Source organism: Zingiber officinale, chromosome 5A (genome assembly GCF_018446385.1).
Source record: "Zingiber officinale cultivar Zhangliang chromosome 5A, Zo_v1.1, whole genome shotgun sequence".
NCBI lineage: Eukaryota > Viridiplantae > Streptophyta > Magnoliopsida > Zingiberales > Zingiberaceae > Zingiber > Zingiber officinale.
The window spans coordinates 78,046,754-78,117,015 of NC_055994.1; the positions used below are offsets into that span (position 1 = coordinate 78,046,754).

General features: G+C 39.3%; 8 protein-coding genes across 25 annotated transcripts; 1 reads left to right on the forward strand and 7 right to left on the reverse strand.

Moving 5' to 3' along the window:
- Window positions 1-4,909: 4,909 nt before the first annotated feature.
- LOC121980669 lies at window positions 4,910-6,359 on the reverse strand. Its single transcript, XM_042532810.1, has 2 exons — window positions 5,999-6,359; window positions 4,910-5,633 (listed from the first exon to the last, which is right to left on the reverse strand). The coding sequence occupies exons 1-2, from the start codon at window positions 6,342-6,344 to the stop codon at window positions 5,509-5,511; spliced, it is 471 nt and encodes a 156-aa protein (XP_042388744.1). The 5' UTR covers window positions 6,345-6,359; the 3' UTR covers window positions 4,910-5,508.
- LOC121980667 (stress-response A/B barrel domain-containing protein UP3-like) lies at window positions 6,343-11,653 on the forward strand. Of its 15 annotated transcripts, XR_006111643.1 has the most exons (5): window positions 6,343-7,154; window positions 7,236-7,311; window positions 7,393-7,504; window positions 7,584-7,677; window positions 11,279-11,653. XR_006111643.1 is itself a non-coding variant. In XM_042532808.1 (2 exons), exon 1 carries the CDS (start codon window positions 6,343-6,345, stop codon window positions 7,123-7,125), a length of 783 nt encoding a protein of 260 aa, XP_042388742.1. In that variant the 3' UTR covers window positions 7,126-7,154; window positions 11,279-11,653. The 15 variants fall into 15 exon arrangements, 4 of the variants coding, with proteins under 4 accessions (XP_042388742.1, XP_042388743.1, XP_042388739.1 ...); XR_006111637.1 differs by adding an exon at window positions 8,857-8,903 and having other exon boundaries at window positions 6,343-7,504; XR_006111638.1 differs by adding an exon at window positions 8,857-8,903 and having other exon boundaries at window positions 6,343-7,504; window positions 11,285-11,653.
- LOC121980666 (transcription factor MYB1-like) lies at window positions 8,898-10,794 on the reverse strand. The gene is made up of 3 exons (XM_042532804.1): window positions 10,661-10,794; window positions 10,376-10,505; window positions 8,898-10,170 (listed from the first exon to the last, which is right to left on the reverse strand). Exons 1-3 carry the CDS (start codon window positions 10,791-10,793, stop codon window positions 9,633-9,635), a joined length of 801 nt encoding a protein of 266 aa, XP_042388738.1. The 5' UTR covers window position 10,794; the 3' UTR covers window positions 8,898-9,632.
- A 477-nt stretch (window positions 11,654-12,130) lies between the features above and the next one.
- Window positions 12,131-15,912, reverse strand: LOC121980665 (pentatricopeptide repeat-containing protein At3g12770-like). 3 transcript variants are annotated; one of them, XM_042532802.1, is made up of 3 exons: window positions 13,869-15,912; window positions 13,716-13,810; window positions 12,833-12,919 (listed from the first exon to the last, which is right to left on the reverse strand). In XM_042532802.1, exon 1 carries the CDS (start codon window positions 15,814-15,816, stop codon window positions 14,065-14,067), a length of 1,752 nt encoding a protein of 583 aa, XP_042388736.1. In that variant the 5' UTR covers window positions 15,817-15,912; the 3' UTR covers window positions 12,833-12,919; window positions 13,716-13,810; window positions 13,869-14,064. The 3 variants fall into 3 exon arrangements, with proteins under 3 accessions (XP_042388735.1, XP_042388736.1, XP_042388737.1); XM_042532803.1 differs by having other exon boundaries at window positions 12,840-12,919; window positions 13,716-13,792; XM_042532801.1 differs by having other exon boundaries at window positions 12,131-13,810.
- Window positions 15,913-29,903: 13,991 nt separating this feature from the next.
- Window positions 29,904-30,489, reverse strand: LOC121980671 (60S ribosomal protein L27a-3-like). The gene has a single exon (XM_042532813.1). The coding sequence runs from the start codon at window positions 30,487-30,489 to the stop codon at window positions 30,040-30,042; it is 450 nt and encodes a 149-aa protein (XP_042388747.1). The 3' UTR covers window positions 29,904-30,039.
- On the reverse strand, window positions 29,927-33,909 carry LOC121980670 (cation/calcium exchanger 4-like). Of its 2 annotated transcripts, none has more exons than XM_042532812.1 (2): window positions 33,597-33,909; window positions 29,927-33,486 (listed from the first exon to the last, which is right to left on the reverse strand). In XM_042532812.1, exon 2 carries the CDS (start codon window positions 33,440-33,442, stop codon window positions 31,520-31,522), a length of 1,923 nt encoding a protein of 640 aa, XP_042388746.1. In that variant the 5' UTR covers window positions 33,443-33,486; window positions 33,597-33,909; the 3' UTR covers window positions 29,927-31,519. The 2 variants fall into 2 exon arrangements, with proteins under 2 accessions (XP_042388746.1, XP_042388745.1); XM_042532811.1 differs by having other exon boundaries at window positions 29,927-33,522.
- Window positions 33,910-41,426: 7,517 nt separating this feature from the next.
- Window positions 41,427-45,183, reverse strand: LOC121980672 (DNA repair protein RAD51 homolog 1). Its single transcript, XM_042532814.1, has 9 exons — window positions 45,021-45,183; window positions 43,573-43,717; window positions 43,347-43,457; window positions 43,180-43,271; window positions 42,788-42,882; window positions 42,596-42,709; window positions 42,047-42,176; window positions 41,832-41,953; window positions 41,427-41,735 (listed from the first exon to the last, which is right to left on the reverse strand). The coding sequence occupies exons 1-9, from the start codon at window positions 45,114-45,116 to the stop codon at window positions 41,612-41,614; spliced, it is 1,029 nt and encodes a 342-aa protein (XP_042388748.1). The 5' UTR covers window positions 45,117-45,183; the 3' UTR covers window positions 41,427-41,611.
- A 328-nt stretch (window positions 45,184-45,511) lies between these two features.
- LOC121979678 (pectinesterase-like) lies at window positions 45,512-47,425 on the reverse strand. The gene is made up of 3 exons (XM_042531667.1): window positions 46,527-47,425; window positions 46,293-46,453; window positions 45,512-46,209 (listed from the first exon to the last, which is right to left on the reverse strand). Exons 1-3 carry the CDS (start codon window positions 47,423-47,425, stop codon window positions 45,512-45,514), a joined length of 1,758 nt encoding a protein of 585 aa, XP_042387601.1.
- Window positions 47,426-70,262: the final 22,837 nt, after the last annotated feature.

Sequence of the window (70,262 nt, forward strand, 5' to 3'; positions counted from 1 at the left end):
GTGGTCGTAGTCTCTGGGCGGTTTGCGAATGAGCGCGCGGAAGAAGTCCCCTTCCGCGAGGCCTTGCGTGAAGGCGTTTACCATTGTCTCCGAGGTGGCTGTGGGGATGTCCATCGCTACCTGATTAAATCGCTGTATATACGCCCGGAGAGATTCTCTTGGTTCTTGTTTGATGGTAAACAGGCTGACGCTTGTCCTTTGATAACGTCGGCTGCTCGCAAAGTGATGAAGAAATGCCTTTCGGAACTCCGGGAAACTAGTGATAGAGCCGTCCGGCAGCCTCCGAAACCACCTATGTGCAGATTCCGATAGAGTGGTGAGAAATACCCGGCACTTTACGCCATCGGAGTACTGATGCAAGGTGGCGATGCTGTCGAACTTCCCCAAATGATCGTCGGGGTCGGTCGTCCCATTGTAAGCTCCGATCGGCGGTGGTGTATAGTATTTTGGTAACGGATCCCGATGTATGGCTTCAGAGAACTGTCGGTGAACCTGCTCGGGTGGTGTGTTCGCTTGGGGAGCTTTGCCCTTCCTATGATCCCGAACGGGAGGCTCATCGGATGAAGATCCTTGCTCCCCGTGAGCGGGCGCGATTTCTGGGGGAGTACGGAAGAGTGCCTGAGGGAACCCGCCCGGCCTGCTGAAGCCGAGGTTGTTTGCTGTTGCGCTCGCTCAGCCTGTGCTTTCTCCTTTTGTTGCGCCACTGTCTTGGCTACCCTCGCCTCGACTATAGCGGCAAACTCTTCTTGTGAGAGTACCACGGTATGTAGTCTTCCAGCCTCGTCCATTGCCTCTGCTTGGATGCAGGTGCATTCCCACAGACGGCGCCAAATTGATCCTGTCCGAACCAGGCTCAATGGACGCTGGGGATGTGGCGCTCCCTGCTGGATCCTCGAGCGCTCCGGCGAACCTGCAACAAAACCGAGCCGGGGGGGTGTCCCGGCGACGGCCCTCCGACGCTCAAGTTAGGCAAAGGAATAAGAAAGTGGCTGAGAAAATGGAGACTTGCGTACCTCCGGTTGAAGAAATGGAGGTCTTATATAGACCTCTCGAAGGAGCCTGGGCACACCAATCGAAGCTATCACCTGCTTTCGACCATGCCTAGGTGTGGGCCTGTCAGAAGGGCATCCATAAGACCATACTGCTACTGTATCAACCTTTCCGTGACGTGAAGGTGGGGCCTTTAATAGTGTCATCTTGCATACAGTCTAATCATCATGCCTTTGCTGACATATCATATCCCGAGCCGAGCGAATAGGCCGCTCGGCTAACCACTGTTCCCTCGCCACGATTCCGGCCGAGCGGACACCTCCGCTCGGCCATTCTGTCCTCGGCCGAGCGGACACCTCTGCTCGGCCACTCGGCTCCGGTTCTTCTGCTTTGGCGTCGGAAACCCCAACCTTTGGCTGGGTAATCTCTGGTTCCGCTCGGACGGGACCCCATCTGTGGGTCCCCCATTCTTACCGCCGGATCACTACTTTTTCCCTATAAAAAGTGTTAGTCCAATAACCTACAAGACAAATATTAGCACAGTAATAATAAGGATTAGTAATTAGACTATGTCTCCTTAAGACTAGGATCTAGTCAGAGTCTCAATTTAGGTTTCCAAAATAGACCTAAATTGGACTTACACCTACTATTCCTTCGAATGGGGGCGCGCCCTCACTTAGTCACTCTCCTCCAGTGACTTACCTCCACTTACTAGGTGTAGAGTTACCTCCGAAATCATGCATTTGGACTTTAGGAATCAAACATCCCAACCTACCAGAATCACACATTCAGTCTTCTCCAATCGGGAATCACACATCTCGACCTACTGGAATCGCACATCCGATCTTCTCCAATCAGGAATCGCACATCCCGACCCTTGCCAGAATCCCACATCTGGACTTCAACCTATCGGGAATCAAACATCCTGACTTGCCTAAATCACAAATCTGGTCTTCAACCAATCAGGAATCAAATATCCTGACTAGGGTCAGTCAACCCTACACACTCAATAACAAGGTTAGAGATAACACGTCTAACTTTAACCTATTTGTCATTCATCAAAACTCAGGTTTGACCATTGGTGCTGACTACACCAATAGTAAGTACGCTAGAGAATTTGTTTTCAACTTTCGAACTTCACGAGTCTTGATGTGCAAGTTTTAAAGACATAGAAAAGTCAAACAACATCGCCCTGAATATAAAAAAAGGTCGAACTAGATTCAGAGTCGTCCCTCGACGAAGATCAAGAAGCATACATACTAAGAAAGTTAATTTTTTAAAAAAAAAGTCTAACAAGTTTAATGAGATGCAGGCCAAGAAAAATCTACAAGGTAAAAGAAAAATTAGATACTACAACAGTGACGAAGAGAGACACATAAAGGACAACTGCCTAAGACTGAAAAATAAAGGATTAAATAAATTCAAACACATAAACCTCAAGGCCACGTGGGACGAAACATCGTCATTAGAATCTGAAAAAGAAGAATATGCCAGACTAGCACTAATGGCCAGTCACCAAGAATCATATGATGAAGCAACCACAGAAGAAAACATCAATGAAGGGGGAACTTCGTTAGAAGACAATGACGATGAAGGGGGAGAATCCAGCTTCACATCAGACATGCGGAGTGAGGTATGTCTTTTACCTTCTGATTAGCTATATTCATGTATCAAATTAATGACGAAATCTTCTTGCAAGTTAATTTCTAAATATGTTAAACTAAAAAAGAATAATATGAAATTGAAAATTATTTTAGCTAAAACATGTCCATTAATTGATTTTGATAGAGTTAAGTATGAAAATGCTAAATTTAAAAAGTAAAATAGAACTATTAAAAAATTCAATACATTGAAACTCATACTTCACAAAATAATTTTTATAAAAAACTTAATTGATATTTACGAAATCATAGGCCCAAATTATAAAAATTCTTAAGAATTATATTCCACAAAAATTTCATACTTATTTTGGGGTAGGAATTTATTTTGAGTTCCTAAATCATACTTAGTTTGATTAAAATTAATTTTTATGTTTGCTTTAATTTTAATTTACTTTAATTTTTAATATTACTTACAAAATTAATTAGTTCCTATATCTGTTATTCATATTTTTTGAATTTTTTTTCAAGAGATGCACAAATAAACTAACTATTAGTATAAAAGGTTTAGGAATTTGTTGACTAGTAATTAATGTTTTATTAATTTTTGATTGAAAAACTAAAATTTAAAATATAAAATATTTTAAAGATTAACTTTGAAAAACTTAATTTTTTTGAATAATCACTATTGTATTTTGAATGAGTATAAAATTATACAGATTTTTAGGACTTGAACACTATTTCTAAATATTTTATTTTTAAAAATAACTTTCTTTACTCAAAGTATTTATTACGGTTAAAATAAAAATATTTTGTGCATAGAAATTTTTATCATACTTTAATTAATTATGATTATTATTGATAAAAATTTTCAAGATTTTTAGAAATAATAAAATTATTTTTAAATTATTTTCCTACAATCTTGGATTATTCTGTTTCACAACCCTAGAAAAAGTTTCAACAATTTTCTATTTTTTTCAAACTTTTCCTTAATATTTCTTTGATGTGATAAAAAGGGGAAAAAAAATTAGAATGATTAAGTTAAGAGGAAAGGTATAAGCTAGGAAGAGGTAAAAATTTTATATTATTTCCTTAATTTTATTGTAAAATTTATTATCAGTTATAAATGTAAATTCCTTGAATTTATTGTAAATTTATTATCTATTATAAATACAAATTTACTTATTTAAATTATTTCATTTCGGTTTAACCCTAACTTAACTTGGGTTGATGTACATAAAAAAGAAGGAGATTGTAGGTACTCTGGATTGATTTTGATGTGATCAACTGAGTTAAGTTAGACTCTGCGTGTTTCATGTTTTGTGTCTAAGTGTGCAGGAACTTAGGAATATAAAAAATCGAGCGGAAAACACAACTAGCGAGAAAGATGACATGAGGAACGAGTCAACGAGTTTAGTGCATTCGAGGGACGAGGTGATGTGGAAAATCAAGAGTACACTGACGAACTAGAAGAAACACGTGCAACGTTTCTAAGGGACGAGAAGCCGGAGAGGAAGACTGCTCGAGGAGAAGGCTGGAGTTGAGTTCAAGTGAGTTCAACTTTGAACGGTCGAATGATCACCCAAGCGACCGGACAAGTCAATACCGAGCTAATTGTGTCCAAGCGTCTAGATCAAGTCCAAGCGCTTGGATTCCAGGTGCCCGAACCAGGTCTAGGCGCCCAGAGCAGAACAGGCTAGGTCACGGAGTCGTTGCGACGAAGAGGATTAGCGCGGAGCCACATTAGCTGAATTTAAGAGCCCAGATCGTGTCTAGACGTTTGAGAGTCAATAAACGCTTATTAGAAAACCTTTACAGAATGGATCGAGGCGACCATGTCCAGGCACTCGGATTGGATCCAAGCGCTCGAGAACTGTTACATCAGTAAACAGCTAGTTTGACCAGTAGACTATAAATAGAGTCCTGATTCTTGAATTTTTATAGAACACACTCGTACGTTCAATTCTTCCTTCTATTTAATTTGTTAGTGTTTTCAACGTGTGTGAGAGGCTTCTCCGCCTATATCGAAGAAGAAATTTAATGAACTTCCATTACCTTGGATTAATAACCTTTCCGATTACAAATCAAGTAAAATCTCTCTTACTTTCTTTTTATGTTTTTACTTTTTGTTAAATTAGCCTGTGTTCCTTGTTAAGTTCCAAAAGCAAGCGAAGTGTTAACCTTGTTAACCTTTTCTATTCATCCCCCCTCTAACCGATCTACGCAGGACCAACATATTTGATTTGAAGCAATAGGATGGTGGTCTCGAGGATGAGCCTCAGACAGAATGAAATTTATGCATATTACAACTTGATGGCTACTAGTGATCGAAGAATTTTTGACCTGTTTTGGAAGAAACTATTTCATACAGAATGTCAATTGCTAAATCTGTCAGTTCTTTCGCGCATTCTGTGATCAATATCCATTCTTGTATGCCCCAAACTTACCAGCTTAAATGTGCATCTTAGTGAACTTCATTTTTGCACCATATGCACTTCCTTTTGCTCACTCAGACAATAAGTTCAGCAAGGATTGCTTGTTGCAAGAATCAGACATTCTGGAACACAGGCAAATTAAGAACTATCCATCAATCCGAACGACATGATCACAACTGAGAAAGTAAATAATCATCTGTTATGTTTCTGTGTGATCGATCTATCATCTCCAAGCTTATACACTGTTTTTTGTATCCAAGCAAGTGTAAACTGTCTCATCCTCTACTGCCTCTTTCTAATTGAATCGACTCTTTATATAGCTGTGTTCCTCTTGTGGCCGCCCATGGAGTCAGCAAAGGAGACGGATAGATCACCATAGAGATCGACGGCGCGGCGGATGTTGTTGTTGAGCTCTCGAATCAGGCCGACGTTGCGGCTGAGGTCGTCGGGGGTTTTGGAGTTGTGGTTCTGGTTGATCTCGTTGATCAGGAGCCTGTTCTGGTCCAGGATGCTCTGCACCTGCAGGAAGCTCCCCGTGACTTGGCTTCTGTTGCCGATGACAGACAAGGTATCCCTCTCCATCGTCGCCTTTTCTTCGTCGCCAAATTCCCTGCAGAAAACGAAACAATTTAATCAAATGAAAAGGAATAACGAGATCGGATCGAACAAGAATGTCTGCTGAGGAATCAGAAGAAAGCGGAAAAGCAAATTGTTAGGGTTTACTGGGGCACGAGAGATACAGATTGGGGAGAAGTATTAGCCGTGGAGCCTCCATTTCAGAAAAGCTGGTCCGTGGCTTTCTCGAAGCCTCATTTCACAGATCGGCTCGTTGAAATAATCGAGACGAGGGATCGAGGAAGGAAAATCGAAAGAAAACAGCCACCGGAGGATGGACGGAGGAGCAATAAAACCATGAAACCAAATCGCATCGAAGAGAGATCATTTTCCTGGAAAATTGGTGTCCCTGAGGCATACCTCGGGAATGCGGAGGGTGGCGGCGAGAGGAAGGAGACGATGAAGCCGCTAAAGCGTCGATGCTAGATCGAATCTGGAAGGAGAGGAAGAGATCGAGGAAAAGATTCGCCGCCGCGGCGGAGAGCAAAGGCGTGGCGTTGCCCCCAAATATTTTAATAATAATAAAAATCGGGTCGAAAGGAGAAAATCCAATTGTCCCGAGCCCTAAAACTCTGACCCTAACTCTTTCGGATCCGAAAAGATCCGGATCCGGCCCCTGGACACCACTGGGAAGCAGAGGCGGGCACGGGCTCGCCGACCGACATTGGCCGCCGCCGCCGCCGCGGTCAAAGCAGTTGTAGACCATGGCGTGTGGGAAAACCTTCCGTTATTGTCACAGCTCTTTCTCATCCCTCAGGTCCTCCCTTTTCTTTTCCTCACTCCATCGCTACCATTCCCCCGCGCAATCTTTCTCCTCCGCCGCCAGATCTACCGCTGTCGAGCACGTCGTCCTCTTCAAATTTCTCGATTTCACCGACCAATCCAAGATCGACGCCGTTATGTCCGGCGTCCGCTCCTTGGTATCCCTCGACGTTGTCGCCCACCTTACCGCCGGCCCCCTCCTCCACCGCCGATCCGCCGCCGCCGGGTTCACCCACATGCTCCACGGACGATACCGGTCCAAAGACGACCTGGCAGCCTACTCCGAGCACCCCGCTCACGTAGCCGTCGTCAAGGAGCTCGGCCTCCCAATCCTCGAAGACATCTTGGCCGTCGATTGGGTCGCTGATCTCGATGGCCCGATGGTGCCCCCGCCCGGATCGGCCATGCGGCTGACCCTCGCGAAGGCGAAGGAGGGCGCCGAGTCGGAGCTCAAGGAGATGCTTGCGAAAGCCAAGGCGTCGGCATCGGCATCGGCGCCGCCGGTCGGCACGCAGGTGAGTTTTGGGGAAAACTTCTCGCCGGCCAGGGCCAAGGGGTACGGCGTGGGGCTCCTGGCAGTCTTCCCCGGTATAGAGGAGCTTGATGCGATGGATGCGAGAGAGAAGAATACGGTGGATTCGGTGGAGGAGAAGGTTAAGCCGCTCCTGGAGAGCTCCATTGTGCTTGATTTCGTGGTGCCGCCACCTTCTACTGGTGATCTTTGATGTTTCTTCTTCGACTGCACACTACAAAGGTTCTTTCAAAACTTCATCTTTTTTGTTACAATTCATTATTTTCTTAGCAAATTCACTCGAAGAAATAGTTTGCTTTGCAGAATCTTGTTTTTGTGGGCGATATACTTAGAATTATGCTTTCATGGAAAGAAAATGTTAGAAAATTGTTCTGCAAAGGTTCATGCAAAACTTCATCTTCTTTGCTACAATTCGTTGTTTTCTTTCCAAATGCCCTCAAAGAAATAGTTTGCTTTGCAGAATTGTGTACTTGTGGCATGTGTTCTTAGAATTATGCTTTCATAAAATGAAATTGTTAGAGAATAAAGTGATTATTCTTGGAAAATTGAACAGAATATGTATTTCTACAAAGGTTCGTTCAAAACTTCATCTTCTTAGTTATAATTCATTCTTCTTTGCAAATGCCCTCAAAGAAATAGTTTGTTCTGCAGAATTATGTACTTGTGGCAGATGTACTTAGAATTATGCTTTCATGGAAGGAAATTGTTAGGGAATAAAGCCATTTCTCCTTGAAAATTGAACAGGGTATGTATTTCTACCAAGCTTCATTCAAAACTTCATCTTCTTTGTTACAATTCATTATTTTCTTTGCAAGTGCCCTCAAAGAGATAGTTTCCTTTGCAGAACTGTCTATTTGTGGCAGATGTTCTTAGAATTTGGCTTTCATGGAATGAAATTGTTAGGGAATAAAGCCATTATGCTTAGACAATGGAACAGGCTATGTATTTCTTAGTTTAGTCTATAGAATAAAATATATGGATCATTTTATAGGAATTTTGTTAGTAGATGAGGAATAAATCTACAGACAATAAAACATTCCTTCAATTAATAAACCTAGTCCTTTGAAACGCCCAAACAGGTGCTGCTCAAACAACCTGTTCCACTAGGTGCAACTCCTTCATCTGAATCGTTCCTTAACTTAATCCGCTCATTTTGCTCAGCATACCCTACCGATCCTATTCGACCAACATGATTGGTTTGTTTAGTCTCTTCATCCCACTCAATTCGATCAATTTGCTGGACTAGTTCAATTCACTCAATGTGCTAGCTTGTGGTGCTGCTTTAAAATATGTAATTTTTGGAGAGCAAATAATGTAAAACTTAGTACTATTGCAGGATTTTGTGATTCCCTTGGTATGAAGTAAGAAATAATAAGAATGGTGGTTAGATAATAACTTGGGAAATAATATTCTAGTTCATTTTTAAAATTATTTCATCAGACTAGCTATAAATCAGTGATCAACTCCAATGCACATGGTTAGCGATGGTTGGGTTTAGGTAGCGATGAAAAAGAAGAGGGTGGCGCAGAGGCTATAGAATAATGAGGTACACGACATAGGTATGAGCCACCTGGGAAGCCGAGGGAAGAAGGTTTACATGCTCCTATAACTTCTCCAATGACCCAATTAACACAACCAAAGCAGCCTAATCCAAGTATTCATTAGTTCAACTTTAATTTACTCATTACAGGGCCAAATCGAGTTCAGTTTGGACTCACGCGATCATAACCTCCGCGCCAACGTGATAGACTCAATCGAATCTTAGTTAGACCATGCTAGAATCCCAAATGTCATGAGTTGATTTGGTTTAACTTAATTGGTGGTTTAAAATTTAAAATATGAAAGTTAAATAGGATAAAATTTGACATGCTAAGATTCTTTAAGTCATTACATTATCAAATCGTGTTTGTTTCAATTATTTCAGATCTGGTACATAAAACTTATTCCAAAGAAGTCACTACTTATCGTCAGGTATTTCCATACTAATCAGAAGCTTTTTGATCTTACCTGGTACCCTGTATACTCCTTATGCACTATGTGCTGCATTTAGAACTTATTTCATTTACTTGCTGTGTTCATTATAGGGATACTTAAGAAAACTCCTAGGATTGGTTTACCGCTTTTTTTTTCCCTCTATGATTTATAATCAATAAAATTATCTTTTTCTCTTGGGGAAATTTTAGTTTGTTCTATTTCACAGAGTAACTATTTAAATAGTTTTGAGGTGACCAAATTGTAGGAATCTCCAACAATTTCAACTTCATGTCACACTCTTATTCCTCTTTATGTTAGGCTTCTGGTGGACTCATCAGAGAATCCCTCAAACCGTGTGCTAAAGGCTTCTTATTTTTCTCATTTTGCCTGATTTTTAGCAAACAATATTATCCTTCATGTCTTAAATAGAACACTATCGTTTACCATGACTGAAACTCTGTTTTTCTTTGTTCTTCTTAATCTATGTTCCTCAAGTAATCTTGGACATTCCAAACAAACCAATACAAATTAGAAGATAGATTTGCATAGAACAGGGGGAGCTAGAAGTAAATTTGCAGTGTTCTATGTGAAAGCCCTTGTATACGGTCGTAGGATTGGTCAAAATCATATTTTGACAGTTCGAGAGCTTTCGAGCATAATGATCATGATTGAATTTTGCGACTGTACAGAGGACTCTCACACAGAACTGCGTAGGAGTTTCTTTGTCTAGGACAGGAACCAAAAGCTGGGTGTCAATGTGTTGCTTGGTTGAAGACCATCATCTTCCACCCAGTTGCCGATCGTTGCTCCATCATTAGCTATTAAATCATTAAGATCCTGATAATTTCTGATGCCATCGCCTCCTTTTGATTCAAATCCAAACTTTGGAATTGGAATGCCATCGAAGTTGGTCTCTTCCCAAGCACCTAAATCAGAAGGCCATGTTTCTGTAACCATGTCCATGGCCGAAATAGAGTACTCTGGGGGGGCCAACGATGGAAGCATTAGAGGAGCATCCTGATCACAGGTGGTCTGGGTCAGGATCGACCGGGTATTCGTTGGCAGAGTCACGATGGTGGTCTCTGTCGGTGGCAGTTCAGTTTCTGCACAGCTAGTGTTTGACTTGGTTTGAGTTGAGACATTGGGGTATGATTTCTCGAACTTAGATGAGTTGCCTTGCAGCTTTTTTACTAAGGTTGTGTTCCAATAGTTCTTGATCTCGTTGTCTGTTCGCCCTGGCAATCGCCCTGCAATTAGAGACCATCTATTGGTCTCAATTGGGGAACTTTAGATCAAACACATCAACTACTAAGAAGTTCTAGAATTTTATATCCTTTGGGAAAATGTAGAAATAAAACTACAGCTAAATGGATCCCTTGGAACCTGTTCTAACAGATCGAAGTCATGTTCGAAAAGAATCAATCTGAACACCTAAAGAAAATCAAGTACAATGATTAACATGTAATCACCTATTTCCGAGGAGCTTGTGGAGTCTAATAATCAACTCCTCCTCATCGTTGGAGATGTTTCCTCTCTTGATATCAGGTCGTAGATAGTTGAGCCATCGAAGTCGGCAACTCTTTCCACAACGCTTCAACCCTGTGTGAATTCCTCAAGCAAACCAAATTCACACACATTGGTAATTCTAATGTTGGATGACTCAATACAACCTTCAAACTTTCTAGTTATCCAGAATTAGAATAGGCAGTAGCAGATCTTTAATAGGGCAATTAAAATTTAAATCAGAAAGAAACCTGTGATTTTAGGGAGAGACCTCCATTTGCCCGCCCCATGAGTTGCTATGTAAGAAACAAGCACCTTGTCTTCTTGTGGCGTCCATGCTCCCCTATTGAGCTCCTCGGTCGAAGAGCACGATTTCCTTCCCATTTCCTCCAACTCTTGAAGCGGGAATCTTAATTTAGTGAACTCTCGACTGGAAAAGAAGAGGGGTGTATAGTTCAGAGACCATGGTTTCGTATGCTATTTGAAAGGTAGCTAGGGAGAGAAGGAAATTGAAGTCCAGTGCGGAACTAAGGTAGGATACCACAGTGTTGGAGCTTTTAGATCTTTGATGCAAGCTTGTTTGGAATGGCATGCTTCTGCAGAAGATTAGGTTGTTCGCCCTTGTCATGACTTGCTCGTGTCCGCTCGGATTAATTTACTTGATATGGCGCATTCCCTTTAGCACATCCAACTGAGTTTATATTCCAGAGATTAGTTTGTCATTTAAGTTCACTTCATGCTCCTAAGTTTTTCCTCAATGATTCTGCTTAAATTGGCCTTATCGTGCCCGTTTTTTACACCTTTGCTCTTGTATGCTATACAATGACTACCACTCGTAGACTTTCTAACATCGATTCATTCTCATCTAGAAGCAGGACTCCATTTTCACCCTCGAACTCCTTCCATCAATTAGCAGGATCGTTATGCAGGACAAAAGACAGCTCTATAGACATTTGGCCTTTTGCTATCATCCATCAGTCTCCCTTTGGTAATGTATACATGCGTCGTCCTGTGCCCTTAATTGGGAGGGCATGCTGCAGTAACACTTGGGTCCTTCTCGAGTCATTCAAAGTTACTACATCGAAGCTCCCACGGACATGATGCAGTAGTAAAATATTTAGAGGAACAATAAGAGGATCGTCATCTCAAATGGGATTAATATCTTGAAATTCGACTTCTAAATGTGTCGAACCTGTGCTTTGAATTTATTCAGTAGGAAGGCAATTGAATTCCCCATCATCATCTTCAGGGAACTCTGCTCCTCCAATTAAGGGTTTGCATGGATGTTTTGTAGTAAAGAGAGATGGAAACGTCAACTTGATTTTTGTGACGTGAGGTCAACCTACTATTTTGAGTTCGATAATACTCGCTCGCTGCATTGCCAATGCTGAGAAGAAGGTTTCCTTGCCAATGTTAGGTCCAGGGTAGCCCGTTGGTACTATGCTTTCTGTGCATGCCTCGGTACATATTAAGTCATGCTTGAGTTGGATTGTGCTTGTCACTGTTAAAAATGATTAATTATTAGGTAATGTTGATTCTGAGATGATCGGTCCGGTTACATAAAAAATTTTCATCGATCATTAGGATAAATTGAAAAACGCTCACAGTATGACTATCATACAATGACCACTTCAAGATCATCACCCATCTATTTCGGTAACAAAATTATGAAAAACAATGGTTAACAATTGTTTCTAGGGCATTTTCGGTGGCTCACTTCGACCTACAAGTATAAGTATACATTGCAATATATTTTCCACAAATTATAAACATTTTAGGCATCCTTTCACAGTCACCTCCCAAGTGTTCGTTCCAGCTGATCCAAAAACACTTTGTACACTTAACCAACTTGCCAAACATAGACCGCTCGCTTAAACATGTTTGTCAAATATCAGAAACTTCCAACTGACTAACCATACATACCGATTAATCCGATTCACAAGGTTGCAAAAAAGCCAAAGAAAGAAAACAGAAAAGTGGCATGGTCACAGAAAGGCTCTGCTTGAAACAAGACTGATAATGTCGCTGCAATTCAAAGGAGATCAAACCTCGCCCCTTAGAGATGCCTTACACTTCAACACAAACCCCAGAACTAAAAGAAGCATCACAATTCCACAGGAGGACCCTCCAAACCTATGTATCCAGTATGGATCAAACCTCATGATCTTCTTGTCCATGAAGCAAGTAAGGTTGATGACAAAGACCAGAATTATGAGCACAAACGGAAGCCAAACCTGCAGGGATCCTCCTGCGCTGTGGTACTCGTCATCTAGCTCGATCGGCGTTCTCCGGTCGATGTATAATGGTGATAGCATAGCAAGAAGTACCAGTGTGATTGCAACAAGCCTCTGAGTGTAAGTAGTCCTCCCCTTCATGGTGCCTTTGGCTCAGATCATACTTAGAATTTATTCTAGTGGAGAAATCAGTCCCTGAAGATGTGTAGCTTACTTCTCTTATAGTGCGAATGATTGTTCTCGCGCAGTTTACGACATATAATTTCTATACAATTTCTGGAAAAGAGGAGAATTTATTCTGAGGTTCTAATTAATCAGATAGAGTTAAGAGAAAAGAGATTGTTCTGCATGGCCAAATGAAGTAGTGTTTGGGGGAATCAGATGCTCCAACAAGTGGTGGATGATGTTCTCAAAATCCCTAAAAGTGATCTTATGATTGACTAATTCACCCTTTACAGAGAATACTTCTCTTATAATCCACTTGAAAATCGAGAATGCTTCGCCAAGAATATACCGTTTCTACAAGACACATCAAACTCATAATGGTGTCAAAATGCATGCAATTCTAGAGATTGAAGAATTGGTTTAAAGAATGAGATATACTAAAAGAATGTCCAACACTGAAGTAGAATTTGTGTATGTATATTTGCATCAGCTAAGAGTGAGAATTACAATTCCTTCAACTTTTTGTACCTCAACACCAAACTTTCTAAAGTAGTCTTCAAAGCATTGCTAACCATTCACTAGAAAAAGATAAGTGTGGCTCACAAGTTCAGAATCACTCTCCAAAGAAGCCACTGATATGCCTGTTTACTGATAGTTTATTTGATGGAACAGGACAAGATAATTCTACGAGAACATAATTTTGTTCATATTTGACTCAAATAAGCTGCGATAAGAGCATCTGAATCAATTAAATTCAGTATAATTAATGCGTAATCGGTCTCACAGATAACCTCAAAGGTCACATTTTTAAACAATCAAGTAGATTGCAGATGAACTAGAAAAAAATGCTCAAATTCAGAAAACGAAATAACAAATCCGAAAGAATCCACAGATCAAACTTTCTCACCGTTCCTTCATTGCCCTCCGCCACAAGTACCTCCTGGTGGCCATGTTGAGAAATCCCTCTAAACCATTACAAATCGCCTGCACACAAGGAGAAAACTGAAGAAATTGCCATCAGAAAGAGGTCATAGAGGAATGCAATGAAGAAAAATCTAACCTTTCTGATGCAACGGTTTCGAGTTAATCACAAGGCAAAAGGGAACGGATCTGTCGGCAGGAGGAACGCAAGGACAAGATGGGGTCACATCATTCCCGGCGGGCACTACGCCGAGCAACCACAAAGTGAAGGCAACGGTGGAAGACGATCGATATTTTCAAAATGATGTGCCTCTTGGAATGCTCTCCCTTTTATTCTACAGACCAAATACTTGTTGCATTGAACTGGATCTTTGTATAGAACTTGAGCTCTTGTCTGTATTGACGAAACTCTGGCCGGGGTCCTTCCTCAGCTCCATCTCTCTCATTCTCTCCCTAACTCTCTCCGCCTCCTCCCACCGCCCGGCTTCCGCGTACATGTTCGCCATCAGCACGTACACCGTTGAATTCCTGCAACCCAGCCGCGGGGATAGCTCTTCGGTCACCGCCTCCGCCATCTCCAGTTCCCCATGAATTCTGCAAGCCCCCAGCAGAGCTCCCCACACCCCGATGTCAGGCTCCACCGCCATCCCCTTAATGAACTTGTATGCCTCCGCCAACCTCCCTGCACGGCCGAGGAGGTCCACCATGCAAGTGCAGTGCTCCAGTGTGGGAGTTAATCCGTACGCCCTCATCCCGTCCAAGTGCCTCAAACCCTCCTCTACCAGGCCGCCGTGACTGCACGCCGCCAGGACGGACGTGTACGTGAAGGTGTTCGGCCTCAGTCCCTGCTCGCACATTTCGTCAAACAGATTCAGGGCATCTCCGACGCGGCCGTGCGCAGCATAGGACCTGATCATGGCGCTCCAGGTGACCACGCCCTTGGGTGTGAGACTGTCGAAAACCTGCCTCGCCTCCTCGACGCTTCCGCACCGGCCGTACATGTCCACCAGCGCGTTACCGACCCTGACGTCGGCGTCGAGCCCTCTGTTCCGGGCGAACCCGTGCGCCCACCGGCCAGTCTCCAGCGCTCCCGTTGCGGCACAGGCAGAGATGAGGCTCACCAGCGTGACGCCGTTGGGCGGCACTCTTTCCGTCAGCATCGCCCGGAATAGCTTGATCGCCTTGCCACCCTCGCCGCTCTGCTCGTACATCGCGATCATGGTGTTCCAGGAAACCAAGTTCCGATCGGGCATTTCGTCGAACAGGGATCTCGCAACGCTCGTGCTCCCACATCTGGCGTACATGGCGATTAGGGCATTCGCCAACGAGGGATGCGAATCGAACCCTAATTTGATGGCGAAGCCGTGGATTGCCATCCCGGAGACTAGGGATTCCGGACCTCTCAGAGCAGGGAGAACGCTCACCATTGTGATCTCGTTGGGCGGCGTCCCGGAAGCCACCATCCGCCTGAAAACACCCAACGCTTCACCAAAGACGAAATTTTGGACGTACCCAGCGATCATGGAGGTCCAAGAGACGATGTTCCTGAAGTGCATCTCGCGGAAGACCAACTCCGCGTCGGAGACCTCCCCGTTCTGGGCGTACATGGTGACCAATGCGGTCTGCAAAAAGGGGTTCGAGGCGAAGCCGTGCCTGAGAGCGTCGCAGTGGGCCTGCACCCCTTCGCAGAAGGCGGAGGCGACCGCACAGGCGCGGACGACGAAGGGGAAGGTGAAGTGGTCCGGGGAAAGACCGGCGGCGTGCATCTGGGCGTAGAGGAAGGGGACCTCATTGCAGGGGCCGAGGTCGGCGTAGGCGCGGAGCAGGGTGTTCCACATGAAGGAGTCGCGGCGTGGCGCGGCGTCGAACAGGTTGCGGGCGTAGCGGACGGAAGGCGAGAGGGAGGCGGCGAGGGCGAGCAACTTGGTGGCGACGTGGAGGAAGAGGCCTCGTTGCTTTAGAAGAACGGCGTGGAGACATTTGAGGGCGGAGAGGGAGGAGACGGAGTGGAGGAAGGCGGCGCCGTCAGGTGCGAGGGAGGAGGGGAACGCGGCGTCTGTGTGCAGCTGAGCAAGGGTTCTAACCATGCTTCGAATTTGTGCTTTGACTTCCAGAAACAAGTCACTTGCTATGCGATGTAGGTCAGCAGCGAGACCCCAACGGGCTGGCGTGGTCCAGGCGATGTTGTCACGTATATGTCTCTCGATTGATTCCCATATTAATGGTAGTAACAGAGAGAATTTGACACTTCAGTTGATAAATCGGAAAATTATAATTAATCACTACGAGGAAAGTTTTTTTTCTCGATTTTATCGAGATTAGAACCTTTACTTATAATAACAACTCTGTTTTGTACTAACTAACTCAACCCTGCCTAGGATAAAAAATCCAATTAGATATCCAAATACATTGATACGGAGGTATGCTTCAGGACTTTGATCAACTAGATATCCAAGTATCAGCCGATTCAACACGTTGACTTTCAAAGGAGATTTTCCAACCAAGATCGACTTATTGACCTTCCAGCATCTTGGCACATGAAGGGATACAACTGTTACCAAATTAAGTGAAGAGACATAATAGTTATGGCAGCACCCTTTAACGGAATGTTCTTTACAGAAATAGGTATATGTATAAACTTACTTTGAGAGATAAAAACTCTCAATGAGCATATCAAACATACAAGATAAGGAGTTTGACGTTCTAACATGAGGTTAACTCCACAACTTCCACAATCAGCCACCAACCCACACCTATAGTCATGCATCACACGGGTACATGCCACCCATTGTGATGTTCATTCAATACAATTACATACACTCACACATCCACACCAAAGGAAACTATAACATCATCACGCAAGCAATCTTCAAACATGATGTTAGAAATAAGGAGAGTGGGGATATGAGAACATGGTCCATGTTCCCCACTATTCATAATGAAAAAGGTCCATTATGCCCCTGATTTATTTCTCTATATAAAGGGGATGCGTCCAAGGATCACGCAACAAGAATCGTGGTGCGTTGGAGACGAGAGTAAGAGGAGAACATCCAAGGCGGCGGGATTTGGTTTGTGGAATTGCGGAGGGCTTTCTGATCCTGTGATCGCTCTTCCGACGGCGAGTTTCGCCATTGCCGATTGCGGATCTGCGGGAGATCGCTGTAAGTTTTTACCGCTTTAATTAATTCCTCTTTTATGCATTTAGAATTTCTACATTGGTATCATAGCGCGTAGTTGTTTCTAAATGCATGATAAAACCGTTGAAGTCATGACCGATGTGTTACAAGAAAAGCCAAGGCCGGTGACTCTATGTCGCGGCAAAGGCTTGTCGGCGACAATGTCTCGAAAAAGGGATGTAGTCAGCGACAAAGTCGCTCGCCGGAGGACACATTGCTGCTGCTCCGATGGAGTTTGTTGCTTGCTGCCAACACATGGCTAGATCGCATTCATGTCGCGATCTTCCCCAATGGCCGACACCATAGGCTTTGAGGGAACGGAGTTTGTCTCTGATGGTTGCCGACAATAAGGTCACAGAGAGATCTGCGACTGGGTTGCAATTCGGTGATCGAATCGTTTTGCCAATGTTAGCGTTGTTGCCCAGGGGTGGAAAATCACGACGGTTTCGTGATTTTCACTAGAGCCGGCGAAGGTCGACGATGCATCAGTGGCCTGCCGGGGACTGTGTCCGTCGCGGTTGCTTGGCATGCGCTACGTGCGAGTGTGGGCAGCGTGAGAAGAAGAAAACATGCAGCGAAGAAAACGGAAGTCGTGAGGAAATGTTTGTTTTTTAAAAATCAAATAAATAAAAAAAATAAATGGTTGCTGCATGTTTTTAAATTTAAAAAAAAACGAAACGTTTTTTTTAAGCTTCTGTGTAAAAAAAAAAAATGTGTGCACCGCCGAAATATGCTAATGCATATTGTAGCATTAAGTTTAATTTGTATGCATGCGGTAATTAATTGGAAATGTGTTCAATTAATTTACCATTTATGATAAATAGTCTAGAGTAATTTTGATCCATCTAGACCCGGTTCAGGTATAAATTATTAGTTGGTTTAACCGAACCAATTTGATCCAAACCCGAAATCAATTTGAGTTGATTAATTAGACTTTGACCAAATATGATCAAATGACCAGATTTGTTCTATCGGGTCAGATTTGATAAAAACAATTAGATTTGTTCTAATTGGTCGGACTTAAACCAATGAGCATTGGTTTGATCAAACGGACCTGAGTTTGATCAATAAGTCTGAAATTGATAGAAATGAACTTAGAGAAAAAGTAACAGAACATAGGCACAAAAATCCTTGTCCAATTAGATTAGTTTTAATTATGGACATTGGACCAAGCTTAGGATATGAATCCCTAATCAACCAATCCGATGGGTCTGACCAATTAGATTAGTTCTAATTGTCGACTTAACTCCTGAAAATCGAGAAGATTTGTTTTTCTTGATTTATTATGTTGGTACTATGCCTGTATAAATTGAAATAAGCCGGTTTTGTACTGGTTAGTCGGTTTTGTACTGACTTATTTATTTTCAATTTTTCAAATGGCACAGATGATTACCACATTGACTCGTCGCGAAGTGCGACGAAATCAGCTCAGGGAGGAGATTCAGGAGATAGAGTACAACTCTGCTTATGGAGTCGACGGACACATTGGACGGCTTGATCTGTTTTGGAAACTTGAGCGAGAAGAGTTTCCAGTCCTGGACAGTTATAGGATTTGGGCTTTGATGTAATCATTGCCAGAAAATCCTAGGATAATAGCAGACTATATTTGGGGGCGTCATCAAGGGTGCGTCACATATTCTGTATTATGTGAGGAGTTGCTTCATCATATGACTGAAGAGGATCCGGAAGAGTTCGAAGAGGATCCGGAAGAGTTTGAAGAGGACCCGGAAATGATCGAGGAGGAACCAGAAGAGGATCCAATTGTGAATCCAATAGAGAACCTTGAAGCTGTCCTGCCTGTGATTACCCCAAATGAGTCCAGGCTGAGAGGGATTATTTTGGCCACTGCACTAGTGTCTGTCCTAGTGGGAGTGGTAGTTGCCTATCTAGTTTATTAGAGTTCTGTTATTTTTATTGTTGTTTTATATGAACAATAGTTAGTTCATTTCATTCATGTCAGTTAGTTATATGTTAACAATATGCAGCATAATTTTATATTAATGATATGTTCATTTATTTATGTTGTTTGCTTGACATGATGCATGATTAGTTCATGATGTATTAAATGATTAGTTCATTTAATTAAAAAAAATATGATATATTAAATGATTAGTTCATTTAATTAATGAATTCATGATATGATAAATGATTAGTTCATTTGTTGGGATGTATGTAATAGAATTGATTAATATTAATTTGATTGGTCATACGGATGATGAGTGAAAACATAGTTGTTATTTGATTTTGTAAACCAACTCAAAGTAATATTAAGTCAATCATAAATTGCATACATATGATATACACTGAATACTAAATAATTTGTTTATTTATGATAGATTATGACAACCAAAAACATAATAGCTGAACTCAACAAAAGTGAAAAATTTAATGGGGATAACTATAAGATCTGACACCTCAAGATACAATATGTACTTGAGGAACAAGAAGTTCTAGAGGCTGTAAATCAGGTTATGGAAGTACCTGTAGATGGTCCCACTGCACAACACAGACTAGATCTTGATGCCTATAAGGCATGGAAGAAAAAGGGCTCCACTACAAAGGGTATATTGATTAGTTCAATGGTAGACGACCTAGCTTTTGAATATGAGTCATATTTTACGGCTCATGAAGTCTGGGTTGTCCTTAAAGAAAAATATAGTGGAGTAAGTCTGAGCAAACTTCGCCAGCTGACAATCAAGTTTGATAGCTACAAAAAGCGTCCGAATGTATCAATGGTTCAACACCTCAGGGAGATGTCGAACATGATTCAGAAGCTTAAAACTGCTGGTCATGAGTTGGCTGATGAACAACAGGTTCAAACAGTTATTCGTTCACTTTCAGATTCTTGGGAGACCATGAAGTAGACCTTAACTCACAGTGAGAGTAACAAGACTTTCACTGACGTCTCACGCCATGTAGAATTGGAGGCGGAGAGAGTTGAATCCGCAAGGATTTCTGGACAAGCCTATGTGGCTGTAGGTTCTGCTGGATCATATGGATCCAAGAAGAGGAAATGGTTCAAGAAAGGGAAGGGAAAGAAGAAGGAAGCTGCTGTTGTGGGACAGGGCCCAATCAAGAAGATAGTCAAGAAGACTAGAAAGAAACCTAAAAACAAGTTGACTTGTTTTAACTGTGGCAAAAAGGGCCACTTTGCTCGGGAGTGCACTGAGCCGAAAAAGGTAAATCCAAGTGTGTCTTATTTTCAAGAGCATTTTGTTGCTAGTTTAGTGTTGTTAGCTGATTCTTATCCTTTGTGGATTATAGATTCAGGAGCAACCAACCATGTAGCTCGGGAACGAGTTACATTTGTTGAGTACCGTCGGGTACCAGCTGACAACAAGTGGATCTATGTGGGAAATAATGCAAGAGTTGAAGTTGAAGGAGTCGGCACTTGCAAACTCAACCTACGTGGTGGTAGAGTTTTATTTCTGCATGATGTCCTGTATGCTCCTGAAATTCGACGGAATCTTGTTTTCGTTACATGTCTTCTTGATTTAGGGTATTGTATTAATTTTTACAATTGGTCTGTTGAACTTAAGATTGACTCAGTGTCAATCAGATATGGTTTTTTAACAAATGGTTTTATGGTTCTTGATGTAGAGCCAGATGTCAATTATGCTATTGATGGTTATTTTTCAAACATTGCTTTAACTAGTGATGCAGATATAACTGATGAGGTTTGGCATGCTAGATTAGGACACATAGGACAAGAACGTATGAATCGGTTAGCTAGAGAGGGTCTATTGGGCACTCGAGCTAAGATTCAATTGTTTATATATGAGCATTGTCTTGCTAGAAAAGTAACTAGGAAACCATTTGGTAAGGCTATTAGATCTGAATCAACATTGCAGTTAATTCATTCGGACATTTGTGGTCTAATGAATGTGAATGCTAGACATGGAACTTCCTATTTCATTACATTTATTGATGATTTCTCTAGGTTCGGTCATGTATATTTGATTTCTCACAAATCTGAAGCATTAGATTGCTTCATTCGTTATATGAACGAAGTTAAGAATCAAATGGAACGTAAAGTTAAGGCTTTACGCACTGACCATGGAGGGGAGTATTTGTCTGATATGTTCAAGATAATATGTAATGATAGAGGGATTATTAGACAGTTGACAATCCCTGGAACTCCACAGCAAAATGGGGTAGCTGAAAGAAGAAATAGGACTTTTCTTGAAATGGTTAGGTCTATGATGGCGCAAGCTAATTTGTCAATCTCCTATTGGGGAGATGCATTATTAACTGCAGCCTATATACTTAACAAAGTGCCTTCAAAGTCAGTTCCATCTACCCCATATGAACGTTGGATAGGCAGAAAATCATATTTGAGTAATCTGAGACCCTAGGGGTCAGCTGCTTATGTTCATGATAGTTCTCACAAGTATGGAAACTAGGGCCTAGAGGTAAAAAATGTATCTTTATAAGATATCATGAGACCTCCAAATGTTATGTTTTCATAGGTGAGCAATTAGATGGAATCATCTCCGAAATAGACTCAAGAGATGCGACTTTTCTCGAAACAGAGTTCCCAATCAGAAGTGATGTTGATAAAAATATTCCTCTATTTGAGGAGGATGAGATATTATCAATGAGAGAGGTGTCAAAAGGGATACCTGAGTCTAGTCAACCGAGTGGGAGTGATATGCCGAGTCATGAGTTGACTTCTCAACAGCCCAACTTACGGAGAAGTGTTCGTAAGATCAAACCTAAGAAGAGGTTTGATATTGAGAATGAGGCATTGGTAACAATTCCAATTGACGACGACGGACCTCAATCCATTGAGGAAGCATTGGGATGTAGAATTAGAGAAAAATGGAAAGCTGCAATGGTTAAAGAGATGGAGTCCATGATTCAAAATCATGTTTGGGACTTAGTCGATCTTCCTCCGGGCCGAAGGGCTATTGGGAATAAATGGATTCTCAAAATAAAGAGGAAAGCAGATGGATCGATTAACAGATACAAAACTCGTTTAGTTGCAAAAGGATATACCCAATTGGAGGGTATTGACTTTGAAGAGACATTTTCTCCTGTAGTGAAATTTGTATCAATAAGAGTTATTTTGGCCTTTGTGGCACATTATGACTTGGAATTATATCAAATGGATGTAAAACCCGCTTTCCTTAATGGTGATCTTGACGAAGAAATCTATATGGTTCAACCAGAAGGTTTCATTGCTGAAGGCCAAGAGCAAAAAGTATGTAGACTTAGAAAGTTTATATATGGGCTAAAGCAAGCGTCAAGACAATGGAACATAAGATTTAACGAAGTCGTTTTATCTTATGGTTTCGAGATAATCAATGAGGATCATTGTGTTTGTAAGACCGTTAGAGTCGATAGAGGGGGGGTGAATATCGATTCGAAAATATCGAGTATAAACGCAGCGGAAAAGTAAAATAGACACAATGGTTTTATTTCGTTCGGAGCCTGTGACGACTCCTACTCGAAGGCCCGTGGTCCTTGACCACTTTCGTTGGGCAATCACTAGCAATTCGAAATGATGATTACAAAAGAACCGTACAGGGAATGCTAATGAAAACTGAAAACAAATACCGACAAAAAGGGAAAAGAACGGAGCGTAGTGTCGGAGCTTTGTTGGCGTCGCACTGAACGTCGAGCAGCAAGACCAGCAGTAGAAGAGTTCTCGGCTTGATTGATTGATACTGAAGCTCCTGCCTGAGGCTTCTTTTATATGCTGTTCCGGGCGCCTGGATTCCTTCCGGGCGCCTGGAATGTGACGTAGCTGCTCAAACCGAGATGCTCCACGTGGCGACGACTTGGCTGGATAGAATTCGCCTTCCGGGCGCCCGGACCTCCGGGCGCCCGGACCACCTTGTTCCAGAAAAACTCCCTTTTCCTGCAAAACAAAGTTAGTCCGAGGTAAATATACATCCTGTAAAACAGATTGTTAGCACAGTTAAAGTTCAACAGATGGATAAAAAGAGTATGACTTAGATTCCGTCTTTCTGAGACCGGAATCTAGTCACGATCTCGACTTAGACATCCGAAATGGATCTAAGCCTGATCGACGCCTAATGTCCCCTTCCCGGGAACGCGTCCTCACAGTCACTCCCCTCCAGTGACTTACCTTACTTACCTGCCAGACGTCCGGTCAGCCCGTCGACCCGTCTGGACTTCTCGCCAGCTATCCGGTCAGCCCGTCGACCTAGCTGGACTTCTCGCCAAGCGTCCGGTCAGCCCGTCGACCCGCTTGGTCTTCTCGCCAAGCGTCCGGTCAGCCCGTCGACCCGCTTGGACTTCTCGCCAGCTATCCGGTCAGCCCGTCGACCTAGCTGGACTTATCCTGCACACTCGATCAGAGTGTTAGATAACAACGAACCTAACTTAACCTGATTTATCATTCATCAAAACCTGAGTTAGACCGTTAGTGCTAACTGCACCAACAGTGTTTTCCTGAAAAGGGAAAAAGGAAAGTATGTCATTTTATCATTATATGTTGATGATATGCTGATAGCTAGAAATGACATAGGATATGTGAATGAAGTCAAGAAGTGGCTGTCATCACAATTTGATACAACAGATATGGGAGAAGCTGAATACATCTTAGGGGTGAAGATCATAAGAGATCGTTCTAAAGGACTTTTGGGTTTGTCACAAGAGTCTTATATAAATAAGATGTTACATCATTTCAGCATGTCTAATTGCAACACAGAACATACACCTATTGTGAAAGGTACTGTGTTGAGCAAGAGTATGTGTCCTCAAACTCCAGAGGAAATAGCTGAGATGAATAAAAAACCATATGTCAATGCTATTGGTAGTTTGATGTACACTATGTTGTGTACACGTTCCGATATCAGCTATGTTGTGGGCTTGGTCAGTCGCTTCTAGTCAAACCCAGGACCGAGACACTGGAAGGCAGTAAAAACGATATTCAGATATCTGAAGGCGACAACAGATTATTGTCTCTGTTTTCAAGGATCAGATATGAGTCTGAAAGGTTATTCAGATGCAGATTGGGCTGGAGATCTGGATGATAGAAAATCCACATCAGGCTATGCATTCTTGCATTTGTCGACTATGGAAGCTGAATATGTGGCATGTTCAGCAGCTGTGCAAGTAGTCTGGTTGAGAAGGTTTCTGAAGCATCTGAAAATTACTGAGGATAGTGGGAGTCCAGTAACTGTCTACTGTGACAGTCAAGCTGCAATAGCTTTTTCCAAGGATCCGAAATATCATAGCAAAGGCAAGCATATAGAAATTAAATATAATTTTGTAAGGGATATTGTAACTAAAAGAAAAGTCATTCTTGAGTATATCCCTACATGTGTTATGCTTGCAGATCCTTTTACTAAGTCAATGACTAAAGAGTCATTTAAAGAACATGTAAAGTCTTTGGGACTTCGTAGAATGTAACACCATTGAAATAACAATAGACTTTGTGTTTTGATTGTGTCATTTGCCATAATTTTATTCAGTGTATATATTTTATTTGTTACATTCATCTAAGATCTCGGTGAGCATGTTAGCAGGTGGAGATTGGTCCACTCACATGGGCAATCGTCTCTGTTTGTTTAGTACAAATAAGGGTAAGACCGTTACTTATTAAACAGCTTACGTAGCTGAAATTATGAAATTAGAGACAGATTCATAAGTTGAGGTCGCCTTGATAATTGTGTTAAGATGAGATCATTTATGTGTAAATAATGATCTAAGTAAATGATCCCACCATTTACTGAACCTGTTGAAAGCCAGATTAGAATTCATATGTTGAATTCAGGATTAGACATTAAGTATGTCTAGATCAATATTTGTACGATGTTAAAATTTGAAGACAACATGCACTCTTTTTAGTAAAGAGAATAACATCGTAGCATGTGATTCATACCACATATGCTATTGCGACAATAAAGGTAGTAGGAGAAAGAATCCTTGTTTCTCTACTATGTGAGACCTTTGAGATTATATGTTAATCTCAATTTTTGTCTTAGTGACTATTTAGCTGTTTACTTGAAATTTTAATCAGTGTCTGCTACTTTAGCGTGTATCCTATGGCTATGGATGATTCGGTCTATGCAGCATAACTAGGAAAGCGACTGATTAAAATGAATTGATTCTAGCTAAAAAGGAAGATTAAATATATTTACATCTTTTGTTGTTATTCACTGGTCGACCCATTTCTGTTATGTACGGAAATGAATGTGAATATAGGATATGGAACATGCTCATGACATAATGGTCATTATAAGGGATTAGAGATGTTCATATCGATGTAAATGAAAATTATTTAATCTGGGTAAATAGTAAGACATGGATATCTTCAAGATAATGGTTGTGTGTCACTTGAAGATTGGATGGATCCTGGATAAAGGCTATGTGCCATCAGGAAAGTGGCTAAGTGTCATAAAGAGTGTGTTTCTAATTTATTTGAGCAGCTAAGCAAAGTGTAACAACTTTATTAGCATTGATTGCTCAACGAGCGGCTAAGTCAAGGTGTAACAATCTTCTTAGCAACTATCACTCAGTGTGCTTGCTGTCTTACGAACCATTTTCTGTAAGTATGGATTGGATGTTCTCATATGGTCTATGTGACCAAACTCTCTAATAGTCGGTGTGACTGATTAAGTCTTTGTGACTTACCTGAATAAACTAGTCTTAGTGACTTTACCTTGGACGAGTGGGAGATGTTGGAAATGGGGAGAGTGGGGATATGGGAACATGGCCCATGTTCCCCACTACTCATAATGGAAAAGGTCCATTATGCCCCTGGTTTATTTCCTTATATAAAGGGATTGCGTACAAGGATCACGCAACAAGAATCGTGGTGCGTTGGAGACGAGAGTAAGAGAAGAACATCCAAGGCGGCAGGATTTGGTTTGTGGAATTGCGGAGGGCTTTCCGATGCTGTGATCGCTCTTCCGACAACGAGTTTCGCCATTGCCGATTGCGGATTTGCAAGAGATCGCTGTAAATTTTTACTGCTTTAATTAATTTCTCTTTCATACATTTAGAATTTTTACACATGATGTATCTCTCAAAAAAGCAGCAAAAACTGGACCTCACAAATCAGCCAAAACCCGGAACTCATACATACAAGACTTGCAACTTGAGTATTGCATCAAGCTTAGATCCACAAATCGATGCACATGAATCTAAATTTTTTCAAAATATCCTATCAACATCCGGAGCTATCCCCTCCATGCAGCATCTATTACGAGTTTCCCATACAAAGTAGATTGTGCTAGATGCATCAAGATATCCGGCTTTCATCTTACGACTACCACCTTTGTAATGCTCCTCAAAAATCTGATAAAACTCACCAAATAAATCAAAATCATAACCAATATCCTTCACCTTGACCCAAAGAGTACAAGCTATGGGACATTCAAATTGATTCCTCTTGATGCCGGCATAGCATACATGCTTTGTTTGGTTCGTAAACATAGTGAAGCATTGATTTAGGGAGAGTAACTCATAGATTTTTTTTTGACTTTTAGTAGAAGGTTAGATCCAATAACAAGTGATATGGCTGATTGATATTGCACATTATCATTTAAATATTATTTGTTTTTTATATATATAATCTAAATATTTAATTAACTGCTTAAATACCCCAGATATTGTTGTTATTCTTTTATATAGTCATATTTGAAATTTAAACTATATTCTTTATATATTTTTTTTAAGTATATCATATGTGTTTTTTAAAAAAAAATTATATTATATCTCTTTCTAATAATATAGAGAAATTCAAAGTGATAAAAAAAATAATTTTTAAAGCACAGGTAATTTATAAATTAGAAAAGTTCACTACCTATAAACTTGTCATTGATTTGTTTATCAAAATTATTTTTAAAAATATTTTTTTAATATATCTCTATAATAAGTTCTAAAATTCGTTAGTAGGATAACCACAGTAGGGATTCTCTAATCCGTAAATTGTGGACCAATGGATAGTCCACTGATGAGAACTTTTGATTTGGATGGACCGCATCTTTAAATAGGTGGGGTCTATCCAAATCAAAAGTCCTCATATAGTGGATCATCCCCTGATCCACAATTTACGGACTAAAGGATCTGCTCTCGGATAACCAATGCCTAGGCCATCTAAAAACAAGATTAGATGTGGCTAAACAAATTCTACAATATTAACATCATACTCATTAGTCTCATTTATAAAATTTAGTCAATACTGCTGAGAGAACTTGAAATGATCAAAATTAAAAATAAAATAATAATCTTAATCTCATTAATTATTTTTTAAATTATCAATTTGATCCTATAAAATTTTTTCATCAATTATTAGAATAAATCAGGAAACATATGCCGTGACAAATTTAGAAATTCATTATCCTTTAAATACGTCTCAATTGAAAAAATAAATCTTATAAATATGTTATAATTATGATTCAAATTATAAATATTTAAATGACAACATCAATTTAACAACAAAGCGTTACCTAAATAACTCGTACAAAAAAAAAAAGACACAATGGGAATTTGGAAAGTACACCGACCACAACTATTAGCTTATTTCGGAACAAATGATGGTCTAGTGCTCTAATACCAGAAGCGGGCACGATATCACTTCAATTGCTCTATCAAATTATATATTAAGGTCATCAATAAAGGGAAAAATTTTAAATGACATTTAAGCAAAAGAAAAACATAGTGTCCGATCGAGACGTGCTAAAGTGAATAGTATTCATGATTTTTTTTATATTTTTTATAAAAAATTATCAGAGATAAATATAGTGAAAAATAAGTAGAAGAAAAAAAATTAATACTGACTCTTTTGATTTTATTTAGTTCGGAATTTTGATGACTCATATTCTAAAATTTACATTTGTTGAGTGTTTATTTTGGGCACTTTACTATCAATCAGGAATATTACAAAACTGAGTACATCAGATTTATACTTAAAGTACTACAACTGAAAGTTATACCGACAATAACGGTGTTGAAATTGAGAGCTTCTAGTTGTCGGAATAGCGTTACGACTTCGTTGGATTATCTTTTTAGCAGCGCACAAGAAAAAGATCACGAAGATGAGTTGTTTTTCATACTCTGCTCGTGAAGGCGCATTCAACCTCATTGAAGGCGCCTCCAGCTCGGATCCTTATCTCCAAATCCGATGAGTCGATAAGTCCCGTATTCTGTGAACTTTATCCCTTCGAAGGCGCTTTCAAGCTCATGGAAGACACTTTCCATCCGATATCCAAGGTACCTTCAGGTGCTTCGAAGGCACCTCCAAGCCTCTTCCGCACGAGCCTTCGGCCAAAGCAGCCGAGGCGCCTGTAACAGCCTTGGAGACCCCTCAGATACTGTTCATCTGAGCTTTTCTTTGTGCATCTCACTTCCTGTAAGACATATTAATCCAAATACAAAGTATACCCTGCAAGACAAATTTAGCAGAATAAAATATGAATAATAAATTATTCGACAGCCTCCAGACTGTCCGGTTCTGACTTTTGGATTTTCTGGAAACCCTAGGTTGAATCGACCCCTACTGTTCCCGCAACGAGGAATACGTCCTCACTTATTCCTCTCAGGAAAAATTACCTTTTGTCAGACTGGTCCTCCAAACCGACTGGACTTTTGTTTAGTGTATGATACTTTAGGACTTCATGATAAACGTCCATTGCTTGACCCATCCAAACTTTCACTTGATCTACGATCCTGAGGGTTTTCACCTAAAGTCCTCGACTCTAGAATTTCGTCCAAAGTCCTCGACCTGCCAAGACTTCACTCAGTCCCTCGGACCAGGACTTCGTTACCTAATCGCAGTTAGAACTTTCCATAATTTAGGATTACCACCTTCTAAGAGTTAAGATTACCTCGCCTAATATTTTTCATCTGCCTAGATTTCACTAAGATTTTTATCTAAGAACACTTTAAACTTTTCTAAAGCTCATTCATATTTATTGGATAATAAATAATTTTAACTTTAAATTCTTTGTTATTATCAAAATACACATTCGATTTTATTCCTACACGTATTTTTAAATAAAGGACATCAAGCATGAATACATAAAATCCAAGAAAAAAAGTGAAATTACAAATCCAAGTAGAAAAATAATAGTGTTGATAGAAGAAAAACAAAAAACAAAGAAGTATGGCTAGGAGATAAAAAAAAAGTTTAAATTTTAAGCTAGGATTTATTAAAAGAAATATTATTTTGAGGGGATTATATGACAACAACAATATAAATCAATAAATTATTTTTAGAATATAAATACAATTTATATGATTTTTTAATTTTAAATATAAAATATCAGAATATAAATTAAGTAATAATATTTATTAGAATTTTTTATTTTTAATATAATATTATTAGAATATAAATATGATTTTAATTTTAAATATAGCTTTTATATAATTTATTAAAATAATTTAATTAGGGTGCCTTTATTTAAATGAGAAATTATTAAATTGACGAGCTCACGGTGACGCCAGAACGGAAGATAAAAAATAATAATTACATAAAATAAATTATTAAAATGTTCAAAGTTGTGAAAATTTTAAAATAGCAAATTGATTGCTAAAAATCAGTTTACCCTGTCAAAATTAGCATAGAATATTTGAAACTTATTTATAAATTATTTTATCGTAAAATCTCTTACTGATAAATTTTTCATTAGAAAATCTGAACATCTTTTCTAGTGTTAAACAAGTTGAAATGATTAAAAAATTTAATATTTAAAATGGGAGTAAAACAAAAGGTAAAACAAAATCATATATATACACTTTAATGCCCGGACGGCGTCGGCGACCACACAGTTTGCTAAAACAAATTGATTTTTTTTTATAATTTTTTTTAAGCATTGTGAAAAAAAAATCAATTTGAATAAATATTTGAGATTTGGGATTTGCGGACCTTAGGGCCACATTATGGTTGGTGAGGTTTGGATTTGAACATGTCTGAAAGTGCTTATTAGTTCACAATTTTACCAGCGATTAAAGATGGTATGGATTTACTCTGCAGGCAATGTAACCATTAAAATCGAAAGAACACTTCTAAGAAAATTCAATTTTGCAATCCGAGTAACGAAAATGTTGAATAAAAAACGAGTATCAAAATCCAGTAGAAGGTTTTTCGTTCTAGGGTTTCCAGAATGAAATTGAAGTGCGAATGTAAAATACCTAAACGACAGATCAAATGACCACTCAGGCAGTGAGCACGACAGAGCCGCCGGCCTCCTTGATCTTCTTCTCCGCGATCTTCGATATGAGCTTGGTTTTCACGACTATAGGGCGGGACGGGGGGAGCGAGCCCTTGCCGAGCACCTTGAAGTAGCCATACTGAGTCACATCTAGCAACGGAACGGAGCCATCTTTGGCTCCGGCGGTCGACCCCTTCAAGTCTTCAGGGATGAGCGACCAGAGAGTGTCGACGTTGACGATCGGGCAGTGGAACTTGTTGCGGAGGCGGTGGAAGTAACGCATGCCGACCTTGCCGAAGTAGCCCGGGTGGTACTTGTCGAAAAGGATGCGGTGGTGGTGCATACCGCCGGCGTTCCCGCGGCCTCCCGGGTGCTTCCGGTGCTTCCCGATGCGGCCGTGGCCAGCGCTCACGTGGCCTCGTTTCTTCCGATTCTTCTTCAAGCGGGTCGTCATGGCCGTCCTCCTCCTCCTGCTCCTGCTCCTGCTCCTGCTAGGGTTTCGATAGAGATGAGGACTATATAGCATGCGAATGAGAAGTGCCTGATGATGATGGGCCTTTCATGGGCCAGTCAGAGCGCATTGCGAATTCAAGGCATAAAATCATGTTGAATAGGGATCAAATGCCTAAAAATTCATGTTTATAGTTTTAAAATTAAAATAAATATCTATTATGTTTGAGAGAAACTAAAAAAAGAGTCAAAACAATTTTTTGCCTAAAAATACACAAAAACAAAAAAAAACTCTTGGTCTAGTTATAAGGCTTCAAAACATTTAGTGCCTTTTGTTGGCATGGACAACTATAAAACAAAAGTTTCAACAACAAAAAACTTTCATAGAGTTTGGAAGATGAGGGATAGTCCGGTGCACACGAACTTCCCATCAACACAAGAGTCTATTGTATTTATAACTCAAATTTGTTTTTGAAGATGTATAATGTAAATTCTACCTCAGAACAAACATTTTTCATGGTGGATCAAGAGAACAAGTAATTAACAAACAAGAGAAATTGCATGTATGAATTGACAAAGTTAATTCCTGGTCTTTGTAATTTACCTGAGCAGATGTTCAACCTCTAAGTGAACAATAGTGAGAAAAGAAACATATCTAGACATTCTTATGAAAGTATTGGGAAATTAAGTAAAATATATACAGCTGAAGCATTTGTGTCATACTTTGATACACTTGGACATATAACATCACTCTGCATGATCATGGGATGGTTAATTCCTGTTTAATACATGAGACTTCAGGGATAATAATGAATATAAAAGATGAATTCCTACTACATATGCTCAACATCAAGTGAACAGTAGAGAGCGATAAGCACATCAAACTATGTATGCAAATGGGCCATTTCTGTAGTCCTTGTAGCACTTGCCGCTGCTCTTTTACTCTGCATGATCACGAGTTCAAATTATTTAGTGTGCCGAAATCATCAGGAAGGTTTGTGATTCTGTATAGCTATAGAAATCCATCTTAAAGGTCATTGTAGCCCTGCCAAAGGGAAGAACCAAATTGCATTGCTCACTCTAATGGTCAGAAATACAAGGTAAAGTGCAATGAGGCCGAAGCCCAAGGTCCTGTTAGGATGCATATCATTTCGCAGTAAAATGATGAGAGCCCAGACGAGTCCAGAGACAAGAAAAAGCATTGTGTACACCAAGGTGCCATCTTGCGGTAACATATAGGGCGAAGATGACCAAGCACCGAGTAACATCGACATGCCTAGCCCAGCAAGTGTGTTGAACATGGGTCCTGCATAACATCCCGACATAGCAATCTGCACGCCATCTCCTCCGTTTACAGACAAAGCAACATTTGACATTAGATCGCCCATTGAATTGCCCCAAGCCAATACTGTCAATCCCAGAATGGACGGGTTTATACCCAAAATCACACCTGAGGTTACCAAGAGTGCAACCAGCTCGTTAGCGATAATGTAAAACCACACTATGCTCATGATAAACCCTCCTAAAACCCAAGGAAACAAGTATCTTCGCGGCGGACACTCAGAGCTAGTGTAGAGGAAAGCAAGAACCGAGAATATAGCACCAAAGATCCCACCTACAAAATAAGAGATGATGCTAATTTTTGAATTCTCATGACCGCCCCAAACAGACGCCAAAAGGACAGGCGCTAAGAAAGCACTTGCTACAGCATATGGTTTTGACCATCTTTCTTCCTCAACAATCGGAATGGTTAACCTTCTTGGGATAGTCAAAGGCATTTCGATCAATAGAAATAGTTTGGAACATGAAAAACCAGACGTTTCTGCCTCTTGCTCATTCCAACCCCATAAAGGCCTGGAGTTATCCATGGAATTTGATCTGCTTCCATGATTCGAATAAATAGCCACATGAGAAGCCCACATCCACTGAGGCAACGAACTGTGCAGTTGTGGTACCTCGTCATCATGATCATCTTCAAGGAGAGAGTTATACATTGACTCATACTCTTCGCTGCCATGAGAAAAGATGTTTCCTCTAACAGGGAGCAATGGAGTAACCATGTCTAACTTCAGCCTCCGAGCATGCTTCCACAGCAACTCATTTGCTGCAACGGTGAAGGCATAAATCACATATATAGAAACAAAGAGAACTGCTCCCCAGAGTGTCACTCTTCCGATAAGTAAAATCAAGGACAATGATAATAATGTCAACAGAAAGAAGCTAATATCCCTGACAAAGCATTTCCTATCAATGTGAACATTCTTATCTGCAACAATTAGCGAGACAGTTCCGACGACTATACAAGTCACAAAGACAGCTCCGCCCAACACACTGTTAATGCCAACCTCACCAGCATCTGTCCCAATAAATGCTGCAATGCTAGCAAATACATCTGGAGCACCATTGCCAAGTGGAAGCAATGCTACCCCAGCAACTGTGGGTGGAAGCTTTAGTAAGCTAGAGAGCTTCTCCAAGCTACAACAGAAGTAATCTGCTGCTGTATTCCCCAACATGTAGAAAAGAGCCCCTAGCCATATTGCAAGAACAGCATAGCCCAAGATACGAAATTTCCCACAGTTGCAATAGAAAAAGGTAATGTAATCGATAACTCCACCAGAAGAGCACTGTCTATGGGCCTTCAAGAAATCACATTGGGTGGCAAAGCCCTCGTGACGGTTTATGCCAGTGCAAGCTACAGTGGGATTTGCGAGAAATTCATATGTCTCTTGCTTATGATCTCCAGGCAAAGAACCATTTGTAGAATTAGTGAGCTCCGTCATTCTCCGACGAAGAAAAAGGTTGGATTTTGAAGTATGACCGAAGGAATGAAAGGGTCTGCGGGGAGGAAAAGGGTTGAGGACATTCTCTCCATTGTACAAAAAGAAGAACAGCGCCAGAGCGCAAATAGCATTAAAAATCGCTCGAGATCTAGGACGCCGTCCCTGGTTAGCATCCATGACAACCAATTCCACTGACCTCACTTTACCCGTTCATCAGCAATCTAGGGTTTGCAAATACGGCGCATTCAGAAAAAAACCTACCCAGGGGAATCAAATTGGATGACAATCGAATACAAATCTCCAGTTTCAAGGAAGCAAACGGATTAAATACCTTTTGTCGCCAAGAGCCGCAGAAAGCTGGAACTGTGCTCGGATGAATTTCAAGATACGGAAAACTTGACTGGTCGAATTTTTTTTCCCGATCTAGGGTTTGAAGGCAAAAAACAGATCGATTTTGTGATGGATTTGAGGATCGGGAAGCACGCCTTCGAGGCCGTCGACTCGAGGAAGTTTCCCAATCCTCTAGCGAAGCCACCCCAAACTGCGAAGTCTGGAAAGCTCAAGGTCACAACTTGAGTCACGACGCCAAGTCGGTCGTTCGTTCAATTCGCCCTGCGGCATACGCAACGAGAACGGTTACGAGGAGAGGTGGGGACGGTACCCAGGCCAGATCCAGCCTACCATTCTTTTTATTAAATTAAAATTCATAAAAAAATAATATTCTCATAGAAAAATTTTAATAATATTTTAAAATTTACTGAATCTTATGAGAAACCATACCTAATCTAAAATTAATTCAAATTTACTCGATAATTATGGGCAAAAGGTACAGTAAAATCTAAATCAACCCGGTTATAAGCAAATTTCTTTAGTATTTATTTTAAATTAATAAAACTACCACATAATAGTCAAATTAACTTCCAATTATTATATAAAAGAAAAAAAAAGGATTTGAAGGTAAATTAATTTTCTGAAACTATTTTGGGAGATTAAGTGAAAAATTGATGAAGTTGATGCAATGGAGGAAAAAAAAAAAGAAAGTTTCACACCTCTCTGAATGGGAGACGCCTCCATTCATTAAAGGCGCCTCTCATATAGATAGGGTTCATATGTGTCGCCTATATATATATATATCTGTATGGGAGACGTCTCCATTCATTAAAGGTACCTCTCATATAGATAGGGTTCATATATATGTGTCGCCTATATATATATATATATATATATATATATATATACTAGAGACGTCTCCCATATAGTAAGACATTCATGCACATCGCCCAGCTTATCAAAAGCCCCCCCCCCCTTCCTTCTATATATAAATATTTTTTCTTACACACCCTTACTTTGCACATTCTTGGACGATCCTCATACGTTCAAACACCTAGATACTCACTCAGACACTCCGATTCTCAAAAGTAAATAGGAGCGTCTGGGCAAGCATTCAAACACCCATATTTGTAAGGGTGTGTTTAATTAGGGATTATCCTTGATGACCTTGGTTATCCATCCAAGGTTATCAACGAAAATTTTATTTGGTTTAGGTAATCGATGATTCTCGAGTAATGTTTCATGTCTGACATGTCAGCAAAAGGGACATGCAACCTGGAATGGGAAAACTTCGAAAAACTGAGATTTTTCTTGATTCCGAGGTTAACAAATTTTTTTATCCAAACTACCCTCGAATAAGAGAAAAAATGTGATAAAAAAGAAAAATATAAAGAAAAAAAAATAAAAAATATTATAAAATTATATAAGCAACTGCTTATGAAAAGGAAATATTATTAACCTTTTCTTTTTTTTCCTCTCTTTTTCTTACTTATTGAAATGAATACATATGTATTTATAGGTACACAATCATATTGAAACTCCTCATGAATTTACATAACTTAGGAGTTTAAAAGATGATAGGTTATGTAGATGAGGGAGATAATGAAGTCATTGGGGTTATGGGCATCCACATACTTTATTTTACAACACCCCCCCTTGGATGCCCATAATTAAGGAATTCGCCTCATTAAAACCTTACTAGGAAAAACCCAATGGGAAAAAACCTAGTAGGAAAAAGAGTACGTCATTCCGCAACTGTATCACTATAAATTTACCAGACAGCATAATATGGTATAGTGAAAATTTACTCCCCCTATTTGAATTTCATTTGAGATCTTTGTACCACCACATTTCAATACCATGTACTAATTTCTTAAATGTTGTTGTAGGTAATGCTTTAGTAAATAAATCTGCCAAATTATTGCTAGAGCGATCTGTTGAACTTTAATATCACCATTCTTTTGTAGATCATAAGTGAAGAAGAACTTTGGTGAAATATGTTTAATTCTATCCCCTTTGATGTACCCTTCCTTTAATTGAGCTATGCATGCTGCATTGTCTTCATATAATATTGTTGAAATTTTCTTATTAGTAGTTAAACCACATTTTTCCTTGATATGTTGAATCATTAATCTCAACCAAACACATTTCCGACTGGTTTTATGTATTGCAAGTATTTCAGAATGATTCGATGATATAGCGGCTATGGTTTGTTTGATAGATCTCTAAGATATGGTTATTCCACCATATGTAAATAAATAACCAGTCTGAGATCGACCTTTATATGGATCAGATAAATATCCTACATTTGCATAACCAATTAACTCTGAAGTAGACATATTAGAATAAAATAAGCCCAAATCGATGGTATCTTAAAGATACCTAAATATATGTTTAATTCCATTCCAATGTCTACGTGTTGGAGAAGAACTATATCTTGCTAATAAGTTTACAACAAATGCTATATCTGGTCTTGTATTATTAGCAAGATATATTAATGCGCCAATTGCACTTAAATATGGTACTTCAGGACCAAGCAGTTCTTCACCATTTTCACTAAGTCGAAAAGGATCTTTGTTCACATCAAGCAATCGAACAACCATTGGGGAACTTAATGGATGAGCTTTATCCATATAAAATCGTTTTAGAACTTTTAGTGTATAAGCTGATTGATGGATAAAAATTTCATCCGCAAAATGTTCAATTTGTAATCTAATACAAAATTTTATTTTTCCTAGATCTTTCATCTCAAATTCTCTTTTTAAGATATCAACTGTATATATAACTTCTTCAGGACTTCCAATGATATTCAAATCATCAACATATACAGAAATAATGATAAATTTTAGTCCATCCTTTTTTATAAAAACACATGGACATATTGGATCATTTTGATATTTATGTTGCACCAAATAATCACTTAGATGTTTATACCACATATGTCCAGATTACTTCAATCCATACCAAGATCTTTGTAATTTAATGGAATAAATATTTTAAAATTTGAACTTGATGCTTCTGGCATTGTGAGCCCTTCAAGGATTTTCATATAAATATCATTATCAAGTTTTCCATACAAATAAGCTGTTACTACATCCATCAAACACATTTCAAGCTTTTCTTGTGCTGTCATACAAAGAAGATATCGAAATGTGATTGCATCCACTACAGGGGAATATGTTTCTTCATAATCAATACCAGGTTTTTGAGAAAAACCTTGTGCCACTAAACGAGCTTTATATCTTATGATTTCATTTTTCTCATTTCGCTTTCGTACAAAAACTCATTTGTACCCTACAGGGGTTACACTTTTTGGTGTTTGGACTACAGGTCCCAAAACCTCATGTTTTACGAGTGAGGTTAATTCTTCTTGAATTGCATCTTTCCATTTTGGCCAATCATGCATACTACGACATTGTTCAATTGATTTAGGTTCTTGATCATCATTTTCATAAATAATTTCTAACGCTATATTGTATGCAAATTTATTGTCGATAACTAATCTTGATCGATTCAATTTCTTCCCTGTCAAATATCTGGACATCTTCTGGAGTTTTATCAAAAGTTATGTCAGTTGTCTCTATAGGAGACTTAGACGCTTCAAAATGAACATCTTGATTAGTTGCTCCTTTCCTTTTTCGAGGATTTTTATCTTTAGAACCAATTGGTCTACCACGCTTCAGGCGAGTTGTAATCTCATTAATTGATTGTCCAATTGGTACATCAATATGAGCCGGAGCATTAATAGCTGGTATATGTGACTTAGTCACTCTCTTCAAGTCAGTGAATGCATCAGGCAATTGATTTGTAATATTTTGTAAATGTATTATTTTTGAACTTCAAGTTCACATTGATTTGTACGAGGATCAAATTGCGATAATGATGCATTCCAAGTGACTTCTTTGGGAAACTCTTTATTTTCTCCCCCTAGCTTTGGAAAAATTGTTTCATTAAAGTGACAATCAGCAAATCGCGCCGTAAAAACATCTCCTGTCATTGGTTCCAAATATCTTATAATTGAAGGGGAATCATATCCAACATATATTCACAATTTACTTTGGGGTCCCATTTTAGTGCGTTGTAGTGGGTTAATTGACACATATACTGCACATCCAAATATTCTCAAATGGGATATATTAGACTCTTGACCAAATGTCAATTGTAAAGGGGAGAATATATGATAACTGGTTGACATGATAAGTATAAGTGTTGTTGCATGCAAAATAGCATGCCCCCAAATAGATGTAGGAAGCTTAGTTCTCATAATCAATGGTTTAGCTATTAACTGGAGACGTTTAATAAATGATTCAGCTAAACCATTTTGTGTATGAACATAAGCAACAAGATGTTCAACAGTTATTCCAATAGACATACAATAGTCGTTAAATATTTGGGATGTAAATTCACCGGTATTATCAAGACGTATTTTCTTGATAGAATATTCTGGAAATTGAGCTCTCAACCGAATTATTTGGGCGAGCAATCTCGCAAACGTCAGGTTGCGAGTTGATAATAAACATACATGTGATCATCTTGTAGAGGCATCAATTAGCACCATAAAATATTTAAATGGTCCACATGATGGGTGAATATGGCCACATATATCACCTTGCATACGTTCTAGAAATGCAGGGGATTCAATTCCAACTTTAGATGGTGAAGGCCGCATAATAAGTTTTCCTTGAGAACAAGCAGAACATGAGAATTCATTAAATTGGAGAATCTTCTGGTTCTTTAATGGGTGTCCATGTGAATTCTTGATAATTTTTTGAAACATTGTAGAACCAGGATGTCCTAATCGGTCATGCCAAAGTATAGAATCATTTGAATCAGTAAACTTCGGGTTTACTATTGCATTTGTTTCTACTGCATATATTATTGTGTAATACAAACCAGATAAAAAAGCGGGGAATTTTTCATATACATGTTTCTTACCCAATACTAATTTTGTAATATAGAGATATTCAATATTCTCATCATATGTTTCAATGTGATATCCATTTCGACGAATATATTTAAAACTTAGCAAATTTCTTTGAGACATAGGAGAGAACAATGCATTGTCAATAACAAATTTTGTTCCTCCAAATAATGATATACTAGCTCTTCCAGAACCTTCAATAATATTTGTAGTACCAGATATTGTATTAACATTACTTTCACCCATTTCTAAATAAGAAAAATATTTTTTTCTTTCTGAATATAAAATATGTCGTTGCACTATCAATAAGGCACAAATCTCCATTATTTAATCCAAAAGCTATGATATTCTTCATTAAAACAAAAGATATACATAATGAGAAATAACTAAAAGATTAGTAAAAGAAAACATAATAACAAATGAACTAATTTATTGATTTAGACATTTTCATAAATATCTTCATTTCCAGTCAAATTGTCTATCCCTCCATCAGGATCTGCAAAGAAATCAGAAACATCTAAATGTGTTGTCATAGAATGACCAACAATTGTATTATTGTCTTGAAAGACAACATTTGTCTCTATATCTTTTGTCTTGCCCTTTAAAGAGGCTTGGTAGAGATCAATAAAGTATTTTGGCGTACGATAAGTATGTGACCAATGCCCTTTCATGCCACATCTATAACATGAATTTTCTGATTTCATTTCGTCATTATCTTGTCCACTTTGAACTCTTTTACCGTTGTCATTTGTCCACTTTTGATGAACATTATTGTTAACCCATTTCTGGTGAGTTGTTGTGTTTCTTTTATTATAATCATCATGATTTTCTTGAGATCGATCATTTCCGTATCTATGACCACGACCATGATGAAATTTTTGTCTGTGCTGTCGTTTATCATTTTTACCAGTTATCTCATTCACTTCAGGGATTGGACTAGCACCAGTTGGACGGATCTTATGATTTTTCATCAAAATCTCGTTATTTTGCTCAACCACCAGAAGACATGTAATCAACTCGGAATATTTCTTAAAACCTTTCTCTCTATATTGTTGTTGCAGGAGCATGTTAGATGCATGAAAGGTAGAATATGTTTTTTCCAACATATCTTCATCAGTAATTTTTTCACCACATAATTTTAATTTTGAGCTAATTCTAAACATTGCTGAGTTATATTCACTTATAGATTTAAAATCTTGTAAACGTAAATAAATTCATTCATAACGAGCATTTGGAAGAATCACTATTTTATAATGGTTATACCTTTCCTTCAAATTATTCCATAGCTCAAGTGAATCTTTAATTGTCAAATATTCAATTTTCAATGCTTCATGAAGATGGTGACGAATGAATATAATTACTTTTGCACGATTTTATAAATATTTATTATTTCCATCTTTTATGGTGTCTCCAAGACCCATAGCATCCAAATGAATCTCAGCATCCAAAATCCACGATAGATAATTTTTTCCTGAAATGTCAAGAGCCACAAACTCTAACTTTGAAAGATTGGCCATAGTAAGAATCTATTACAAAGAAAACTAAATTATTAATAATAATTATCGTGCATCATATATATTTATTAATAAATGATAAAACATGATATAATCAAAAGATGATTTGGTAATACTTAACTGTAAAATATTGTAAAATTATTAAAACGTTGCAAATCATACAAATAAGTAACTAACTAATAGTTAATCGGATAATAGCTAATAAATGATAAAGGAACTATAAATATAACTTCTTGGCATGTGAATAATTTTGATTGAGAAATATATATATATATATATTTATTTATTTATTTATTTTGGCATTACCTATAACTGATTTAAAAGAAAAAGTAGAGCTCTTTGTTATAAAATTATATAAGCAACTGCATATGAAAAGGAAATATTATTAATCTTTTCTTTTTTTCCTCTCTTTTTCTTACTTATTAAAATAAATACATATGTATTTATAGGTACACAATCATATTGAAACTCCTCATGAATTTATATAATTTAGGAGTTTAAAAAATGATAGGTTATGTAGATGAGGGAGTTTATGAAGTCATTGGGGTTATGAGCATCCACATACTTTATTTTACAACAAAAAATAAAATAAAATAAAATAAAAAACTTAAAAAAATGTAAAAAGCATTAAAAAATTTAAAAATAGAAAAAAACATTTAAAAAATTTAAAAAATAATAAAAGGGGGAAAACATAGAAAATAGAAAAATGTAAAAAAAAATAAAAAAATGGAAAAATAATTAAAAATTTAAAATTTAAAAAATATATAAAAATAAAAATAGAAAAAAACATAAAAAAATTAAAAAAACATAAAAATATAATTTTTTTTTTAAAATACCCATAAAATAAAGAAAAACATGAAAAATTAAAAATAAAAAACATAGAGTTTAAATAATAATAATAATAATAATAATATATGATTGGTTTGGTAACTAAGGATAACATAGTAAAATATTAAATTAAATTATTCATTAAAACATTCAAATAAATAAATTTTTATTGCATTACTTAGTTGAACCAAATAATATTTGATTATATTTTATTCCCTATAATTTTGATTATATAATTATTTGATAATCATATAATTAAAATTATACATGATAATTTAAACTAAATATATCGTAAAGATGATCAAAAAATGTACAAAGTAAGAATATATAAAATATTATATATATATATTACCTGACACATCCTTTCTCTACATACTTCTGGACAACCATCACAAATCCGAACATTCGAATGTCGGCCCAGACGCCCTAATTCTCAAAAATAAACAAGGGCACCTGAGCGGATATTCAGACAAAGTCACCCAAAAATATGCAAGATAAGAATACACAGGATATCTCTAATATATATTGTAAGATAAGAATATACAGGATATCTCTAATATATATTGTGTAGAAAGTGTAAACTGTATTTTAATTAAACATAAATTTCAAAATATGAATAAAGGTCCGAATACACAAATTAGCATTACTGATTTCTCCATGAACTTTCTCAGAATACCATGTTACAGAATGATCCCACATGTTTTTACATTTACAAAAGGGACTAGAAAACATGGATGACAACAAATGTGCCGATCAATCTTTTACATCGGCGACACCTTCTGCAGATATCTGGAACCTTGCTTCTGCTTCAGCTAAACATGGAGAGCTTATCACTTTACAAATGCGTTCTTCTGCCCTTCCCTTGCGCAAGGCAAGCCTGGCAGAAAACCAAAAAAAAAAAAAAACAACAAAATTTAAATTTGAAACACAGAACATGAGTAGACCAGGCTTAAATTTTAAAACTTGAAAGGACCTTGTTGTGGTGGCATGCGCCATGATGTTTCCACCAATAGGCTTGATTTGTGGACCGGCAAAAATTGCAGATCCATCGACTTGTGCAACGACTTGATTAGTAATGACCACAGCCACCCCGAACTATGAAAACCAGTGACTTTCAGAATGCATTGACAAAGGGGAACAACTAAAATTGCATTTGCTCAAAATGATTAAAGATAGAACGATAATTACTTCATCGGCCAATTTCTGAAGGCTCCTTAGGAACTTTGCGAGATGCATTTGCCTGGCTGACAGTTCACCTCTTCCAGAAAAATCTGTTCTGTAAAGGGCTGTTGCACTGTCCACTATCATAAGAGCAAACCTGGATCAGAATAGAATCCAATGAGTTATACCTGAAAAGTTTTTCCATGAGAAAGTTGAAGGAAAGATGAAACATTTGATTGCAGAAGAGATCCTCAGTTACACACATTCAACTTTGAGGTAGGCAAAAATTACAAAAAACTTAAACAAAAGCTACTTTCCTCAGTGTGGGAAGTTGCTATCCCACTTGCAAGAAAAGCCAAACGCATATCATTAATAGCAGCAGTAAGCAGACACATAATTGCTTAGTAATTTGATAGACATGAATCTGAATACTATAATCACTTAGGCATTCCAGACTTTATATACAAGCTGGTTAAATATGTCTTTCAAGTTATTAGTCATATAAACTACTGCTCAGTGTCATCCAGCCATAGAATGACAAAATCAAATGAGGAGATCAAGTATTAAAAAACATACCTTGCTTCCACCATCATTGAAGCTGCTTCCAGCAATAACCTTGACTGATGATCAGTATTGTATGCTCTAGCATAAGCTACATTTTCTAAAACATCAGCACCGTTCAATCCAAATCTGTCAAGTTTAGTCAATGAAGCTATGTGTAGAGATCAATCAGTAAAATATCTTATATGCCATTATGTTGTTGCAAACCTATCTGCAATCTGAAGTAGTCTTTGAGGCCTAAATGTGCCCTCAGCATCAATATATAATGCCTTTCCTTCACCACCACCTTGATCTAATGGAAGCTGAAAGCAAATACAGTTTGTTGTTTTGATAAATTGAACTTGCAACAGAACAGGATAGACCAAAATATTACTAATGACAAAACCAATAAAAGCAAGTTCAAGGGAATTTTATAAACCAATAAAAATCAATAATGACTGACATAAAAGCTATATATACATGTAAGGCTAATTTCTAATGTGTCACCATTCAAAAAACCATGCAAAATTTAGACACTGCATGGTTGATGGTTAAAACTTATGAAATGGCAACTGAAAGATTTTCAATGAACCAAAACACAATATGATACTGAAACATACCTGACAGGTGACACAGAGAGTGTGGCACAATTGTGTTTTACCAGAACGAAACTCCCCATATAGTTCAGTAATAGATCCAGTTTCAATTCCTCCTATATTCAGAAAGTCAAGATAAATGAGCAAACATGCAATGGCTATCTGCTGAAAACAAAATCCTAAGAATTTACCTTCCAAGATCTTATCAAGTTCCCTTGACCCAGATGTGATCTGAATTATTTCAAGACGTTGAGCATGGAGTTGACTTGCACTAGTAAATCCAAGAGGTACCAACTTAGAAGCTGTAGACAATTTGAATATTCAATATGATAATGCTCAGAAAGTTCATATAATATATAAATTATCAGGCAACAGACAAATGGATTTCTAAATTGCTCAAGGATAGTTCAGAATTACCTGCTTCAATTATTTTGTCAACTTTTGCATCACTAATCCCTTTGATTTGCAGCAGATCTTTCCTTGGAGTATATGCAACAGATTCCACAGTACAAAGTCCAGCATCTTTTAACTTCTTGACATCTACGGCAGCAATCCCAGATGCCTTCATAATAAAAGAACTCACAGAGATATTAACTGAAATTGTTGGAAATAATAGATCCATCTTCTTGAAATGACTATGGAAATACAAATCAAGCTTCCATTTGATACAGAAGGAAAACATGCAACATTTATGCAAACCGATTACTTCTACAAGCTTAGGTACTTATAACTCAGGGGTAGCTAGTTTGTTTATACGATAATTGTGATTCTTCTAACCATCATAATCAACAAAAAGCAAGAAATCTTTGCAATAGAACAAATTTAAAGCATTAAAATTTCAATTTTGCCCCAACTGTCACACTCCTGAAGATGTTAACTTAAGAAGCACTACTATGAGTATTGAGGAGGATCGAATTGAACTGACCAACAACCAACAATATATATCAAACCCTAAGCCCCCAATACTATTGACTAAGTTGGTCAAATGTGACAAATCTTATACTCCCCTTTCCCTAAAATCATCAAATTAGTTATCTACTATGTGACCACAATCTTATTTGAGTTATTTGGGACAAAATCACCACATTGAATGGTTTCCCTATGCCCATGCAATTTTTTTAGTGCAGACACAGAAACTGACTGGAAAAGCTCCATGAGACCCCACATATTTTTGCTTGGAAGAGAAGGATAGCTACATGGAGTAAAACACAAATTTTAAGACCATTGATAAATTGTGTGATTTTTTGGAAACCTTCGAATTGTGGGTTTGGACTTAAATGTGCATATTTTTCATATTTCGCACTCCTAAATCTCAAGTATGTATTTAGCAGATATCTTTAAAAAGATAATCCTAGAACCAAACATCATCAGAGAATACGGCATTTCAAGATTTTCAAGAATTTCCAGTTACTGAAAATGTTGTGAAAATGTCGGGCTTGTTACTATCGATAAGAAATATCTATCAGTTCAGATCAGACGAAAGATCCAAATAAAGATACTCAAACATCAAGAATGCAGAAACTGGAGGGTACAATTGCAGTTCAGTAAATCTTGATGCTGTAAATCAAAGAAGAATCGATGTACAGATGATAAAGGTGAAAACTTGCAGAACCCACAAAGCAAACAACAACAAAAGAAACACAATCAACGCGAGATTTGCTTCTTTCCTCGAGGAAACAAAACTATCAAGATTGCGATGGAAGACCAATCCCTTCCCATATGGCTCTTCCAATTTCTACCCCTACCAACCTCCAAGACGATTTTGAAATTAATTTTTTTTTTAAAAAAAAGGACGAAACGAGGAATTAGGGTTTCGAACCCCAAAAAAAAGGAGAAAAAAAATGAAGGTTCAAGCAACAGCGCACCTGAAGATGCTCTATGGGAAAAGGACCATGTTGCATCTCATCTTCCTTTTCCTGCTCCTCCGCCACCCTCTGCTGCTTCTGCGCTGCCGCCGCCATGCCGCCCCCTCCGCCGAGCTAGGGCAGTGGGAACAATGAAGGGGATTCTCAAAAAATGAAAAGATCTCCCGCCGAGAAATATTACTGCTTGGCTGCGAAAGTTCCATTGGCTCCCAATATATTCCAGATTTTACGAAAACACCCCCCAAAAGTTCTACTACTATATTTCACACGATCGAGTGACACTCACACGCTAAACACGTGATATTAAACATTGAAATGACAGTTATACCCATTGAAGATTAGAAGATGCTTCGGTGTTATGCAACAATGGCGCACTAGTTTCATTCTCCTCACTCAGAAATTAATCAACCGATCAATCAATCAATCGAAGTAAACACCTATTTGTTCCCTCTCCATCTCCGTCGACGTCGATCCATGTACATATTGTTCGATTAAGAGTTCAATCCCAAGCGAACTGGAGCTCCGGTCGCCGGGATCCAGTTCGACCCTTCCAAGAAGCTCTCCACGGTGTACCTGACTGCTTCCTCCCTGTTGATGACGTGGACGCCCGGCCACTTCACGCGGTCGGCGGTGGCGGCGCCCGGCCCCTTGTTGTTGTACTCGGCGTAGTAGAGCGTGCTCAGCCCGAAGTTGCCCTCCCACGGCATGTACCCGTCCTTGTTGACGAAGCCGTCGATCTGCGACTCCATGATCACCGTCCTCGAGAACTCCTTCCACGGTCGGCCGAGGTAACTACGGATTGCCGGCTGGGACGCGTCGGCGAGGCCGTTGTCGGCGCGGAAGCGGCAGCGCTGGAGGACGAAGCCGGTGGTCTCGCGGCGGTCGGCGCGGCCCTGCGCCGTCACGATGTTCTGCTGGTTGGGCAGCGGGCGGCGGACGACGAGGAGGCAGTTCTGGAACACGGCAGCGGCGTCGCCGAAGATGAAGTCGATGGTGCCGGAGATGACGCAGCCACGGTAGAACTGGCGGTGCGCGTGCGCGTACAGAGTGTCCTGGTACCCCTCCATCCGGCAGTTGAGGAACACGGACATGTCCGACGCCACACGCAGCGCAACAGCCTGGTGCTTCTCCGGCCCCGCCGTGTTGCGGAACGACATGTCCATCGCCATGAATCTATCGCCGGCCGCCACTGAATCAATCCAAATCCATCATATATAATTATTCAAAAATTGAGAAACGAAAGAAAACGTCCTGATCAAAGTAATCGATTACAGAATGTAGGGGTCAGAAAAGTCCTTGTGCCGTCGATAAAGTTCTTGCTGCCGGTGACGATCGTCTTCTTCGATCCGTCGCCGTACATAGTGACATCCACCATCTTCTTCGTCACAATCACTTGTTCTTCGTACACTCCAGCTTTAATGTAGATCACATACCTAAAATTAACCATCAACTTATCATCAATTTTGGCATCTGATCTCCCAAATATATGCTCTGCGTGGGAATTACCTTCCCTGGTATTTCGCCGGCATCTTAGCGAGGGCCTCGGAGATGTTGGTGAAGTCACCGCTGCCGTCCTTGGCCACCGTGACGTTCGGCGTGGGCTTGAGGTTTATGCGCTCCTTGAGCATCCGACGGTCGTCTTTGCTAAACCAGGAAGGATAGCCATTGTTGGTGGCCAGGGGTCGTCGATTGTGGTGGTCGGCGAGGAGGAGGCGGCGGCGGCGGGACGGGAGGTTGATGAGGGAGAGGAAGCTGGAGGCCTGGCCGATGATGGCGAGGGCATTGCTGGTGAGTTCCCTGGCGCTCTTCATCGCGTCTTTCATCTTTTCCTTGAGCTCCCCCTCGGGGAAGCCGTCGATGCAGGTCTGCTGGTAGGTGACGACGGCGCTGAGCCAGGTGCGCATGTCGTGGGAGCGGGCCGGCAGCTTGTCGACGCCGTGGTCGATGATGCTCCGGAGCGTGGCGTTGATGTTGCCCTTGGCGTCCTCGTACATCTCCTGGCAGTCCTGCACGGCGCCGCGCACGCGGCTGTCGTTGCTCTGGAGCAGCCTCGAATGCTCGAACCCCCTGCTCACCCCGTCGAGCACCACCGACACCGCCGCCTTCAGCAGCACCTTCGGGTCTTCCGTGTCCGACGGCACCGCCTTCGACAGGCTCGTCTCGCACGTCTGCGGGTAGTCCGTGGAGGAGCATAGCGCCGTCACCGACTTGGACGACGCGCGCATCGCATGGGTACTCAGGTTGGAGCCGTCGCCGTCACCGCCGTGGTCATCCTGGTAGGCGCTGCCGACGACCGCGCCCACCACGAGTAGGAGAAGAAAACAGGCAGAGGTGCCTAGCAACACCAGCTTCCTCCGGTCTGCCTTCCGGCCCTCCGACATTTGCTTGTCAAAATGATTCGCCATCGTTTATTCCTCTTCCCCTCCGCCGAGAGAGAGAGAGAGAGAGAGAGAGAGAGAGAGAGAGAGAGAGAGACGGAGAAAGGTAAATACGAACATCTGGAAATGGATCGAGCTGCTTCTTATTCAATTCTCCTCGTTCAATTTTACTAGTGGACGAGCAACGTCCATGGCGGAACAACGGGTGGCGGTCGTTATTACCGTTGAAATCTGACCCAAACGACGCCGTTGACCTAACATATTGCGAATCCTTTAAAATATTGTTTATAAGTTTCGCAATTGACTTTTACATTTTTTTATATATAAAAATCATACTAAAAAATAAATAAAAAATAAAAATAAGAAGTTTAAATGATTCGGAGTTGATCAATCAATTTTTGAAACTTAAAATACGGTACCGCGAATGATTATCGATTTCATTGATTCACGTATAAATTTTAAAATTGATTATCAGATCCGTTAATTACGTATGATCAAGTAAATCATCTAATCAAGAAAAGGGAAAATGATACTTGACAATAATTTTATTGATGATTCTACTATCCATACACATACGTCCAGAGTTATCATTCTTTGGTATTAAAAAGATAGATACAACACAAGAGCTCATACTTTATCTGATATGATCCTTAGCTAACAATTCCTCAACATGTCACCTCGTCTCCTCATAGGAGACTGTAGGCTCATCATGTAATGTTTTGGCAGCATCATTCTGGGCTCCAAATCAATATGATGTTGAATATCACACAAAGGAGACACTTTGTTTGATAGCTCTTTGTGAAAAAACTCACTAATTTTGACAATGAGTTGAGCCAAAAATTCTAGAATAGTACTACGTTTGGACACTTTCTTTCCCATCAACAAATATCCATTTTCTGCTTGCAATAACTCCTTGTCAAATTAAGCCTGAGACAATAAAGCTGCAACTTCACTTGTAGGTTTGTGATGTTCCACCGACTATCTACAAGATAGAAGCACAATTTTAATTTCCTCAAACATAAAGTTGTAAGTATTGGCTCGTCCATCATGATGCACACTTCTATCATACTGCCACGGTTTGTCTAACAACAAATGGCAAACATCCATTGCTAGGATATCACACCAAATAGCATCCTTATACTTTAGACCAACATAAACTGGATCAAGTGCCCCTTTAGATAATGATATTTCGGTTTGACCCCGGTTGACCGGCTAGAAGGGGGTTGAATAGTCCTGCACAATATAAAAACAAATACTCTTCTCGGACTTTTAAAAGAATACTTGCATAAATTGAAATAAAGAAATAAGCTAAAAGAAGAGGCCCACAACTTTTACTTGGTTACAGCCGGGGAGGTTGTTAATCCAAGGAAGTAAACACACTAAGTATCTCCTTCAGGTAGAGAAGTCTCTTACAGCAGTAAAAGCACAAAATGAGAAGCTAAACTAACAATCAAGAGTGCACAAGTGTTGTATTACAATTGCTTGTTGATTCAAAAGCTTCTGGACCAATGATATATTTATAGCCTTGGTCGGGGTGCCTAGAAAGGTTTCAGGCGCCTATAGGGGGATAAAGTTTTATCCCCTTCGCAATGGATCGCAATCAAACGCAATCTGATCAAAGTCACATTCCAGGCGCCCGGACCTCAAAGTCAACCCCATTGACCTTTTCGGTCCGGGCCTTTTGCTCCGGTTCAACTCACCTCGGTCCGGGTCTTCCGCTCTAGCTCCGCTCGCTTGGGTGATTTTGCCCAACCGAAATAAGGCTCGCTCGAACCCAATTTCGGCCTTCTCGAGCAACCTTCCGCTCCGGCTTCTCATCCCTCGGAAACGTCGCACGCTTCCTTCTCATCCGCCCGCGTACTCTTCTGCAGCACCTCGTCCCTCGGACGCACCAAGCCCATCGGTTCTCTCCCATGCCGTCCTTCTCGCTAGCTGCATCTTTTGCTCGACTTCTTGTGTTCCTAAGCTCCTGCACACTTAGACACAAGGTTAAAACACCACATGACCTAACATAACTTGGTTGATCACATCAAAACAACCTTAGAATTCCAACAATTTCACCTCCTTTCTTAAGTCACACTAATTTATAGGGTTTAGGGTGACTCTTAATCTGGATATTCAATTTCTGCATAGCTTCAGTGGACACAATATTTTTACAGCTTCTTGCAACAATCACAAAGCAATATACCTTACCCAAGATAGTATAGGTTGACTGAAAAATATTACTTTGTAGCCAATCATTGTGCTCTACCACCTTCGACGTTAAATAAGAGCATCGTACCACCAATGCCATCTTGACATCTCCTTCCACTAGTATTTCATTTTCGCCTTCTTTGTCAAACATTGGACTCTCGTGATCTCTACTTCTTCCTCTTCACAATCTTCGTTGTCAATAAACAGTGTTTTCTTTCCTAGTGCCTTCTTATACTCTAACTATCTATGTCCGATCTCTCCACAATTGAAACACTTTAGGATGCTAACTCTGTCAATTCCTCTATTAAATTACCCACTATATTTATTGACTCCCACATTACTATCACTTCCAACAGTCCCTATCCTCGGACTCCCGCTAGCGGTGCTTGTAGGGAAAATTTTAGTATTTCGACGTACATGTTTTTCCACAATCAACACCATTTGGTGTGCCACAGATACAAAAATAGGGTCAAACATATTGACAACGTCTTAGATTTGATATTTCAAACCCCCAATATATCGCACCACTAAATGATCTTCTGTCTCGTGAATTTTGTTCCTTGCAATTAGTTGAAAAAATCAGAAGTATATTCTTTCACTGATAGGGTGTTTTGGTTTTGATTCTGCAACATTTGATACATTAATCGTTGGAAATTGTATGGCAAAAAGGTTTCCCACATGAGTTTCTTCATCTTCTCCTAGTTGAAAAATTTTGCCTTACCCAATCTGTTTCGGGTCAGTTTTAGTTGTTGCCACCTTGTAGTCACTCTTTCGCACAATCTGGTTGGGACCAAGGGAATCTTGGAGCAATCCCAATGGTCCGTACGACCATATGATTTAGTATTTGAGCAAAGGATTTAAGTTATGTTCATCCTTGTTATTTGATATGTATATGTGAGTGTGCAGGTTTGCAGGATACACATATGACTCAGCTTGATGGCTTCGAGTCTGAAGAATGATGGAGCATCCAAGGGACCGTGGACAAGGCAACAAGGCCAAGGCCCGAGGGAAGCGACTTCGAGGCATACGCGAAGGATGGCATTGGGACAAGCCACGGGCTTGGGTGCATTCGAGGGATGAGAGTCAAAAGAAGTAGGTTTGAAAGTAAGAGGTCAAAGCTGCCACGAAGAGTCAAGTGAGCCGTAAGGGTGAGGGTCCGAGTGCTGAGAGATTGTACTCGGGTACCAGTCGACTGGTGGTTTCATCAGTCGACTGGTGTACACGACTAGACAGTCGACTGAGAGTGAACAAAATGTTTCTGTTCACTCGACCAGTGTGGAGCAGTCAACTGGTACTTTTACCAATCGATTGGTATCAAGCCATTGGGATATAACAGTCGAATCTCCACAGACGACAGTCGACTGGTAGGTGGGATTTTCCAACCCGTGACCTATATAACCAAGGCTTGGAAGCTTGGTTAGGACTGACGAAATAGAGGTGGTTAACCCCTATTAGTAGTCTACAAGTGCCCTAACTTCTCAAGAGTTCTTATGAGAGTTGTGGTGAGGTTTTTCCATCCACAAAGAGCTACGTGAACTAGTCGGAGTTTGTCGGGGAGTCATCCACCGACGGATCGGGATTGTCCACCTTACGGATAGCCATGGAGTAGGAGCAAGCTATCTCCGAACCACGTTACATCGGCGTGTATTAGTTTGCTTGTTTTTTTTTTTATCTTTAGCTTTCTTTGTATTCATATTAGTTTGTATTTTCGCTGCGCAAACTAACTAGTGTAGGAAGCTATCAATTTAGGGGTGCCATCCATTCAACCCCCTTCTAGTCGGCCGCAAGATCCCTTACAGGGAATACGCTTGTCTTCAGGCACCTCTTTAAATTCCAGGATTTCTTCAATAGAGGTCAGCCAATCCAGGAATTCCTCATATTGTAAGCTGTCATGAAACTCAAGGATTACCATTCTCATCTGTTGGTGCAATATCTCTCAGGTCAAGGCTGACCTGGTTGACCAAGCTTGAGTTTTGGTTTGGGTTTCGATGTTTGACAATGTAGCTGTTCATTTGGGGAGATTGTTTGGTGCAATTTCCCTCTGATCAGGGTCTGATCAGGTTGGTTGAAGAAGAGTCAAGTAGGTCAAGATTGACCAGATACTTGACTGGGAAGTCCTAACTGGGATGTTAGGCAGAAAGAAAATTCTGGTGAGTGAAGCCAGGTGAAAGACCTAGTGAGTGAAGCTAGGCAGTGAGAAAATCCTAGTGAGTGAAGCTAGGTGAAAGTCCTGGTGAGTGAAGCCAGGCAAAAGAAAATCCTGGTGAGTAAAGCCAGGTGAAAATCCTAGTGAGTGAAGCTAGGTGAAAGTCCTGGTGAGTGAAGCCAGGCAGAAGAGAAGTCCTAGTGAGTGAAGCTAGGCAGAATGGAAGTCCTGGTGAGTGAAGCCAGGCACGGGGGAAATTCAGATGGGTCAAGGTTGATCAGACATTTGGTGAAAGTCCAAGTAGGTTAAAGGATTGACTGGATACTTGGCATGATGAAGAAAAGTCCAAATGGGTCAAAGGGATTGACCGGACACTTGGTGAGGGAGTCCTAGCAGGTCAAGGGTGACCGGATGCTAGGCACGATGAACCAACAGGTCATGGATTGACCGGATGTTGGTTTGGGGGCTTTGGGACTTGGTTTTGGGCAAAAACCAGCATCTGGATCGATCAGCCGATCGATTGGCTGGAGCCCAATCGATCAGCCGATCGATTGGGGTGTCCCCGCGAGAAGCCTTCGTCCCAATCGATCAGTGGATCGATTGGGAGGAAGTCGCGAGCACACAGAACTCCTCTGGATCGATCAGCTAATCGATCCAGAGGTCCCAATTGATCAGTGGATCGATTGGGAAGGTGCGTGTTGTCGCGATAAGCCCTAGATCGATTAGTTGATCGATCCAGGCAAATTCCCAGAGCACAGAGGCACTCTGGATCGATCCGTTGATCGATCCAAAGCCTCCCCGATCGATTGGGAGCAATCCAATCGATCGGGATCCGACCGTTGGCGTCATATTTAGCTACAGGCGAGCGTTTCCTTCAGTATTGCTTACACGATTCGACTCCGATCATCTCAGCGACTCCACAGCTTCTCCACATAGCTCTCCACGCCAGATTTTGAAGATTCTTGGAAGGATTGTCCAAGTCAAGAGGCGAAGAAGAGAAGTTAGGGTTAGGGCTTTTACTGCACTTCTTGTAAGCTTTTGCTTGTTCTTTACTGCCCTTTCCTTTCTTCTTGTATTGAGAGTCTTGTAGGGCTTCTCCACCTTCGGTAGTTACTGAAAAGGATTGTTTATTAGTGGAGGTGTGTGTGTGTATGTGTGGATCCTTGGATTAGTCACCTCTTGTGAGGTGGATACCAAGTAAAATCCATTTGTTAGCATTATTGTATTTGTTTCTTGTATTTTCCGCTGCGCATCCTTGAAGAAACAAGCAACGAAGCACACGAGCACGCGACGAGCTATTCACCCACCCTCTAGCTACTTTTCGGTCCTTACAAGTGGTATCAGAGCAAGGTTACTCTTCACCGGAATCATCGCCGGAAGGGGCAAACAAAAAACAAGCAAAGCTAGAGGGTGAAGAAGTTGGAGCAAATTACCAAAGTCAAAGAATTCAAGAAGCTCAACTTCAAGATGCAATTCCAAGATGGACTTGGATTTGACACAAGGGTGGCTCCACCGTACACATCTACAAGCTTCGATCTTTGGAAATCAAGGATCGAAAACTTCTTAATGGTGGAGATAGAGCAATGGTTTGCTCTTATGGAAGGCTTCGAAGCTCCAACGAATTCAAAGGGCAAAGTTCTCAAGAGGAGCAAATGGAGCCCGAAGCAAGTCCAAAGGTGCGAAGCAAATGACAAGGTAACCAAATTATTGGTTAATTTATTGTCTAGCACAATTCTATGCAAAATTGGAGAGTTCAAGGATGCCAAGGAGCTATGGAGCAAGTTGGCATCAATTCATGAGATCCCCTCCACTGCACCAATCCAAGAAGAATCCAAAGAGGGTGACTCATTGGAGAAAAATCAAGAGGAAGAGGACTCCGAAGTTGAGAGATGCTCAACTTCCGGAGAAGAAGTCCAAGAAGAAGCTCCATCTTCAAGGGAATGCAATGAAGAGAACAAGGAGAGAGCATACTCCTTGTTCCATGTACAAGATGATGAAGCCTCCACCTCTCGGATTGAGGGGGAGCAATTTTTGGTGACACCAGATCAAGAAGAAGGAGAAGTCTCCACATCCGGGTCAAGAAGGGATGAAGAAGCTTCCACCTCCACAAGTCAAGACAAATCTAATGGAGGAGCATCACTATCGGATCAAGAGGAAGTCTCTACATCCACATCACATGGAGGACCAAGTGCCATCCCTACACAAGAAGGTATAAATAGTTCAATAAATAACAAAAATCATATTATATGTTTTGAGTGTAGGGAGAATGGGCACTACAAGAGCAAGTTTTCCAACTTGGCCAAGAAAAAGAGCTAAGTGGCACCCAAGGGCAAGGAGAAGCCCAAGGAGACCATCCTCGGAACAAAAAGGAGCAAGGAGCACATTGTGTGCTTCTTGTGCAACCAAAAGAGGCATTATCGAAGTCAATGCCCTAAGGGGAAGAAGATGGTCAAGGCTCAAGGAGGAAGCTCAATTCAAGGGGGAGCCTCCAAGGTAAAAAGGAAGGTATCGTTCATTGAACCTACCCCCTTTACTAATGGTAAAAAGCATGATAGTTCTAACTTATATCATTTTAATGCTATTTACCATGAAAATAGAAGGCATGATAAGATTAAGGAAAATCATGTAGCTTATCATGCTAAAACCTCTCAACCTAGGCCTAGAAAGGTAGATAGGAATTTAGGCAAGAACCCTAAGGATTCTAGGTATTTGCCTAAGAAGAAGAAAAATCAAGATTTTAGTGAAAAACCTAAGGTTGAAGAATTAGTGATGGAAAATCAAGTCTTGAGGTTAAGACTTGACAAACTAGAAAAGATCCTAAAAAGGATGGAAAATATCCTTAAAGGGCAAAATGAGCAAAATCTAAGTTTAGAACAACAAGGGTCATCCAAGGGCCATAGAGGTTTGGGATACAAACTTAAAATCAAAAAGGGTGCACCTACTTACCATAGGGTTCCATATAGCTATGGAACCAACCCTAAGTCTAGAGGGCAAGTCAAGGATACAAGGGAAGTTATCCCTAGAAGTATCGTTGCAACGACAAACGTGACTAAGACTTCTAAGAAGTCTAAGAAGCCAAACAAGGTCACTAGGAAGGTATCTAGGGAAGTTATTCCTAGTGAATACCTAGAGTATCCAAGGAGCACCAATAGGTTTTGGGTTCCTAGGAGCATTTTCTCTACCCCATAGATGGGTGAGAGAGTGTCAACTCTAAGAAGAAGGGTAGTTAACCCAACTTTGAAAAAATTGACACTCAAGGAGCTTTTTCAAGGTTATTATTAACCTTTGAAAATGAAATAGATTTATCATTTACTCTTTGGAAGAGTAAAATGTGCCTAATTCTGGAGATATTGATTTTAATCTTAATTGACATAATTTGGGAAAACATAAGAAAAATCAAGTTGAGACTTTGGTATTTTCTTAGTAATTTAAGGCAAATCTAAGCCTTAGTCTAAAGTGCTACTCTTGTGGAAAAATGAAATATGCCAACACTTGAGGAATATGCTTAATTTCAATTGGCATAAATTAATTCAAGAGATTAAAGAAATGCTAAGTTGGGGTTTGGCATTTTTTTTTGAAAATTGGGCAATCTAGGGTTTAAGTTTTAGGATTAGCTATGTGCTTAAGAATACTTAGATAGATAATCTATGTATATTTTATTTATGCTAAATCTTGTCATGATTGTTTGCCCATTATATGTCATGACATCATGATTATTTTTGCATTCACATTTTATTATGAAAAACATAAAAAAATATCATGTCATGACATACATACATCATGTAGTTATAGGAAATTTTCTTTTGAAAATTATTTCGTGTTGATGTATGTCATAACATTATCATGCACTATGTTTATTTCCTTAAAATTAAGGACAAAAGGCATTTATAAACAAGTGGAATTAACAATTAACATCCTTGGTGGATGTATACCACTCAAAATGCCTAGATAGATATGCATGATCCCTAGATTAGGGCAAAACCAAAATTTACATCTCACAAAGACCTATAAGATGACTTGTATGTATTTTAGTGCACATTAGATACAAGTGAGATATAAGGATGATGAGCAAAACTCAAGATGTTGAATTAGTGCATTCTTTTGAGTTTTAAGTTCATTAAAATACATAGTTATGTGTTTTCCCATCATTGGGAAAGCTAATGTACAAGTCATGTGCATTAAGCCTAAGGAACATGGTGGGATATTGGTTTTGAAAATGTTTTTAAAATGATTTTGGAAAACCTTAGTGAAGACTATCTTTTGATAGTAATCGACATTGAATAGTTAGACACAAACTTGAAGAAAACACTAAAATTTTTGCAAGTTTTCAAATTTGTGTCAATCTTTAAAAATATGAATTATTTTCTTAGAAAAAACTATTTTTCCATGATAAAGTATGCCCTAAATAATGTCTACACATATTTTCACAATTTTTGGATTTTTGTAGAATTTTCTAGGGGTTTCTGAAGTTGACTGAAATGAAATTTCAGCAACTATCAGAACTCCAATCGATCACTCGATCGATTGGAATGCCTCAATCGATCGGGCGATCGATTGGGAAGGCAAATCCCGCGAGCAATAGCTCGCTGGATCGATCCACCAATCGATCCACACTACCTGAATCGATCAGTGGATCGATTCAGCATGGTCCGATCGATTAGGACCCAACTCCAATCGATCGAAGTTGCTGATTTTGGCTGGTAAAGCCTGATTTCAGCATTTTTGAACCATGGTTAGTCGAAGTAACCATACCAAACCCTTAAAAATACATTTGTATACATAAAAAGGATGTTTTCATGTTGAAAACAAGGATGGATTGGTTAAGAAAGACTAAATTGAAGTTTAGGTTGAGGTTTGTTTCAATATTGAATTTTTGAACCTCAAAACTTCTAAATTTGGATTTCCTAAAGGTTTAGGGATTCCAAGTCATTGTTGGTGCAATGACAGAAGTTACCACCATGTCCTTAGGGGGAGGGACTCTTTAAAGACAATTTTTCATGAACCTTGGAAGGTGGTTAGCCTTCTTTTCAGAATATGCTCAAGGTTGAGTGTTTGAACTTTAATGGGGAGTGGATATCCTCATTGTTCAAGTGGTTTAACTTAAAAATTCTCAAGGATGGGCATTTGACTACATTAATGGGAAATGTAGGGTTAGGAGGTTAATGAAGGGTATGAGATTTTTATTATCGTGTTGATCACAACGAGTGAAGTTGTGAACAACGATGAACAACTCTTCAGGGGAAGAGTCTCAAAAGAGAGAGTTTTTCAACAAGTGTGTTTGTTGATGTGTGCCCAAAGATGCGGCATGTGTGTATTTGATGTGTGCCAATAGGGGGAGAATGAAAGGGTTTAAGTTAGGACTTCATTACCTAGAGGGAGTTTGCCCTCTTAGGAGGAGAATGAAGGGTTTAACTTATGCTTTCATTACCTAGTGGTATGAAGGAGGTTGAGGCTACGAGATTAGCCTAACTTAAATGTGGTATTGTCAAACATCAAAAAGGGGGAGATTATTGGTGCAATATCCCTCAGGTCAAGGCTGACCTAGTTGACCAAGCTTGAGTCTTGTTCTGGGTTTCGATGTTTAACAATGCAGTTGTTCATTTGGGGAGATTGTTTGGTGCAATTCCCCTCTGATCAGGGTCTGATCAGGTTGGTTGAAGAAGAGTCTGTAGGACCGTTGGATTCGATAGAGGGGGGGGGGGTGAATATCGATTCGAAAAATCTCGAGTTAAAACGCAGCGGAAAAGTAAAGAAGTAAAGAGATGAACACTGTTGATTTTTACTTCGTTCGGAGCCTGTGACGACTCCTACTCGAAGGCCCGTACTCCTTGAGTACTTTCGTTGGGCAATTCACTAGCAATTCGGATAATTACAATTTACGTACAAATATTGCTAATGAAAATAAAGAAAACAAAGCTAACCGACAAACAATGAATTAAAAAGAGAGCCGGAGTGAGTCGTCGGAGCTTTGTGAACGTTGTTGGAGCGCAGAGCAGCAGAGTGATTGGACTCAGAGTTCTCAGAAGACTGATGTTTTTCCGTTGTTGTACTGAAGCTCCCCTCTGACCCTTCTTTTATATAAAGCTCGGGGCGCCCTGGATTCCTTCCAGGCGCCCTGGTGAGACGTGGCAAGTCCAACCAGCGAGCTCCACGTGGCGACGTGCAATTAGGATGAAATTCCCCTCCCGGGCGCTCGGATCCCTTCCGGGCGGCCGGACCCTGTTTTCCCGCAGAATCCGTCCTGCAAGACAAACGTTAGTCCGGAGGCAAATTTACCCTGCAGCAAAGATTGTTAGCACAGTTTTATAGATAAGCAAAGTATGACTTAGATTCCGTCTTTCCGAGACCGGAATCTAGTCACGATCTCGACTTAGACATCCGAAATGGATCTAAGCCGGATCGACGCCTAATGTCCCCTTCCCGGGAACGCGTCCTCACAGTCACTCCCCTCCAGTGACTTACCTCACTTACCTGTCAGACGTCCGGTCAGCCCGTCGACCCGTCTGGACTTCTCGCCAAGCGTCCGGTCAGCCCGTCGACCCGCTTGGACTTCTTGCCAGCTATCCGGTCAACCCGTCGACCTAGCTGGACTTCTCGCCAAGCGTCCGGTCAGCCCGTCGACCCGCTTGGACTTCTCGCCAGCTATCCGGTCAGCCCGTCGACCTAGCTGGACTTCTTGCCAAACATCCGGTCAGCCCGTCGACCTGTCTGGACTTTTCCTGCACACTTGATCAAAGTGTCAGACAACAACAAAACTAACTTAACCTATTTGTCATTCATCAAAACCTGGGTTAGACCGTTAGTGCTACCCGCACCAACAGAGTCAAGTAGGTCAAGGTTGACCAGATACTTGACTGGGAAGTCCTAACTGGGATGTTAGGCAGAAAGAAAATCCTGGTGAGTGAAGCCAGGTGAAAGACCTAGTGAGTGAAGCTAGGCAGTGAGAAAATCCTAGTAAGTGAAGCTAGGTGAAAGTCCTGGTGAGTGAAGCCAGGTAGAAGAAAATCCTGGTGAGTGAAGCCAGGTGAAAATCCTAGTGAGTGAAGCTAGGTGAAAGTCCTGGTGAGTGAAGCCAGGCAGAAGAGAAGTCCTAGTGAGTGAAGCTAGGCAGAATGGAAGTCCTGGTGAGTGAAGCCAGGCACGGGGGAAATTCAGATGGGTCAAGGTTGATCAGACATTTGGTGAAAGTCCAAGTAGGTTAAAGGATTGACTGGATACTCGGCATGATGAAGAAAAGTCCAAATGGGTCAAAGGGATTGACCGGACACTTGGTGAGGGAGTCCTAGCAGGTCAAGGGTGACCGGATGCTAGGCACGATGAACCAACAGGTCATGGATTGACCGGATGTTGGTTTGGGGGCTTTGGGACTTGGTTTTGGGCAAAAACCAACATCTGGATCGATCAGCCGATCGATTGGCTGGAGCCCAATCGATCGATTGGGGTGTCCCCGCGAGAAGCCTTCGTCCCAATCGATCAGTGGATCGATTGGGAGGAAGTCGCGAGCACACAGAACGCTTCTGGATCGATCAACTAATCGATCCAGAGGTCCCAATCGATCAGTGGATCGATTGGGAAGGTGCGTGTTGTCGCGATAAGCCATGGATCGATCAGTCGATCGATCCAGGCAAATTCCCAGATCACAGAGGCGCTCTGAATCGATCCGTTGATCGATCCAAAGCCTCCCCGATCGATTGGGAGCAATCCAATCGATCGGGATCCGACCGTTGGCGTCATATTTAGCTGCAGGAGAGCGTTTCCTTCAGTATTGCTTACACGATTCGACTCTGATCATCTCAGTGACTCCACAGCTTCTCCACAGAGCTCTCTACGCCAGATCTTGAAGATTCTTGGAAGGATTGTCCAAGTCAAGAGGCGAAGAAGAGAAGTTAGGGTTATGGCTTTTACTGCACTTCTTGTAAGATTTTGCTTGTTCTTTACTGCCCTTTCCTTTCTTCTTGTATTGAGAGTCTTGTAGGGCTTCTCCTCCTTCGGTAGTTACCGAAAAGGAGTGTTTATTAGTGGAAGTGTGTGTGTGTGTGCGTGGATCCTTGGATTAGTCACCTCTTGTGAGGTGGATACCAAGTAAAATTCATTTGTTAGCATTGTTGTATTTGTTTCTTGTATTTTCCGCTGCGCATCCTTGAAGAAACAAGCAACGAAGCACACGAGCACACGACGAGCTATTCACCCCCCCTCTAGCTACTTTTCGGTCCTTACATTATCCCCATCTCTTAGCGCATGCAATCATCCTCTAATATTGCCCTGCGTTGCTTGTGGGGAACCTCCTCTTCAGAAATATCCTCCTCCTCTCCTTTGTTTGTTTCCAGATCCAAGTTTGGCCAATGAGGGAGTTGGACTGAGTTTCTTCTATTTTGATTTTCAAACATTGCAACTATCCCTTCCACAGTCCACTCATTCCATCCACTCAATGATTGCGTCCATCTATTCCATTTGTTCATCGATTGCTTAAACCTGCTGTTTCATGTCATACTTGTACACGTTGTTGATGTTGTCAACACATTGTTGTCTTCTTGGTAGCATGACTCCACAAAAATGAATTGACTTTGATATCAAACTAAGGCAGCGATAATTATCGATTTTATTGATTCATGCACAAATTCTGAAATCAACTATTGAATCCATTGATTCGTGTATGAATACTGGAAGCAATCTTCTAAATCTGTTGATTCGAAGAAGAATACCAAAAAGTAGGAAAATAATGGCTCTCCTGAAAATAACATTAATAAAAAAATGTCTTACATCAACCCAAACAATTGTTTATGTAGACTGAATTTATGAATCTCAATTCCTATGTTGATATAGATAAACTTTAACTATGGATGCTAGAAATACATAAAATACATAAAATACCATAAAAAAAAAGAAATTACTAAAAATAATAATAAAATCTTTGGAGGTTCTCATAAGGACCTAAATATTGCTTTGGGGACCTAAAAATTGGTCTTTACAAGTTCCCTGATAATAAATATAGATCTCTGAATTCTACATGCATGGCTGCTTACAAAGCCTAATTCTGAGTCAAAAGTTATGACCTCCATAAAATTACTCTGTCTAACCTGCATCAAAAAGTCTTGATAAATTTTATTAGACATTAATTATAAGACTTAAGACTTAGAATAATGATACTTACTAATTAACACCATCAATGAATTTCTAGAACTCCTTTTATTTGAAAAATATCAAACTTGATTTTTTTTTTTTGTGGTTTATTAGTCAATTTCGTCTAAAATTGACTATAGAGTTAAAAAAAACCTCCAAATCACTTCACTTCAAATAAAACTCCTAGAATCTTCCTTAATATTCCTAAAACTCCTAGAATCTTCCTTAATGTATCTATTTCGATAGTGTAAATTAAGAATAGTGAAATTTTAAATGGATATAGTAAAAAATTAGAGAAGAGAGAGAAATTTTTTAGAGGTTGCGTGGAGGTGACCAATCCGGTCCGATAGAATTTTTCCATCGATGACTAAGATAAATCAAGAAGTGCTTGCGAAGGCTCATCCAAGCGGCTATCATTTTTAGGGTTGTCGTCCTAAATTTTTTTTTTACTATTATACCATAAGTGAGATTTAATTCTTATATGTCTAATTAATCACTTAGAGAGTCTATTGTTGGTGTGGGTAGCACTAACGGTCTAACCTAAGTTTTGATGAATGACAAATAGATTAAGTTAGTTTTGTTGTTATCTGACACTTTGATCGAGTGTGCAGGAGAAGTCCAGACAGGTCGACGGGCTGACCGGATGTCTGGCACGAAGTCCAGCTAGGTCGACGGGCTGACCGGATAGCTGGCGAGAAGTCCAAGCGGGTCGACGGGCTGACCGGATAGCTGGCAAGAAGTCCAGACGGGTCGAAGGGCTGACCGGACGTTTGGCAGGTAAGTGAGGTAAGTCACTAGAGGGGAGTGACTGCGAGGACGCGTTCCCGGGAAGGGAACATTAGGCGTCGATCCGGCTTAGATCCATTTCGGGTGTCTAAGTCGAGATCGTGACTAGATTCCGGTCTCGGAAAGACGGAATCTAAGTCATACTATTTGTGCTAATTCATACTATTATAAAATGTGCTAACAATCTATTTTGCAGGATATATATTGCCTCGGACTAACTTTGTTTTGCAGGAAAAGGGAGCTTTCTGGAACAAAGTGGTCCGGGCGCTCGGAAAGCAAATTATATCCAGGCCAAGTCGTCGCCACATGGAGCATCTCGGTTTGAGCAGCTACGTCACATTCCAGGCGCCTGGAGCAACATATAAAAGAAGCCCCAGGCAGGAGCTTCAGAATCATCTATTTTCACATCTGAGAACTCTGAGATTACTCGCTCTGATGCTCTGCGCTCCAACGATGCTCACAAAGCTCCAACGACACGATCCCGCTCTTTTAAATTCCTTGTCTGTCGGTACAGCTTTATTTTTTCTTTTCATTAGCATCTTTTTGTACTTAAATTGTAATTATCCGAATTGCTAGTGAATTGCCCAACGAAAGTACTCAAGGAGTACGGGCCTTCGAGTAGGAGTCGTCACAGGCTCCGAACGAAGTAAAAAAATCCTGTGTCTACTTTACTTTTCCGCTGCGCTTATACTCGATATTTTCGAATCGATATTCACCCCCCCTCTATCGAATCTAACGGTCCTACAAGTGGTATCAGAGTAGGTACCGCTCTGATTTGGTGCAACCACCAATCAGACTGGGGGTGAAATTTTTTTTCGGTCTTCAGTTTTACACTTAACTCCAAACTGGTTTATCATTTTTTAAATATTTTTTTGTTACAACACCAATCTAGATTTTTCTACTATTTTCTCTTCCCGCACTACTAATCCAAGACCAAGTCTTGGGATATTTTTCTTGGTTATTTACTTGTGTACAGGATGCCCCAACAAGAAGGATTCAGCACAGTACGACCTCCACTCTTCAACGGGGATGATTTTCCGTACTGGAAGAAGCGCATGGAGGTTTACCTCAAAACAGACTTCGACCAGTGGATGAGCGTTATGAGACCCTATAAAATTCCAGCGGATAACTCCGGGAATATACTGGATCCTGAAGACTGGACAGCAGATTTGAAGAAAAAGGCGTCAACACTCTACAGTGCGGATTAACAAGAGAAGAACTGAACATAGTTGGTCCACACAAAAACGCTAAAGAGTTGTGGGACAAATTGATCGAGCTGCACGAGGGAACGAGCGACGCCAAGGTAACAAAATGAGACCTGCTTTTAAATAAAATTTTTAATATAAAAATGCAGGAAGGTGAAACGGTGAATCAGCTCCACGCGAGGATCAAGGACATCCTCAACGGGCTTCATGCGATAGGCCACCAGATGGAAAATAGAGACTTAATAAGGTACGCATTAAATGCTTTTCCACGTAATAGTTTGTGGGCATCAATCGTAGATGCCTACAAAATCTCTAAAAATCTTTTTAAATTAAAATTAGACGAGCTCTTCTGTGAATTAGAATTACATGAACAAACTAATGCTGGAGCCGAGAAAGGTATAGCCTTATTTGCAGGTTCCTCCAAAGAAAAGAAGAGCAAACCTGAATATGAAGAAGATTCCAACCAAGACTCCGAAGACGAAGAACACCTGGTGAACTTGGTAAGAAAAATGTTCACCAGGAGAAAAAAGAGCTTCAGCAAAAAGGACCTTCAAAAGATCAGTTCTCCCTCAGAACAAAAGAACGTGACTTGCTACGGCTGCAACAAAAAGGGACACTACAAGAACGAATGTCCAAAACTGAAGTTCGACAAACCGAAGCCAACCAAAAAGAAGACCCTCAAAGCAACGTGGGATGACTCCTCGGACGAATCGGAGGAAGAAGAGCAAAAACATCAGAGCCACCTCGCACTGATGGCCCACGAAGCTGAAACAGAAGACGAGTCGGAAGATGAAGACGGGTCTGAACTCGAAACAAGCCATGAGTCCGTACTCGTTTCGAAGGCCCGAATGAGGTAGATTTTAATTTAAACAAAAATTTTTTTAGAATTATTTCCTGTTTAAATAGTAAATTGATTAAACTAGAAAATGAAAACAAATCACTTCTTGAGGAAAATCAAAACCTCAAGGAACAAAAAGAAAATACAAATCCAACTCAAGATCTAACACTTGAGGAGGAGAATTTATCATTAAAAAATGAGATTAACAATTGAAAAGAAATGTTAGAAAAATTCACAACAAGATCAAAAAATCTAGACTTAATTCTAAATAATAAAAAAGCATGCTATAATAAAATCGGACTAGGATATAAGTCGAATTCAAATAAAACCTTCAAATCATTAATAACCCAATACAAATCAACCAATCTAGCTTGGGTTCCGAAAGCGTGCTTAACCACGCAAATAGGGCTTAATCAATATTATATACCTAAAGAAAAAATACATTATATAAAATCGAATAAACCAAACCAAAATCCAAGATACAAACCTAAATCAAATTCAAAATTTAAACACTTTAAAAATCAACAAAATTATCATCAAGTTAACCATAACTATAAAAGGAATCGACACAAACCTAAATCCAAAATTTAATGGCCAATAATTCAGGGGGAGGCTTCAGAATAGCTGGCACCTCCAAAACTAACTTACTCGACAGGGTAACCTAAAACAAACTAACCCGGCAGGGTAATTAGGATTAGAGACCAAGTTTAACTTGAATCATGGTACTGGTGAAGTTTTTGGATGATAGTACGTTAGGGAAACTTGGGCATCGCATGTCTAGAAAGATATGGTTTCGATCTGGTGCATTTGGCCAAGTGGAACTGACCGAAGCTACCCTTAAATGAATTCTAACCAGTTAGACCAAGATTTAGTACTAAGCTCCGTGGATATGACTATTCGGAAAACCTCGAAAGGTTGGTTACTTCTAATGACGTCCATGTGACTCACCAAGCTTAGAAGTTTATCTGAAGATTGCCTATTTGTGGAGACCAAAGCTAAATCTGAATCTAACACAAGTTAAACCAAAACTCCATAATTAAAAATCTAATTTCATCTCACAAAATCATAGGATTCCCTGATTGATAATATAGATCGGGTGAGATGAATAAGGCTTCAAAATTTTAATTTTAAACTTAAAAATTAATTTCAAAACTTTAATTTTAAACTTAAAAATTAATTTCAAAATTTTAATTTTAAACTTAATTAATTTTAATTTTAAAATTTTAATTTTAAACTTAAAAATTAATTTCAAAATTTTAATTTTAAACTTAAAAATTAATTTCAAAATTTTAATTTTAAACTTAATTAATTTCAAAATTTTAATTTTAAACTTAAAAATCAATTTCAAAATTTTAATTTTAAACTTAAAAATTAATTTCAAAATTTTAATTTTAAACTTAATTAATTCCAAATTTTTAATTTTAAACTTAAAAATTAATTTCAAAACTTTAATTTTAAACTTAAAAATTAATTTCAAAATTTTAATTTTAAACTTAATTAATTTCAAAATTTTAATTTTAATTTTAAACTTAAAAATTAATTTCAAAAATTTAATTTTAAACTTAAAAATTAATTTCAAAATTTTTAATTTTAAAACTTAATTTCAAACCTAATCTAAAAAAAAAAAACTTAAATAATGCCTGCTCAAAAATAAAAAGACTAACTTTAAATCCTACTTACTGTAGGAAACCAAGTGGATTTTGGATAGTGGTTGCTCCAAACATATGACTGGAGATCACACTAAGTTCACTCAACTCACTTACAAAAGCTTAGGAACAGTTGCCTTTGGAAACAACGGCAAACTCAAGGTAATTGGTATATGTAATATTGAATTAAAAATAGACTTTATAATTACAAATGTTTTACTTGTTGAAAATTTTAAATATAATCTTCTGAGTATAAGTCAATTGTGTGATACTAGGTATAAGGTTAAATTTCTATCCACAAAGTGTTTAATCAAACATCTAGATAATCCTACCATAAGCCTAAAAGGTTTTAGAAAAGACAACATCTATGCCATCAACTTAACCACTTCTTCCATTAAGTGTTACTTAACACAAAAAGAAGAAACTTGGTTATGACATAGGCGGATGTCTCACACCAACTTTAGAAATATAAGTAAACTAAATGGACTTGTGAGAGGCTTACCAAAATTACCTAACTTAGATTCAACCATATGTAATGCTTGTCAACAAGGTAAACAAACTAAATCCACTCACAAACAAACAAATCAGCCACAAACTAACTCAATATTAGAACTTCTACATTTAGACCTTTTTGACTCCCATGGAGTCAAATCTATAAATGGAAATTTATATTGTTTAGTAATTATAGATGATTATTCTAGATTGACTTGGGTAAAATTCTTAAAACATAAAGATGAAACTTTTGAAATCTTTATAAACTTCTGCAAACAAATTGAAAACGAAAAAGATATTAAAATTAAAAGAATTAGGAGTGACAATGGGGGAGAATTTAAAAATCATAATTTTAACAAATTTTGTCTTGAAAATGGCTACCATCACGAATTTTCATGTCCTAAAACCCCCCAACAAAATGGAATTGTAGAAAGAAAAAATAGAACCTTACTAGAAGCCTCTAGAACCATGTTAAATGAATATAACCTACCTAAATATTTCTGGGCAGAAGCTGTTAGCACAACCTGCTATGTGCAAAATAGAACAACATTAAATAAAAGACATAATAAAACCTTCTTTGAGATATTTTATAACAAACAACCCAACATAAAATATTTTAAAGTATTTGGGTGTCCAGCCTTCATCCTAAATACTAGAGAACATTTAGGAAAATTCACCTCTAAAGTAGAAAATGGAATTTTTGTAGGATATTCTCTAAACAGTAGGGGTTACAGAATATATAATAAAGTTACACTAAAAATCGAGGAAACCACAAATGTAAAATTTGAAGAAACCCAAGGACAAACTCAACTTCAACCTACTGAAATTAATAATTCTGAAGAAACCAATCAATCCCTAGACTATGAAGAAGATGAACACACTCAAGAACATGAACCCCCTAGAACTATAAGAGTAAATCCTAACCATCCAACTGATCAAATAATTGGTGACCCAGACTTGAGAGTTCAAACCAGATCATCCTTTAGAAACCTAAGTCAAATTTCTCTAATTTCAAAAATTGAACCCAAAACTGTGGATGAATCCCTACTAGACCCAGACTGGATTATAGCTATGCAAGAAGAACTAGCCCAATTTGAGCGTAATGAAGTTTGGGACCTAGTACCACCACCTAAGAATAAGAAAATAATAGAAACAAAATGGGTATTCAGAAACAAATTAAGTGAAACTGGGGAAATTACTAGAAATAAAGCTAGGCTAGTTGCCAAAGGGTTTAGTCAAGTTGAAGGACTTGACTATGATGAAACCTATGCCCCAGTAGCCAGATTAGAATCCATTAGAATGTTACTAAGTTATGCAGCCCACAAGGGATTTAAACTATACCAGATGGATGTTAAGTCTGCCTTTCTTAATGGACTAATTAAAGAAGAAGTTTATGTAGGTCAGCCTCCTGGGTTTGAAAGTCTAGAACACCCTGATTATGTTTTTAAGTTAAAGAAAGCATTATATGGACTTAAACAAGCACCCAGGGCATGGTATGAAAGGCTAACATCGTACTTAACATCTAAAAGATTCAACCAAGGTCAAATTGACCCAACCTTGTTTGTTAAATCATTAAATACAGACATATTTATTGTACAAATATACGTAGATGATATAATATTTGGTTCAACAAATTCAGAATTTTTAGAAGAATTTATTAATCTAATGGAAAAAGAATTTGAAATGAGCTTAGTAGGAAAATTAACTTATTTCTTAGGATTACAAATCAAACAAACAAATGAAGGAAATTATATTTATCAACATAAATACACTAAAGACTTACTTAAAAAATTCGGAATGAAAAATACAAAAGAAATAAAAACACCTATGGCAGTAAACACAATCTTAGACAGTGACCCAAATGGAAAACCAATTGATTTAAAATATTATAGGAGTGCAATAGGTAGCCTACTGTACTTAACTGCATATTTTATTTGCAGTTAGTACGTGTGCTAGATACCAAACTTGTGCTAAAGAATCCCATTTGACACAAGTTAAAAGAATTTTTAGATATCTTAAGGGAACAACAAATGTAGGAATTTGGTATCCTAGGACAAATAATTTTGAACTAATAGGGTATTCTGACTCAGATTATGCTGGATGTAAATTAGACCGCAAAAGCACAAGTGGTGGATGCCAATTATTAGGTTCATCACTTGTCAGCTGGTTTAGTAGAAAGCAACATTGTGTTGCTCTATCTACAACTGAGTCAGAATACATATCTATAGGCGAATGTGTTGCACAATTATTATGGATGATGCATACTCTAAAAGATTTCAACTTAAATATCACAAATGTAAAAGTATTAATTGACAATATAAGTTCAATTAACTTAACCAAGAACCTTGTGCATCATTCAAGAACTAAACATATTGAAATTAGACACCACTTTATCAGGGATCATGTTACTAAAGGTGATATTAAACTCAAATACATTGAGTCCAAATCAAATTTAGCTGACATTTTCACAAAACCACTCCCTGAAAGTGAATTTAGCAACTTACGTCGAAAATTAGGGATGTGCTTAATAGACTAGGATTTTTCAAAAATGTTTTCAAAATTGGTTCTTTCAAATTATAAGTTAAAATTGTTTATTTTCAAAACTTTCCATTTTTAGATTTTCAAAAACAGTTTTGGCCTTAGACTAGTTTTGAATCCTTAGAAAGCATGTACCCATAGGACTAGTTTTTGAGCATCTCACCAACACCTTAGGCTTACCTTGCTTGTGTTTGACAAACATAGAAAGGGGTGAGATGCGTAGGCCGACTGTCTGGACTTAAGATGCTTATTTCAGTGCATCAGCATAAGTCTGGACGTTAAATACAAATCAGACAGTAATCAGATTAAGATTATCAGTCAAGTCAAACACTGACTGCTTATAATCAACTTAATCTGACTAACCAAGTGAAAGCTACTATCTTCTGATAGTTAGTTAGTACCTAATTGGTTAGACAGCTGTTTAATGTCAGGTATCAAGTTCAGGGGGAGAAATTATTTAAAATTTTGTGTGTTTGAAAAATGCTTTTATACATCTATTTTAAAACTAACTTATTTTTGAACACCAGTTTACAAAAAGTTAAATTTAACTAAGTGTTTGAAAAACTTGGAAGTTCCACCTAATTTTTAAACCTGATTTTAAAAGTTGAATATTAAACTTGGAAGTTTAAAAGTGTTTAAAGTTTATTTTTGCAACAATTTTTTACGTCTTGAAAAATTAATCTTACTTGTTTAATTTTTGCTTTGTTTTGAAAAATCGAAGTTGAAAACTTACCTTTTTGAATAGTAATTGTTACTTAAACTTGAAAACTAAATTTGAAAAACCTAATTTGAAAAATTTTACACGCTTGAAAAGTTAAACTTGATTAACTTTAAATTTATACTTTTCAAAATTCAACTTGTCTCCCCCAAGTCAACTTGACTATTTTTTAACTTGGTATTAAAAATTGTACTTTTATCTTTGAATTTTGAACCAAACTTAGATATTTTTCAAAATTAGCTGTTTTTTAATTTGATTACTTTTTACAGCAACTCTACACTATGATTGTTTACCCTTGCTTATTTATTTTTTTTGATGAATGGCAAAGGGGGAGGGTTAGGTGGTTAAGTTAGCTAAACCAAATTGAAAACACTAAAACTAACTTTAAAACCGATGTACCTATGTTATTTATTTTTTGCGTCCTTTCACTAACTTAACCAGGTTGTCATTCCATCAAAAAGGGGGAGATTGTTGGTGCGGGTAGCACTAACGGTCTAACCTAGGTTTTGATGAATGACAAATAGGTTAAGTTAGTTTTGTTGTTATCTGACACTTTGATCGAGTGTGCAGGAGAAGTCCAGACAGGTCGACGGGCTGACCGGATGTCTGGCACGAAGTCCAGCTAGGTCGACGGGCTGACCGGATAGCTGGCGAGAAGTCCAAGCGGGTCGACGGGCTGACCGGACGCCTGGGAAGAAGTCCAGCTAGGTCGACGGGCTGACCGAATAGCTGGCAAGAAGTCCAGACGGGTCGAAGGGTTGACCGGACGTTTGGCAGGTAAGTGAGGTAAGTCAATAGAGGGGAGTGACTGCGAGGACGCGTTCCCGGGAAGGGAACATTAGGCGTCGATCCGGCTTAGATCCATTTCGGGTGTCTAAGTCGAGATCGTGACTAGATTCCGGTCTCGGAAAGATGGAATCTAAGTCATACTATTTGTGCTAATTCATACTATTATAAAATGTGCTAACAATCTATTTTGCAGGATATATATTGCCTCGGACTAACTTTGTTTTGCAGGAAAAGGGAGCTTTCTGGAACAAAGTGGTCCGGGCGCCTGGAGGTCCGGGCGCCCGGAAGGGATCCGGGCGCTCGGAAAGCAAATTATATCCATGCCAAGTCGTCACCACGTGGAGCACCTCGGTTTGAGCAGCTACGTCACATTTCAGGCGCCCGGAAGGAATC

Coding starts and splice junctions, on each gene's coding strand:
- LOC121980667 (XM_042532808.1), top strand. CDS start 6,343: ATGGCGTGTGGGAAAACCTTCCGTTATTGTCACAGCTCTTTCTCATCC.
- LOC121980669 (XM_042532810.1), bottom strand. CDS start 6,344: ATGGTCTACAACTGCTTTGACCGCGGCGGCGGCGGCGGCCAATGTCGG. Junction 5,634..5,998: donor CCACCCTCCGCATTCCCGAG/GTATGCCTCAGG, acceptor CGTTTTCTGCAG/GGAATTTGGCGACGAAGAAA.
- LOC121980666 (XM_042532804.1), bottom strand. CDS start 10,793: ATGGGAAGGAAATCGTGCTCTTCGACCGAGGAGCTCAATAGGGGAGCA. Junction 10,506..10,660: donor GTCTCTCCCTAAAATCACAG/GTTTCTTTCTGA, acceptor GAATTCACACAG/GGTTGAAGCGTTGTGGAAAG. Junction 10,171..10,375: donor CACAAGCTCCTCGGAAATAG/GTGATTACATGT, acceptor TGAGACCAATAG/ATGGTCTCTAATTGCAGGGC.
- LOC121980665 (XM_042532801.1), bottom strand. CDS start 15,816: ATGGTTAGAACCCTTGCTCAGCTGCACACAGACGCCGCGTTCCCCTCC.
- LOC121980671 (XM_042532813.1), bottom strand. CDS start 30,489: ATGACGACCCGCTTGAAGAAGAATCGGAAGAAACGAGGCCACGTGAGC.
- LOC121980670 (XM_042532812.1), bottom strand. CDS start 33,442: ATGGATGCTAACCAGGGACGGCGTCCTAGATCTCGAGCGATTTTTAAT.
- LOC121980672 (XM_042532814.1), bottom strand. CDS start 45,116: ATGGCGGCGGCAGCGCAGAAGCAGCAGAGGGTGGCGGAGGAGCAGGAA. Junction 42,177..42,595: donor TCAATGATGGTGGAAGCAAG/GTATGTTTTTTA, acceptor ATTCTGATCCAG/GTTTGCTCTTATGATAGTGG. Junction 41,954..42,046: donor TTCAGAAATTGGCCGATGAA/GTAATTATCGTT, acceptor TGGTTTTCATAG/TTCGGGGTGGCTGTGGTCAT.
- LOC121979678 (XM_042531667.1), bottom strand. CDS start 47,425: ATGGCGAATCATTTTGACAAGCAAATGTCGGAGGGCCGGAAGGCAGAC. Junction 46,454..46,526: donor CCGGCGAAATACCAGGGAAG/GTAATTCCCACG, acceptor GGTTAATTTTAG/GTATGTGATCTACATTAAAG. Junction 46,210..46,292: donor TTTTCTGACCCCTACATTCT/GTAATCGATTAC, acceptor GGATTGATTCAG/TGGCGGCCGGCGATAGATTC.